At 37.4% G+C, this 57,261-nt stretch overlaps 2 protein-coding genes across 2 annotated transcripts; both read left to right on the forward strand.

Annotated features, from left to right (window-relative positions):
* Window positions 1-953: 953 nt before the first annotated feature.
* Window positions 954-31,554, forward strand: LOC143598077 (uncharacterized). The gene is made up of 56 exons (XM_077076393.1): window positions 954-1,011; window positions 1,096-1,213; window positions 3,810-3,911; window positions 4,058-4,255; window positions 4,691-4,848; window positions 4,999-5,157; window positions 5,534-5,626; window positions 5,773-6,124; window positions 7,640-7,753; window positions 8,059-8,154; window positions 8,234-8,301; window positions 9,295-9,418; window positions 9,484-9,693; window positions 9,778-10,002; window positions 10,093-10,202; window positions 10,368-10,464; window positions 10,544-10,642; window positions 10,731-10,871; window positions 10,983-11,051; window positions 11,550-11,936; window positions 12,011-12,295; window positions 12,378-12,509; window positions 12,592-12,705; window positions 12,921-13,105; window positions 18,256-18,361; window positions 18,438-18,581; window positions 19,026-19,301; window positions 19,385-20,038; window positions 20,399-20,614; window positions 21,389-21,492; window positions 21,588-21,883; window positions 21,973-22,057; window positions 22,182-22,871; window positions 22,960-23,278; window positions 23,397-23,555; window positions 23,644-23,807; window positions 23,899-24,079; window positions 24,176-24,445; window positions 24,534-24,734; window positions 24,898-24,952; window positions 25,219-25,349; window positions 25,451-25,939; window positions 26,007-26,777; window positions 26,878-26,954; window positions 27,248-27,671; window positions 27,748-27,834; window positions 27,961-28,116; window positions 28,223-28,407; window positions 28,504-29,034; window positions 29,102-29,279; window positions 29,384-29,526; window positions 29,608-29,734; window positions 29,812-30,549; window positions 30,629-30,916; window positions 30,995-31,162; window positions 31,239-31,554. The coding sequence occupies exons 3-55, from the start codon at window positions 3,834-3,836 to the stop codon at window positions 31,133-31,135; spliced, it is 11,880 nt and encodes a 3,959-aa protein (XP_076932508.1). The 5' UTR covers window positions 954-1,011; window positions 1,096-1,213; window positions 3,810-3,833; the 3' UTR covers window positions 31,136-31,162; window positions 31,239-31,554.
* Window positions 31,555-50,471: 18,917 nt separating this feature from the next.
* Window positions 50,472-51,103, forward strand: LOC143598075 (pectinesterase inhibitor-like). Its single transcript, XM_077076392.1, has one exon. The coding sequence runs from the start codon at window positions 50,495-50,497 to the stop codon at window positions 51,041-51,043; it is 549 nt and encodes a 182-aa protein (XP_076932507.1). The 5' UTR covers window positions 50,472-50,494; the 3' UTR covers window positions 51,044-51,103.
* Window positions 51,104-57,261: the final 6,158 nt, after the last annotated feature.

The raw sequence follows: 57,261 nt of genomic DNA on the forward strand, positions 1-57,261 counted from the left end.
GCCTTGTCCTGCAAGTGAACCAGTAGCATTGACTCTGCTTTTATGTAATTAGAGATGCAGAAATTTATCTATATATTTTATCATAGGATCAAAGAGCACACAAGGGAACATAGAATGGATACCTAACAGAACAAAAGCCTAATTTTTACTGATATGCCAGAAACGAAAGCCTAGTTTTACTGATTGCATATCATCAGTACAAGTTCTGATAAGTTTATCGGTTTCTATTGCTTCAACACAAAAACAGGTTCCTTGGAAAGGTCTTGGCAAAGAGCCTGTGATAGTTCTTATAGATCGTGTGTTCATTCTTGCTCATCCTGCTTCTGATGGAAGGTCTCTTACGGTAAGAAACATGTTTTCTATGCTTGCAATGTTAACTTTTTGAGTATTTATTTTTATATTTTGCAGCCTGAGGAGCGTGAAAAGATATTTGAAGCGAAACTTCAACAGATTGAGGTAGTATATTGCTTTTCTTTCTTGAGATTGCTTATGTCTATGTTGTCTCTAGCTTACTTCCGTGTGACTTAAGTTTGTATACTTATTTCTTGTGAACTCTGAGCACTTTCTAAAAGATTTTTTTGCTGAATGATTACTGTGTTGCAGGAAGCCGAGTCAGCAACTCTTGATGCTATATCAAAATCAAAGCTCGGAAACGTATGTGCATAAGTTTTATTCGTGACAGTGCATTATTAACTATATCTTGCAACAGCTAGCTTCTTTACATTAGTAGCTTGATAATTTCTTTCACAACCCTTCTCTTTCTTTACACACACACACATCTATCTTTCAAACTCTCCCTCTCTTTCTCTCTCTATATGTGAAGTACAAGAAATACCTTCACCGCACAGTAAATGCCGGCATTGCTTCTGTTGTTTCTTGAGGATGACATTTTTTGTTTTTTTTTCAGTCAGCTGTTGGAAATTCGTGGTTGGGTTCTTTGATTGGTACAATTATAGGAAATCTGAAGATCTCGATTGGAAATGTCCATATCAGATATGAGGATTCTATCAGGTTGGTGTACGTCCATATGTTGAATTTAATGAAACCTTTTTTGTCCCATGTTTGTTTTGATTAGAAAAAGATTTGGATGTTCAGCAATCCAGGACATCCTTTTGCTGTTGGTGTTACTCTGGCAAAGCTTGCTGCTTTTACAGTGGATGAGAAGGGGAATGAAACATTCGACACCAGTGGTGCTCTAGATAAATTGCGAAAGGTCAGTTTATCATTCTTTTAAGTGCTGTTTTCACTAGAACATAATCGTAACTTAGAGCTTGTTAGTTTTTTGGTCTGTTGGGTGTTTGCTAGCTCTGTTTATAGTCTCATCTAAACTCGAGTATATTGAAGTACTGTTTGGCCTTTGTGTCACTTTACCAGACACCATAAACTGATATCACATAACAGAAACTGATATCACAGATTAACACACACAAATTGGTCAAGTAAGGTCAGACCAGGAATTAACTAGAAGTCAACCAGAACTTCAAAACCAGAAGTGAAACCAGAATTTAATCAGAAATTAAAAAATAACAGACCAGAAAATTTGTAATTTAATTTAAATTAACGGACCAGAGAGCTGGAGTTTAACTGGAAATTAATGGACCAGAAAGTCTGGACTTGGCCAGAGAATCTGGATAAAGATCAAATGGTATGTACAAGGATCATTGTCAGAAAGAAAAAAAACATCTTAACAAACGGGAATTCAGATCCAGAAAGTCAGAACAAAAGTGAAATCAGACTTTTTTTTATAGAAGTCAACTCAGATGTTGACCAGCAACGAGGACCAGCAGTCGGACCATATGCGAACCAGCAACAGATTAGAACAGAATCAGAAATCTAGTATAGACTAACAGTGGATTAGGAATCTGATGTTCAGAGTAAAAAATCTGATGTACTTAGAAAATATTCTAGGTTTCAAAAATCTGATTATCGGAACACAAATCTAGCCAGAAATCTTATGCAGAACCGAAATGCTCAAAATCAAAATCAGAGTACACGGAAGTGATTGGAAGCACACTATGGCGACAAAGGAAGACAGATGGCGGCGCATTGCCGCGTTATTTCGGCACGTTTTTTGGGGTTACCAATTCGAGGGGCAGCGATGACGATGGTGGTGGAGGTGAGATGCAAAAGTGGCTCTAAAAAGATTTTCAAATTTGGTGTACACCAGGTGTTCTTGAACACATGATTGGGTACTCACAAGAACTCAGATTTGTGCTACAATAAAGACCAATATGAAACTGATTTTACCCAACAAATCTCATAACCAGAAACTGATTTCATAGATTAACGAGCATGAGAATACGAGACCAGTGGGGTGAAAGCCCCATTGGTCCGTTAAACGAAGGAGATATAAGAATACATTTTTCTCGTTAACTCATCTCTTTTCTCTTTACATGCACATATGTTATATATAGGGAAGGAAATGGATTAGACAAATGCAACTTGAAATACTGTCTGACAACTTGCTTTAAATCTTTGTCAGCCAACTTGTGGTGCCCGTATCTTATCTAATATTAATTTAGTATATCTTTTCTTAACACATCTCTTTGGAAAGTTTTTCTTATTAGTTTTAAATGACAGCCAAGTAGGTGATGTATAAGCATGACCTTGTTGAATTTTGGTTACTTTTCAATGAATAAATGGGTTTATATTTGCAGTATGAGCTTCAGACTTTGACTTTAGTGGTATTTATCTGATACGGTTGGTCAAATCAGTTATTAAAAGAGGGGATAGTGGGTTAATGAGTAGCTGAAATTTAGGACCGGTTATTACTCTATTAATAAAGGGTAGCTAAAGTTTAAGGCAGGTTATTATTCTACTAGTATCGCTTATTTATATCTTTTGTTATAGTGAGGAGGATGTCAATGTTTATTATTACTATCTAAATATTAGGTTTTCTTTAACCTTGTATCGGAGTCTTCCCATCTCGAATTGGGTAATCGGAGACCTCCCATATCGAATTGGGTTATTATGTTTTAGTAATTGAATCGTTTGTTTGAGTCTAGATTCTTGATTCTATCATTATCTTTTACCTGGACCAAATATATCATGTTGTAAGTTGGATATGCATTAGCATTAGTTTAAATCTTACATACGTCAATGTTTCAATTAAGTGAAAGTGAACTGGTAGTCAAAGTTACCAGCAGGAAAATGCATAAATAAAGTAACAAAGATAGTCTTCCTAACCGCGTAGGTATCCTCCACTATGGTACTGCTAGTTATAGCAATTTGACTCACCTTTCATTCCTATTGAACATGTGTATTAGCATTAGTTTAAATCTTACATACGTCAATGTTTCAATTAAGTGAAAGTGAACTGGTAGTCAAAGTTACCAGCAGGAAAATGCATAAATAAAGTAACAAAGATAGTCTTCCTAACCGCGTAGGTATCCTCCACTATGGTACTGCTAGTTATAGCAATTTGACTCACCTTTCATTCCTATTGAACATGTGTTTAGGGCTGTGATAAGAAAGCTAGAACTTAAGGAAATGCTTTATATTGCAGAGTGATTAGCAGATCTGCTTGGTACTGTGTATTTACATCTGATCACTGTTGGATATTTGCAATTCTGATGCTAGTGGCTTTAATGTTAATGACCATTATTGTGTTGTCGCTTTTCACACGTTTTCTTCCATGTAAGGGTAGAAATTTGCAGTTATTGACACATATATAGGAACCTAAAAGCAGTTCTTAACTCTGGATCTGTTTATGTCCTGGTCATGTTAGATTTTGCTTTTTAATGCAGAACTATAAATGCCAATCCTTTCCTGACATCTTAACTTTTGTTTTTTTTTTCTTTTTCCTGTAGTCATTGCATCTTGAAAGGCTGGCTATGTATCATGATTCCAACCGACCTCCTTGGAACATGGATAAAAAATGGGAAGATCTCAGTCCTAAGGATTGGGTTGAGGTATGGTCCTTAAACTTTGCCATCAGTGGGCTCCACACGTTTTAAGAAATATGATATAACTCTTTGTATGTTAGATGGTAGTAACGGAAGTACCTCTACCTTGGCATATGCTAGATTTCTAAAACTTTGTTTTTAACGAATGTTAGATATTTGAAGATGGAATAAATGAACCTGCCGAGGGTCATGGAATTTCTGAATGGGCTCGAGATCGCAATTATTTAGTTTCACCAATCAATGGTGTTCTTAAGTATCACCGTCTGGGGAAATCTGAGAGAACTGATCCAGAAATGCCTTTTGAGGCGGCCCATCTTACCCTTGGTGACGTTTCTTTGACACTAACAGAGGTAACAGTACTTGACTTTCTTATGGAGTTGTGCATGGTCTTTCTAGTTTTTTTGTCCTGAAAAACTCATTTTCTTACGTGTGTTTCCTATTAAATGAATCCTGTGAGTGCAATTTCTTTCTTGCTTTTGATTTTTTCTTTTCAAATTGCATTTGAAGAAGTGGGTCGTATATGTCATTTAGAACATGTAGGAGGCATTTCCACTAGCAGAACTTCCATTTGGCACTATTCTGCTTAACCAAAAAAAATCTATTGTCCGCATGATACATCATTGCCCATTGCTATAAATTGCTATCTAAAATTTTGGTTATGCAATCACTTCTTGCCATTAATTTCTATGAGGGCAACCCTCTTCGAATCATCTTTCTCCCTGGTTTTCTCCTCCATGTTTATCAGACAAAGTATTACGTGTGATCGAGTATAAAATGTTTTACAGGCTCAGTATTATGACTGGATTCGACTCCTTGAGGTCATATCAAGATACAAGTCTTATGTTGAGGTGTCACATTTGAGGCCTGTGGTGTCGGTTACTGAGAATCCAAAACTGTGGTGGAATTATGCTGTTCAAGCTCTATTGCAGCAGAAGAAAATGTGGTAACATATATGATTTGAAGATTGATAGATGATTTTGACCTTTAATTTTAGAAAAAAATGGTTTATATTATTCTAGCATTAAATGCTTGTTAAATGATCCGCTTGCTGTATGTTTGATGCTAATAGTGTGTTTATGCTTGTTAAATTCAGCTATAGGTTATCTTGGGCCCAAATTCAACGCTTCAGTCTTCTTCGTAGAAGATATATCCAGCTCTATGTTTGTTCACTGCAGGAGATGCCAGATTTCGATAATTCTGAAATTAGAAGTATTGAGAGAGATCTTGATCCAAAAGTAATTCTTCTATGGAGGTATGTCTCCTGGTTGCTATGCTGTCAATGGCTTTAGTATTGCGTTCCATGCCATCTCACACGGTTATTCCGTAAATATGTGTATATTTAATAGTTTGAAATTGTGTGATTAGTGAATGAAATGAACCAAACCTCTAGGAGTTTTTTTTATAGCTTTTTTGAAACATTATTCTTGAATATTAGTTATCCTTTTTAGATTGCATCAGTTAGCACCTTCTAGTCTAGTCTAGTCGCATGGAAACTTGTTATTACTTGTAACATGGTACGTGGTAGGACCTTGATTCAATCACATACACCCTTTTTCCTGGTCTTATGATTACTTGCACATGCTCTTTCTAATTGTGATCGTTTTGGATAATTTTTGTTTATCTTTCAGGTTCCTTGCACATGCAAAAGTTGAATCTGTAAAATCAAAGGAAAAAGCTGAGCAGAGGATGCTTAAACAGAATAGTTGGTTTTCATTTGGGTGGTGGGTTAATGTTTCTATGTCTGGAAGTGTCTTCTTCACTTCCCTCTTTTTTGTCATAATGTTTGCAGCTGTTTTTTTAATGATAATCTATAGTAGTACATTGTGAACTAGTTAGCAATGGTAACACACTCTTTCCTTGAATTCAGGCTTTCTGCTCCAACTGGTACCTTAGAGCAAGATGCTCCGGAGGGATCCCAAACTGTCGTGGACGGATTGAGTAAAGAAGAATGGCAGTCACTGAATAATCTGTTGAGTTTCCAGCAAGATGAGGACTTGACATCACAGTCTGGAAAAGACTTGCAAAATATGACACAGCGAATGGTGATTGTGTCCATTCGTCAAGCTGCTGCGAGGATTATTAATATAAACGGAACTGAAATTGGATGTGGTAGATTTGAACAACTTCAAGTCTCAGCAAAGTTTAAACATAAAGGCATTTATTGTGACGTGACATTGAAGTTCTATGGATTGTCTGCCCCTGAAGGTTCACTTTGTGAGGTTTGTTTTTGAATACCAACGTTTTCTTTAGCTCAATTCAATTTGGATTTTGTAGAGCATTTTTTGTTTCTTATTCGACAAAATTACAAATTTTGTTCTTTAAAATTAGTCAATTAATGGATCGGGTCCTTTGAAAAGTTTACTTTCACTCGCAGTGGCGCTGTCCTTTAAATGACAAAATGTCTTGCTTTTAGTCCTTTACACTAACGGCCATCCATTTTCTCAGTTAAGTTGAAACATGTCTAAGACATGTCAGGGTAAAATGGTAATTACATAATTAAAAACAACTATCAAATTATTGTTGGTCCATCCACAATTATCATCAGATTTTTCATCTACATCTCCACTAACAAGACCCTTCCACTTTTCAACCACCACACGACCACCACTTCAGCCACCATTGCCACCATTTGCAACCACCAAATCCGACGACAATATCCGGCACAACCATACTATTTGAGTCCGAGCCAGCCTTGAAATTTTTAAAAAGAAAGTTTGTTTAAAGCCAAAAAACGAGAAATCGTTTATGAAATAAACATATAGATGAAGAAAGGCTAAGAAATAAGCCCAAGCCCAAGCCCAAGCCCAAGCCCAAGCCCAAGCCCAAATAAATTTTAAACAAACAAACAAAAAACATTAAACCCAAAATCCAACCCTACCATCTGGCCGATGATTGAACACAAGTTTTCATTATGCGCTGGCTGCTGTGTGACTTACTGACTTGTGAGGTTCGGCATAAAAGTCAGAACTTGAGCTCAGGTGAATCGATGAAATCGTTTGGGTGTGAAATCGATTAATCGATTGATTGGGCACTGTCGCTGTCTGTTGAGGCCTGAGGTTAGGAATTATAGTTTGACCCGGCCTGACCCGGATTGCCGACCTAAAACTTAGAAGCACGAAAATATTTTTGGGTCTTGTGACTTTCGGCCCATACATACTAGATGCTCAAATTAAACCCGATTTTTGAGGCAGCATTGCTAGACCCTTGTAATCCACCTCTTGACATGTTCTCATTTTGACGGCAGTGTTCTTCCACCCCACTGATATGCCTCCGGCTACTGTTGCTCAGTGATATACTTTCCAAACTCCAACCTTTTTGAAACATTTTGTCATTTAAAGGACTAAAGGGGAGACATTTTGTCATTAAAAGGACGAGTGAAATCATACTTTTTAAAGGACCCGATCCATAAATTTGCTATGTTCAAAGGACAAAATTTGTCATCCTCTTCTTATTACTCTTTTGGGAAACTTTAGCTGTCACTCATTCTTTAGTGTATGTTTCTGGGTCAGCACGAAATTTCTAATCAACGAGAATTTCTTGACTAGTGTATGATTGCTGACTGTTTTCATACACCGACATCGCACTACTATAAATATTAAATTTAACTTTCCCCTCTTATCTTCATTTATGCAAATCATGTACTTTTTTTTATAAGTTTTCATGTGAGGATGAATGCATATGCATCATCTTTCTAATTCTTCTTTTTATTTTGTGAAATGATCTTCCATTTGCAGAGTGTCTCCAGTCAACAGAAGGCGAATGCATTGGGTGCTAGTTTCGTATATTCACCTGTTGGAGAGAATCTAGATTGGAGGCTTTCAGCAACAATATCTTCTTGCCATTTCACGGTGATTATTTTTTATTTAATTTTGTATATTAATATAATATAATTTGTATGTAGTAAACCGTAAAAGATAAAATTACCTTTGTCTGCAATCATATTGGTCTTTTCACTGGCTTTAAAACTTTTCTAGAAGACATAACTATCATATAATGATTTTTATTTCTTGAATCACGCGGGCCATATTTTAGCTTTATATTATTGTTGAACTTGCGCAATAAACATCACCGTCTTATAGTTAACTGGCACTAGATGTTTGATGCATGAAGTTGAGGGTTGCTAAAATTTTATATTATTGCAACTGATGTATAGGTCTTGATGGAAAGTTATAACCGCTTTCTGGAATTTCTTAAGAGGAGCAATTCTGTTAGCCCTACAGTTGCTTTTGAAACAGCAACTGCTTTGCAGGTACACTTAGGTGATCTCCAAAATCTATTAGCTATATCCTTGAGAAATTAAAGTCTTATAAGTTTTTAAACAATTACAGAATACAATAGAACAGGCGACTAGTCGAGCTTATGAGCAATTTCAAACAGTGTTGGAGGAACAAAGCAGGTTTGCACTTATTTCATTTGTACTTTTATGAGGATAAATTCTTCCCATCTTTGTTTATCTCACAGCATCATGTTATTAATCTGTCTCATTCAGTTACGATAAACTGATTTCAATGGGCTTATTTAATTTGTAAATGCACTACACACATAGTTTCTCTTGCTTGGTCGTAGTCGTTGCTCTAGTAGTTGACACCATCAGTGGCTCTGTTTTTCATGTGTTGTGTTTCTGCTTGGTCCTTCCATAGCATCACTTTTGGAAAGCAAACATCTTTTAGGCATTCTATCACTAAGAAACTCAAGGCATCATGTTTACAGATGATTGGATCAGTCCTCATTTGCAATTTTCTATGTTTAATTTGGACATACTTAATTGCTAAAGCCACTCTGCAATTCTAGTTATGATATCTAAACTTTTAGGCCACTGATGAAATGCATGGTCAAAGCCACTCTGCAATTCTAATATTTTAGCTAATTCTCATGTGAGATGAAGTATACTTGAGAACATGGAATGATATTCAAGCGAGTAACTAGCAAGTTCTTCATTTGTTAAATTTACCAAAATCAACTTTTAATAAATAACTAAGAAATGTATTAAGAAATACTCTTGCCTTTCAATAACAAATGTTTTCAGAAGTATTAGGCAGCAACGTAGACCATATTACAATGAGACAAGGATTACAAAGAAAATCAGTTTCCATAAATGGACTGGCCAAAGACCAATTGATATGGACTTATGTGGCTTGGATTGTATGTGGTTTTGAAACTCAAGTAGATGTAATTCTATAAAGTCAGTGCCTATGATGTTCCATACACCGTTTTTCTCCCTTTCATGAATGTCCTTTTCAGTAATGGCACTGCACAAGCTTTAAAGTAGCATGGTCCATGGCATCTTTTAAGACTTAAAATAACTGCTCCTTAGAATCTTCCGTGCTCTATCCATTTGTTATGTAAAATGGTAGTAGTTATTAATTGTATCATGCCCTCATTTTCGCAGATTTGCCCTTGATATTGATCTTGATGCTCCAAAAATTAGAATTCCTATAAGAACAAGTGTCTCATCAGAAGAATATGATAGTCATTTTCTTTTGGACTTTGGTAATTTTACATTGCGAACAGAGGTATGTTACTACATATATTGTATATTTTCAATGTCACTTGAAATAACATTTTTTTTGGGTTGCAGGAGGGCCATCATGATAATCAAGGACAAAATTTGTATTCTCGTTTTTGTATATCTGGAAGGGATATAGCTGCTTTCTTTACTGATGGTAGTTCTCACATTGGGACATGTGACCTGGAATCTCCAAGTCATAGTAGTCAGCTTTCAGCATATCCTGCGCGTCATACATATTCTCTTGTTGATAGGTGTGGGATTGTTGTTATAGTTAATCAGGTACAATTACCTCAATCTCATTGATTCTCAATTTTTACTAGTGAAATACCCCACTGTCTTATAAACTTCTTTTTCTAACTGAAGATTAAAGTACCTCATCCAAGCCATCCGTCAAGACGTGTCTCAGTCCAAGTTCCTACACTTGCTATTCACCTTTCACCGTCTAGAGTCAGCCGGATTATGGAACTCTTGGACATACTGTCTGGTACTATAGAAAGTGGCACAAAGCTTGTAGAAGATTATAAAGCTGAACATGCCCCATGGAGTTCCATTGATCTTGCAACTGAGGCTCAAATACTTGTTTGGAGGGTATGCCTTTTATTTTTCTTTCGGAAACTGATATATGTTTGTCAAGCTGATGCATACAAATATATATGTACTTACTACTGTTTGACTCAGGGGATTGGCTATTCAGTTGCTTCATGGCAGCCCTCGTATCTTATTTTGTCTGGGCTGTATCTTTATTTGTTGGAATCTTCTACATCCCAGAACTATCAGCGGTATATCAGGTGCACATGTTTTTCTTCTATCTTTTGAGTTTCGAGCATTGCTGCAGCCACCCCCCCCTTTTTTTCTTTTTAGCCAAATAAGGATATAACTTACATTTCATCATCTTTAATGTGTGTTTTCTTATAGAGTGTGGACTAATATTGTTTCTAAACTGCATGCTGCAGCATGGCTGGTAAGCAAGTATATGAAGTACCTTCAAACAATATTGGTGGTTCTTCTTCTTGTATTGCTGTGTGTATTAGAGGCATGGACATCCAGAAGGTAAATGACCTTTGTATACACAATAACTTTATGAGTGTGATGCTAATCTTATATTATGTCTGTGTGCCACCTTTTGAAGGCTTTAGAGTGTTCTAGTACGTTGGTTGTCAAGTTCCAGAATGAGAAGGAGAAGGCTAGTTGGATTAGAGGACTTGTACAAGCAACCTACCGAGCCTCTGTATGATACTGCATTCTTAGTATAGTTGATTAGTTTGTTAGCATCTGGTTTTGATAGAAGCTATGATTTTTTCATGCACATGATATAGGCTACTTCATCAGTTGATATACTTGGAATGGAAAGTGATGCTATTGCAGAACTAAATGAACCTCGCTCTACTAATACGAAGATAGCTGATATCATTGTCAATGGAACTTTGGTGGAAACGAAGTTACTAATATATGGGAAGGTTAGATGTTTTCATATTATACTAAATGCTCAATAGGTACTATGGCATTTTATTCCCGTTTTCTAATATAATCTTAAAATTGTTGTGTACAAATACTGGTCAATCTTGCAGGTGGGAACAGAGGTGCACGATGATACTGTGGAGGTTCAGATTATTGAGGTTATTGCTGTTGGAGGAAAGGTTCGTATGCCTCTCGTGTTATACAACAACCGTACCAGTAAATCCTGCAAATAGCAAAGCTACTGGTAGGGTCTGGGGAGGGTATGCTGTACCTAGTTTACAAACCACCAAACTTGCCTCTCGTGTTATGGACTTGAAATTATAAGTTGAAAGTGAAATATAGCAGTTGCAATATTCCTTTTCCCTTTCTTTAGTGTGATTTTGGCAAATAACTAGAAACTTAAAATTAGTTCAACCAGTCTGATGTGGGGGTTAGGCATGCATATAGAATTTGACCACCAGAACTCGGCCTAGGCGGCCGGCTGGGGAGTTGGGAGTACTTGGCTTTAGTCGTTGAGTACTCGGCCTTAGTTGGAGAGTACTCGGCGATGACTCACTGAGAACTCGGCCTAGGTGGGGATTACTTGGGGATTACTCGTTGAGTACTCGGCGCCTAGGCGCGATTTTACAACCATTTTTAGTGCATGTATGGTGATTTGTGGCTACTATATACTGCAGGTGTATGTTGCGTCTTATGAAGGGGATCTAACAGTGAGGACGAATTTGCACCTGTTGAAAATTAAAGATGAACTTCAGAATTCATCAACGGGCCCAAAGTATTTAGCTTGCTCTGTTGTGGAGAAGTACCAGTCTCTTGATCCTACAAGTATTGGAAATCCTCAGGTGGAAAGCATGACCGAGGAGGATGATACCTTCACTGATGCCTTGACAGATTTCACGCCATTGCCTGATGCTGCTGAAGCTTTGAATGATATTGGAAAAGCAAGAGGTAATTCTGGAGATATATTTTTTGAGGCAGAAGGCATTGATGACTCTGATTTCGTATCACTAACCTTTGTGAGACGGACTCCCCAGTCTCCTGATTATGATGGTATAGATACTCAGGTAAACGATCAAGGCACTTATTAATGAAAATAATGTAGAATTCTATCATCAATGAGTTTCTTTATTGCTTCCAGATGAGCATCCGCATGTCGAAGTTGGAATTTTTCTGCCACCGCCCCACTATTGTTGCTTTGATTAGTCTGGGAATTGATCTTGGCAATGCAAGCGGGGCATCAAATAATGAGGCGCAGAAAGACAAGGGTGAAGAAGCTGAAGTCAAAGGATTATTGGGACATGGGAAAGTTCGAGTTGTATTTTCCTTGAACATGAATGTTGACAGTGTCACTGTCTTTCTTAACAAAGAGGATGGCTCTCAGCTTGCAATGCTTGTGCAAGAAAGCTTTGTTTTGGATCTTAAGGTGAATTTCTGTTCATTAGGGGAGCATTTGCTCTTTCTGTAGAAAAAATAATCCATGGGTCAACTAATGCTTATTGTCTTAGGTTCACCCTGGTTCTATATCTGTTGAAGGTACACTAGGGAACTTTAGGTTCTGTGATCTTTCACTGGGTACAGATCATTGTTGGGGATGGTTTTGTGACATACGTGATCTGGGGGCCGATTCTCTCATTCAGGTATAGCCTTTTCTAGTTGATGTTATATATACTAAGTTTACTGATTTTTGTTAGTGTACCTTGATCTATCTATATATTTCAGTTTAAATTCAAGTCCTACAGTCCTGATGATGATGACTATGAAGGATATAATTATAGCTTGAGTGGCAAGCTTTCTGCTGTTCGTATTGTTTTTCTCAACAGGTTCATTCAAGAGGTTAGTTTGGACTTACTCTGTTCATCTCATTTAAATGACTAGGCTCTTTAGTCGCTATGCAGGATTTTTTTTGACATAGATCTTGATTTTCATGACATTGATGGTTGCTAGACCTCAGTGCCATTCGATATCCGTCATAGATGGCTTCTTTTTAGGCTTTGTAGTCAAGTACTATGTGTTCATATTGTATATCCATAACGAAATTCATGTTGCAGATCTCTGCATATTTTGTGGGCCTGGCAGCTCCCAATACAGAAGAAGCGATCAAGTTTGTGGACAAAGTTGGAGGTTTTGAATGGTTGATTCAGAAGTATGAGATGGATGGCTCTGCTGCACTGAAGTTGGACCTCTCTTTAGAGACCCCGATAATTGTAGTACCTCGTAATTCCTCCAGCAAAGAGTTAGTACTTTTTCAACTGTTGTTTGTTCATCCTCTCCCCTATTGATTTCAATATCTTAAACCTTTTTAAATCTAGTGGTGTCAAAGAACTATCTGTATTGTGTTTGGCGAACATTGTGATTCTGCCCTCTCTTTTTTCTTGCTTGTTTTCCCTACTAGCAAATACACTAGTTTACGAAAAGCTTTAATATGCTGTGTCATATTACATAATCTTCTTGTATCTCTTTTAAAAATGGAATCAGTAGTCAGTAATGTTAGTTGTATTTAGTTATAATTAGGGTTTTAGCCCATGTAGTTGGTTAAAGCCCATGGGCCTTTTATGGGTTGAAAGCTAGGGTTTGTTTGTGTATAAATAGATGTAGTTGTCATTGTATTATTTACACCTTCAAGTAATAAACATTACTTTCATTATAACCATCTTATTCTTTACATGGTATTAGAGCTACGGCTCTCGATCCAAACCCTAGCCGTCTGACCCGAACCTGAATCTGATCAACAGCCATCAGATCTGAAACGAGCTCCGGTCTCGTTGAACCTGCTGCCCTATCACGGAATCTTTTTTCCAGACACCCCTTACCATCACCGCCGCCACCATCGTAACCAGAAACCCCCGAAATATCATCTGTCAAAAATCCGTCGCCAGCCGCCGCCGCACGAGCCGCTGCGCGCCGCCCGATCACCGTCCTCACTGCCGCCCACGCGCCACCGCGTGACGGCGCGTGACCCTGTTTCCAGCCACCGTCCTTTTTTTCAGAATTATTATTTTTCTTGTCCGAAGCTCCCCGTGCTGTTAGTTTTTCGAACCGACGACTTTCTGTTTGCTGTTGTCTACCGTTGTCGGTCTGCCGCTGCCAAAATCTGTTTCCAGCCACTACCTGCACTCGTTTTCTGGTTAAACACATTCTTATCTCAGAATTACTGTTCACAATCAGAAGATTACCATTTTCAGTTCGGTGTATTACTATGGGCGACAATAAATACACGTATACATTTACCAAGGAGGAGCATGATCTTATTCAACGGTTTCTTGCCTCGCAACTGCCTCATCCTCAAACCAACTCGGCACATCCAGGTAAATCTTCTAGTCTTGACTCATCATGGGTGATTGATTCTGGAGCCACACATCACATGTCTGGTAATCGGGGTATTTTCTCTAGTCTTCAAAATGTTTCCCATGCACCAGTCTGTCTTGCCGATGGATCTTCATGTCCCGTTCTCGGCATAGGATCCATCAGTAACTCGGATGACCTAAAACTGTCTTCTATCCTATTTGTTCCTAAATTTCCTACCAGTCTTTGTTTAGTGAGTCAGATTACCAAACAAAACAACTGTTCTGTGACCTTTTACCCAACTCACTGCGTTTTTCATGAACTAGGAACAAACCGGGTAATTGGTACTGGTTTTGAATCAGGAGGTCTCTATCGTATATCCCCGTTTTCGCATCCTGTAGCAAACTTATGTGATTCCGCTATCAGGGAGGCTCACTGTCGATTAGGTCATCACTCTACAACGGTTCTGAGGCAAATGCGACCAGATTTACCACTTTCGTCTTTTAATTTTCATTGTGAGTCGTGTCAACTTGGTAAACATACCAGGCGTCCCTATCCCCCTAGGGTGCCCAATCGAGTCAGTTCTTGTTTTGAACTGTTGCATTCTGATGTATGGGGTCCTTGCCCTATCAAATCTACGTTGGGTTTTGAATATTTTATTACCTTTATTGATGACTATTCTCGCACTACTTGGGTTTATTTGTTGAAATCTCGTAGTGAGGTATTTTTCATATTTCGAGAATTTAATGCTTATGTTCAAAACCAATTTAACACCACCATTAAAACTTTACGATCTGATGATGCTAAAGAATATTTCTCCACCGACTTTTCTTCATACTTAAAAACCAACGGCATTATTCATGAATCATCGTGTGCTTATACATCTCAACAAAATGGTGTGTCCGAACGCAAAAATCGTCACATATTGGATGTTGCTCGCACAATCATGATCCAATCACGTGTTCCTCATCGTTTTTGGGGAGATGCCGTTCTCACTGCCACATATCTGATTAACCGCATGCCCTCAACCGTTCTTCATGGTAAAACACCGTTTTCTGTACTATTTCCCAACGATGATCCATTTCCTCTCGCACCTAAAGTATTTGGTTGTGTCGCCTATGTTCATGACCATCGTCCGAAAACCATCAAACTTGATCCCCGAGCCATTCGTTGTCTTTCTTGGTTACTCACGGGTTCAAAAAGGGTATCGATGCTATAGCCCATCACTTCACCGATACTTTACTAGTGCCGATGTCACTTTTCACGAGTCTCCTTACTTTCCCGAGTGTTCCACTCCTGTTTCTGACCCGTTTCCCGACCTCGATATACCCACATCTCCCTTCCTCCCCACCATTCCTGTGTCGATTCCCTCTACCGATCCAATCTCTGCTGATTCTGACCCACCGACAGAACCTCCGCCACTGCTTTTCACATATGCTAGGCGAGGTAAGGGTCAAATATCAGAGACACTTGATTCACATTCAGGCCACAACCCCGAAATACCCTCAGATCCTCCGTCTGCATCCGAACAATCTACACCTCTCACTGATACATCCTTACCCAATCCGACACCTTTACCAGAAGCTACCCCTGATACACCCGTTTATGATCCTCTTGGTGCACCACTACCCGATATACCTATTTCTTTTCGCAAAGAACCCCGGAAATGCACTCGTTACCCAATTCAGGACTATGTTGCCTACACCCACCTATCTCCTGAATCTCATGCGTACACCACTACTCTTGATTCCTACTTGATTCCCAAAAATGTGACGAGCGCTCTCGCTCACCCAGGATGGCGAAAGGCTATGGAAGACGAAATTGGGGCTCTAAAGTCCAATCATACATGGGATCTTGAAACACTTCCTAAACGGAAGCGTATTGTTGGTTGTCGCTGGGTGTTTACGGTTAAACTACACCCGGACGGCTCCTTACACCGCTTGAAGGCTCGGTTGGTCGCAAAAGGGTATTCTCAGGCATATGACATTGATTATGATGAAACCTTCTCGCCAGTTGCTAAAATGCCATCTGTCCGTATTTGTATTGCTCTTGCTGCCATTAATCATTGGCCGCTCCACCAGCTTGATGTCAAGAACGCCTTTCTTAATGGTGTTCTTGAGGAGGAGGTATATATGGAGCAGCCACCAGGGTTCGTTGTTGAGGAGGAGGCCTCGAAAGTTTGCAGACTACGTCGTTCTCTATATGGTCTTAAACAGTCTCCCAGGGCATGGTTTGGTCGATTCTCTAGTGTTATGGGACAGTTTGGGATGACTCGGAGTGCCTACGATCACTCTGTCTTCTTTAGACACCAGAAAGGAAAGAGGATTATCGTAGTTGTTTATGTGGATGACATTATAATCACAGGTGATGACGAGGTCGGGATCACTGAACTCAAGCAGTTTCTTCAGTCTCAGTTTCAGGTCAGCGACTTAGGTCGGTTGAGGTATTTCCTTGGCATAGAAGTTTCTCGCTCTCCACAAGGAATACTTCTCTCCCAACGAAAGTATGTCCTTGATATGTTGACTGAATGTGGCTTACTGGGTTGTAAACCTGTTGATACCCCAATGCTTCCTACAAAGAAACTCCTCCCAAAGGAAGGAGATCCAATGAAAGATCTTGAGCGATACAGACGGTTGGTTGGTAAACTTAATTATTTAACCGTCACACGACCGAATATCTCCTTTACTGTTAGTGTTCTGAGCCAATTTATGGCTGCGCCATACACCGGTCACTGGGATGCTGCCATTCGTGTCTTAATATATCTTAAGACCTCACCTGGTTTGGGTATATTATACTCTGATCAGGGTCATTGTCGTGTGGGTGCCTTCACGGAAGGAGATGGTCGGATATCAGGGTTCTCAGATGCAGATTGGGCAGATTGTCCGATTTCTCGACGATCTACCACCGGATATTGTGTGTTTGTTGGAGGAAATCTTGTATCATGGAAGAGTAAGAAGCAACACACGGTTTCCCGGTCGAGTGCCGAATCGGAGTATAGAGCCATGGCAGATGTAACATCAGAGATGACATGGGTACGTCGTCTTCTCATAGAACTCGGGGTTGTTTCTAATGACTTGATGCGGTTATACTGTGATAGTCAATCAGCCATTCACATAGCCAAGAATCAAGTATTTCATGAGAGGACAAAACATATTGAGGTCGACTGTCACCTTATCAGAGATCGAGTAGTAGGCACACAAACTGATCCTCCATCCATTCAACCAGTTCACGTGAAGACAAATTTTCAGCTAGCAGACATTCTAACTAAACCGCTCCGGAAAGCTCAGATAGATTTTATTTGTAACAAGTTGGGCATGATTAACATCCATGCTCCAACTTGAGGAGGAGTGTTAGTTGTATTTAGTTATAATTAGGGTTTTAGCCCATGTAGTTGGTTAAAGCCCATGGGCCTTTTATGGGTTGAAAGCTAGGGTTTGTTTGTGTATAAATAGATGTAGTTGTCATTGTATTATTTACACCTTCAAGTAATAAACATTACTTTCATTACAACCATCTTATTCTTTACAAGTAATTAAATAGTTGAGCTTTTGGTTTTATTAATTCCTTTAGTCAGAACTAGTAATTTGGTTTTTTTATTGGGCGTTTGGGACTTTTGTTTTTTTGTTCTATTGTTACTGTAGCTTTCCTTCGAGGTTTCAAGAGCTCACCATGGTTTTTGCATTCTCTTGTGCTACCATTTAAGCTAAGTCTTTAAAAGGTGTCAAAAGACTATAGTTGTCGTTGTCTTCTGCATTTTATTTTGTGGTTGATTTATATGACTTATGCACTTTCTCAGTTATACCTCTTTGGGCGTGTGGCATTACAAAGATATACAACTTTTACCATTTGTTTGTTGAGTTATTCTTCAAGTTAGATTCGAACGGTGTCCATCAATGATGCCTGTCTTTCTTTCTTAATATCATTTTTAGCAACTTTCTCTTTGTCTTAAAATTTTTCATGCACTTCTTCAGTTGCACACATTTATTAGCCATGTAACTTACTGTTCTTATCTGACATAGCAAAACATATTTGTGCTGCTGGATTGTTTTTGTACGTTTTTGTTTTCATGTGTTGTTGATAGTTGTTCTATCATGGATGCAGTTTCTTGCAACTTGATCTAGGCTGTTTGCGTGTGACAAATGAAGTTAGTTGGCATGGACCTGTAGATGATCCATCAGCTGTCCATCTTGACATTCTTCACGCACAGGTATTTTCTTGGATTTGTTTTCTTGTATGACCTAATGGAATATAACATGAAACTAAGGTATTGGGTACTGCTACAGATATTTAAAATCAATATGGCCGTTGGAGTGAATGGCGTTTTAGGGAAACCAATGATACGAGAAGGCCGTGAAATTCATATTTTTGTGAGGCGCAGTTTAAGAGATATTTTTCGCAAAGTTCCAAATTATGCTTTGGAAGTTAAGGTGTGGGCTTTGATATATTTTACAACTTTCTCTTACTGGTTTCACTTGCTTCTGTACTACGAAATGCTTAAGAAAAGCAATAATTTGACACATTGTTGGGGGTTGGCTTGTTCTCTGAATTAGCTATCATAGATATGCTTCTTGTTACTGCATACACATTAAAGTGAACTTCATCTTTATCCTCCAATTGTATTTAATTGGTAAAGGACATGTAGTATACATTTCACACAAGCATAATGATGTTACTGGATACCAGCATTACGAACCACCTTTTTTCAAGGGGTTGATCCTAAGAAGCTTGATAAAAGAGTAGCAACTTTTCTGGATTTTTTTAGTAAATAACTTGTCTTTCAGTAAAAATGAATTTACTGGCTCTATTTTCTGTTTTTATATCCTAATATGGTCAAACCCACAAACTTATTATTGATCTGTCTTTGAAAACAGATAGGGTCATTGCACGCTGTGGTGTCTGACAAAGAATATAGTGTAATTTCTAGCTGCGTGACCATGAACTTGAGTGAAGAAGCTAATCTCCCTCCTAATTTTCGTACTACCAACTCCGGTTCAACGGATACGATGCGGATGCTTGCTGATAAGGTTAACATGACTAGCCAAGTTTTCTTATCCCGTTCAGTTAACATTATGGCAGTTGAACTTGATTATGCGTTGCTAGAACTCTGCAATGGCATTCAGGAGGATTTACCTCTAGCAAATATTACAGTAAGTAAAGAGTAGAGATTAACAGATTTCCCTTTGCATATGTTTTTCGGTCTTTCTAAAGATGCTCATTCTTGTTGTCTCAGCTGGAGGGCATGTGGCTTTCATACCGAATGACTTCTTTTTCCGAAATGGATCTATATGTCACCATTCCTCGATTTTCTATTTTGGATGCACGTCCTGATACCAGACCTGAAATGCGACTAATGCTCGGGACAAGCACTGATGTGCTGAAACAAGATTCTTCCAGTAAAGGCGGAGGGGGGCTTTTAAGAGCTGTAACCATGTCCAATGTGAATACACCACACTCAACCATGCTATTGATGGATCTCAGATGGCGTTCATCATCCCAATTGTTTGTGGTTCGGATTCAGCTGCCTCGAGTTCTTGTTGTTCCAGATTTCCTTCTTGCAGTTGGTGAGTTTTTTGTGCCGTCTTTGGGCGCAATAACTGGCAAGGAAGAGGTGATGGATCCTGATAATGATCCAATCGGTAAAACCGACACTATAGTACTCTCTGATGCATTGTACAGACAGACTGAGGATGAGGTCCGCCTGTCACCAAATCGAAAGCTAGTTGTAGATGCAGCAGGAGTTGATGAATATACTTATGATGGCTGTGGGAAAACTATAATCTTGGATGAGGGTCTTGAGCAATCGCAATCTCAATCTTCGGAGTTTCGACCAATTATTGTTATTGGAAGGGGTAAAAGACTGCGGTTTGTAAATGTGAAGATTAAGGTAATGACATTACAGCCCTCCAATCTTATTATTCTCTAGCGGTACATGTGTTGAATGCTTATGCACTGTTGTGATGTTGAAAATAAGTAACCTAAGGGATTGTTAAATATATTGGATATCACACCTGTCCAACTTCATTTCAAATATGTCAAAAGTGGTTGCATAATCCACATTCTACTAGGAAATAGACCTATATATGTACCAAGTTTTGGGACACACTAGTACGCTACATTTTTCGTATTTGAAAACTAATTCTGAGTCCAACATATCTGTACTCGAAGTGCTAAATTAGAATATGATTCCCAACTTTACAAGAGTTAATGTTCAATGTTATCTGATAATAATTGTTTTTTTTGTCAGAATGCTTTCCTCTTGACGGATTACGCATACTTGAGTAATGATAGCAGTTTCTCAGTGTCAAATGAAGATGGTGTAGAAGTTGTGGCGCAGGACAACTTTTCTGCAATCAGTAAAGGAAAGAGTCTGGATAAAGCTGAAAAAGCGTTATATTCACCACCAACTTCTGGTATCGATCAAACTGATTCATCTAAACCAAGTCTAAGTTTTGAGGCCCAGGTAATGCTATCATAACGATTCCAGATGTGTTTGATAGTGTTTTGTTTTTTCATGCACGCATCGTATCTGTATATCCTATTTATGAATGCATACATCTATTCATTGGTGAATACACTATTTTTATCTATAATTCTCTATATGGGCCGAAGCTATCAATGATCTAAATTTCAGTAGTTGCCACTGCTGGGTGCTGCATTATTAAAACTTATATGCATTACACCATTTTGCTATATATACACTACTTTGCGGTGCTATCATGATTCTAGGAGTGTTTTGTATGTCAAGCTCATTGACTTCACTGGTTGAAAAAATCTCTCCTTTAGAGAAAGCAAATGGCAGTTCATAAAAAAATCCAGCGTTTCTATAGGAGCCACTATAGGTGGGTTTACAGTAAATACCTCAGTCAATCTCTTACCTGCACGGATCTAATTATAATTCTTACTGCCATTATTTGCAGTGGTAGAAAACCAAAGTAACGTTTTGGCATCAAAGTGCTCTAAATGATTTTATATCTTAGTTGGCCATATACTGGTTCACTGCTTCTATATGGTCCTGCCTGATGTATATAACAAACTCCTGTATTCTGATTAAAACAACAATTGCATTTGCTTAGGAAACTCAGTTCATAGCTATATAATGTACTTTCTTTATCAACTGTTTTAAAGTTGCATTTTGTATTCTTCTGTTTTGTTCCTGGATCCTGCCTAATGTAAAACCTTTATATTCCAAAGTCTCTCTCAATGCCTTACGTGGTTTCATGTACTGATGTGACAGGTGGTGTCTCCTGAGTTCACTTTTTATGATAGCAGCAGAACATCCATTGATGGTTCCTACCACTATGAAAAGCTTCTCCGTGCAAGAATGGATTTGAGCTTCATGTATGACTGCTTTTTATTGAACCGATACTTATTCTATGTATTTGTTCATATACATCTCTTGAGGTTTTCACTTATGAATTGTTCAATCTTAATAGGTTTGCGTCAAAAGAAAACGATACATGGGTTCGAGCTCTGCTCAAAGATCTAACTGTGGAGGCTGGTTCTGGTCTTAGAATTCTTGATCCAGTGGATATCTCTGCAGGATATACTTCTGTGAAGGATAAAACAAATATATCGTTAATGTCTTCTGATATATATGTTCATTTGTCTTTGAGTGCTATCTCCCTTATTCTTAATCTACATAGTCAGGCAGTTGCAGCATTACACTTTCAGAGTGCTGATCCCCTGTCTCCTTGTACCAACTACGATCAAATCTGGGTGTATCCAAAAGGTTTCCCTGCTTTTCATTTTACTGGCAACCCACCCGTTTCTTTATTTGCACTTATTTCAATATCTTAACAAGAACGGGTTCTTATGCAGCAAAGGGACATCATAATGCAATTACATTCTGGAGACCTCGAGCTCCCCAAAATTATGTCATATTGGGAGATTGTGTGACTTCCAGGTTTAACGTTTAATCCGATTTTTTTCAACTTGTTACTTTTATTTTCTAAGCAGATACATCTATTGTGAAAGGCTAAGGTTTATGATATTACAGTTCTTCCATCATATGAATGTTTTCAATATAGGTCCATTCCTCCTTCACAAGCTGTTATGGCGGTAAGTAATACATATGGACGTGTACGAAAGCCTCTTGGCTTCAAGCTTGTTGGCTTATTCTCCGACATCCAACAAACTGAAAGAGTGGGCTCTGATTGTTCTCTGTGGACACCTATTCCACCCCCAGGATACTTGGCGTTAGGGTGTGTTGTACATATTGGAAACCAACCTCCACCAAATCATACTGTCTACTGTATAAGAGCTGATCTGGCAACATCCACAGCATACTCGGCATGCATGTTCAACGCTTCCTCAAATAACGCATACCCATCAGGATTTAGCCTTTGGAGACTTGATAACCTGCTTGGATCATTCTATGCGCATCCTTCTGTTAGCTGTCCTCCGCAGGACATATGTTATGATCTCAATCATCTTCTTCTTTTGAACTCAAGCTGGCATCGCCTATCTGCAAGAGAATCCGGGTCTGTTGCAAGTGTTGACCGTGAGCATACTAGTCAACAAAGCAGTTACCAGGGTTCAAGTTCATCACCAGGGTCTGATGTTCCCAGATCAATTTCAAAACCTAGTTGTTACATGTCAACTCCAAGTTTTCAGAGGATCTGGTGGGACAAGGGTAATGATATCCGCAGACCAGTCTCTATATGGCGACCTATACCACGACCTGGTTTTAAGGTTATTGGTGACTGCATAACTGAAGGGTTAGATCTCTCTCTCTGAACTTGCCTCTGTTTGCTGACCATCTTAACATTTTTCTTAAATGTTAATCATCTTTAATCACCTTTGTAGTTTGGAGCCACCTGCCTTGGGAATTATTTTTAAGGCTGACAACCCTGACATCTCTGCAAATCCTGTTCAGTTCACTAAAGTTGCTAATATCATCATCAAAGGTGCAGACGACGCCTTCTTTTGGTACCCAATTGCACCCCCAGGTTATGCTTCTATGGGATGCATAGTTACTCGAGTAGACGAGATGCCAAATTTGAATTTGGTTTGCTGTCCGAGAATGGATCTTGTTAGCCAAGCCGATATTTCTGATATGCCAATATCAAAAAATTCAAGTTCGCAAGCATCTCAATGTTGGAGTATCTGGAAAGTGGATAATCAGGTCAGCATTTACGATTGCTCAGCTTGTGTCACATTCTTTTTAATATGATGGTATATTACAGAAAATAGAATCTATGATTACAAGGCTGTTCATGCATTTTTCTATGGCTACTTTTTAGGCTTGCACTTTTCTTGCCCGCTCTGATCTGAAGAAGCCTTCCAGCCGGCTGGCCTTCACTATTGGTGATTCTGTGGAACCAAAGACACGGGACAACATAATGGCAGAAGTAAAATTGAAATGCTTCTCCGTGACCATTTTAGACAGCCTGTGTGGAATGGTATCTATATACTTTTCTTGTTGACGATGACAAAATTATACAACTTAATTCGCTCACATTGCATATGCGTATCTCGGATTCATTTCAGATGACACCATTTTTTGATGTTACTGTCACAAACATCAAGCTTGCAACTCATGGTGGAATGGATTCTATGAATGCTGTGCTGATCTCTTCGATTGCTGCATCAACATTTAACTCATTGCTAGACTCCTGGGAACCATTGGTGGAGCCATTCGATGGAATATTCAAGTATTAACTTACCTACAACTGTTTATTTATTTTTATGCCTTTTTGGCAAAGTGTGCCTGCCTTTCATTTACTTCCATTTTTGCTTTTGAAGGTTTGAAACGTATGATACCAATGATCAATCTCCATCAAGACTTGGAAAAAGAGCACGGATTGCAGCTACGAGTATCCTTAACATAAATGTTAGTACTGCAAATATCGACACATTTGCGGAAGCCATCTCTTCTTGGAGAAGACTGAGAGAACTAGAGCAAAAGGCAATCAAATCAGATGAGGTCTAGTGGGATTGGATATGTTATCTTCACAATCTTTGTTGTTTCAGTTAAACATAAATTGATTTTTTTTGTCTTGTTTTCATCAATACTTGGCAGGAAGCTAGCAGCCACAACATTGGTGAAGATGGTTCAATATTTTCTGCATTGGATGTAGACGATTACCAGACTGTGACCGTAGAGAACAGGCTTGGATGTGATATATACGTGAAAAAGTTTGAACAAAGCTCTAGTATAGTTAACCTTCTTAAGAATGATGATAGTGCCTCTGTGTGGATTCCACCTTCAAGACACTCAGATCGATTAAACTCCGTTGATGATTCAAGGGTGGGGCGCTGTTATATTTCCGTGCAGATAGTTGAAGCCAAGGTTGTATATTTATTGACATAATGCATACATGACATGAGTTATGTGTTAACACTAAATGGTTGCTAATGGTTTCATCTGTTTTCTTAAGGATCTACCAATTGTTGATGATGGAAATAGTAATAGCTTCTTCTGTGCACTCCGGCTTGTTGTTGAGAGTCAGGAGGCAAGTCAACAGAGGCTGTTTCCTCAGAGTGCAAGGACCAGATGCGTGAAGCCCTTCATTTCTTTAAGTAATGATCTTGGCAGTGCCATATGGAATGAACTTTTCATTTTTGAGGTTCCTCGCAAGGTATGTCAAGGTCTAGATATCTAGCTAAACCTTTATTAGACATTGATGATCATCCTCTGTTTGCAGTTCCTTCTAACTGTGATACCTGCACTGTTGTTTGTGTGCTTTTACAGAACTCTTTAATGGTATGATCTTAGAAAATATGTATTATTTGGTGTTTCAGGGGTCGGCTAGGTTGGAGGTTGAGGTGACTAATCTTGCTGCAAAAGCAGGAAAAGGTAAACTAAAATTGATAAAACAAGTAGTCAAGCTACAATGAATATTGTTACTGTATAACATTAATGACCCAGTTGTTCGTTCCGTTATCTATCATTTTTCCATGAGGTACCTGTATGGTATACTTTTCGGTGCATATAAAATTTTATTATATCTATATGAAGTTATGAACGTCAAATAATGCCGCAGTGTGATACGTATTAAAAACTCAAGGCCTGTGAATTCTTCTGTATGTTTGAGCTGATCTTGGGTTTTGTGTTGAGATCAGGTGAAGTTGTGGGTGCTACGACTATTTCAGGTGGACATGGTACGACTCCCTTAAGAAAGGTGGCCTCAGCTAAAATGTTGCAACAAGCGTTTCATGGTCAGGAAAATGTTACACACCTTCTAATGAGGAGGGTTAGTAACTTTTTTCTTTTCATTATTATTCTTGTTCAATAAATGATTTTATAATATATATCTTCTATGTACGTGTTTTTAATTGTAAATCATGATGTTAGGGTCAACAAAAGGATGATGAGTTGCCCTTTCAAGGATGTCTTGTAGCTTCTACGTCCTATTATGAAATGAAAGCAGTTTCAAACCTCCAAAATACGTTGGAGCAGGATAAAGATGACGTGGGGTTTTCGGTGGGACTTGGCCCTGAAGGTGTATGGGAGGGTTTTAGGTCCTTTCTTCCACTCTCCGTCATCACAAAAAAGATGGATAAAGATTTCATCGCCATGGAAGTTGTCATGAAAGATGGAAAGAAGCATGCAATTCTGAGGGGTCTTGCAACCGTGGCAAACGAATTAGATGTTAAATTGGATATAAATATCTCTAGGAGTCACAAGCCTTCTCAGGCAGTTGGTAGTGTCAATATTGCTGTAGAAGAGATCTTTGAGAACCAAAGACATAGTTCCATCTTAGGTTGGGGCAATAAACGTTCTAATTTCCGTGGGAATGATCCAGGACGTTGGAGCAACCGAAGCTTTTCATATTCATCTAATGTAGGTGTTTCTTCAATCCATAAATCTTTTTTCTTATCAGTAGAGTTATTCATGTTTGGTGTAACAGGATTTCTATGAACCACCACTTCCACCGGGATGGGCATGGACGACGCCAGCTTGGATGATAGATAAATCTGGTCCTGTTGACGTGGATGGATGGGCATATGGGAGGGACTATCAAACTCTAAAATGGCCTCCAACTCCCCAAAGCTCTTCAAAATCGGCTCAACACAATGTACGCCGTAGACGTTGGATCCGTACAAGGCAAAAACTTACTGACCAACACACACCAAACACTGGCGCTTCTGAAATCCATGTGTTAGAACCTGGTTCTTCTTTTGTACTACCGTGGCGTTCCATGTCCAGGGATTCTGATAGTTGTTTACAGATTCGCCCTTCTGCTCATGACAGTTGGGGTTGTCCTGTTGGCTTAGCTTCCGCCTCCCTTGTTGGGACAAATGACCAGGGGAAAAAGATATCAACCTCTTTTTTCATGTTAAATGAGCTTGAAAAAAATGACACGCTTTGGTGTTGCCAAACAACTGACTCAACAAAGCAATTTTGGCTCAGTGTTGGTACAGACGCATCAGTTCTTCAGACAGAGCTGAATTCCCCTGTTTATGATTGGAAAATATCGGTCAATGCTCCTTTGAAGTTGGAAAATCGACTTCCTTGTCCAGCACGGTTTACAATATGGGAAAAGTTGAACAATGGAAGTACAGCTGAGAGGCAGCATGGCCTTATATCATCTCGTGGTGTTGTACCCATATATTTTGCTGATGTTCGTAGTCCTCTGTATCTTTCATTGTCTCTACAAGGTGGATGGATGTTGGAAAAGGTATGCCTGTAAATGTTATCATTTCAAGATTCTGTATACTTTCAATCAGAGAGATTTAAATATGTGACAGTTCTTCTCTTACTCTCTTCTTTAAAAGCAGGATCCTGTTCCTGTCTTGGATATTTCATCTAATAATCATGCTTCTTCATTTTGGATGATCCATCAGCATAAACGAAGGTTTGTACTACTTGTATATTCACTCTCTTCTTTTTTTCCCATAGTGTTAAGTGCCCAGTTTATATTGCCAAGGGGCAAGGTCATTGACATTCCCATTAACGTGTAGCACTTCTTCCAACCTTTTATTACATTTTTCTTCAAAAGCTAACAGGCTGTTATTTCTTGGGCTAATGAGTGTATTTACTGTGGCTCAACTCTAATAGCAACTTCTCCCCCTGAGGCTCATTGAGATTTTGGTCGTTCAACTTTTTAAAAAGGCAATTAACTGAGATATATTAATTTTGAATATGCAGAAGATTGCGTGTGAGCATTGAACGGGACATGGGAGCATCTGCAGCCTCCCCTAATACCATAAGATTTTTTGTCCCTTATTGGATTAGTAATGACTGCTCTGTACCACTTACGTATAGAGTGGTCGAAATTGAACCTTTAGATAATGAGGATGTGGCAGATTCTTCAAAAGCTGCAAAATCTGGAAAATCCTCAGGCTTTAAGAACCCTCCTGCAAGGAGGAATATCCAAGTTCTAGAAGTAATAGAGGACACTGGTCCTACTCCCAGCATATTTTCTCCACAGGATTATATTGGACAAGGGGGCACTAATCTTTTTTCAACACGAAATGATGCATGTCTTTCACCTCGTGTGGGTTTAGCTGTTGCGACTCAGCATTCTGAGAATTTTAGTGCTGGACTATCACTTCTTGACTTGGAAAAGAAGGTCAGAAGGAGACATTTTAACTCGATATACTATTACCTTGTTGCTAACAACTCACCTTCTATTCTCCCATATACAGCAAAGAGTGGATGTCAAAGTTTTTTGTTCAGATGGAACTTACTACAATCTTTCAGCTCTACTCCACATGACATCAGACAGGACAAAGGTAAAATTCAAGCCCTTGTAGATTAAATTTGTTAATATTTTTGGGCTAAATCTTATGTGTGTATCATTCTCTTCTTTATTCTTGTTCATACCTACATAGGTACTTAAGTCAAATAATTTCATGCAGGTTGTCCATTTTAAGCCACACACCTTGTTTTATAATAGGGCTGGCTTTAGTATATGTCTGCAGCAGTGTGATACCCGGTCACTAGTATGGATTCATCCTACCGATGCTCCCTACCATTTTAAATGGCAGACATCTGCCAAAGTGGAACTGCTAAAGGTCTGGCTAGGATAACCTTATTTCCGTTCTCTTTGTAAATACTACTGCTTAATAGGTCTTATTATACTTAACTTTTTTTCCTGGTTGAAATCTATCTATGCTGTAGTTAAAGATCAATGGATACCATTGGAGTACGCCATTTACCGTTGCAAATGAAGGTTGGATGCGTGTTATCTTGAGAAATGAAACTACTGGCCAACTGTTGTATATGAAGGTTGAAGTAAGGAGTGGAACAGAAAGCTCATGCTTTGACGTCATCTTTCGACCCAATTCATTTTCAAGCCAGTACAGGTTACCTTTTCCCACCTGTTCTTAAGATTTTAATTCCTGTTCAGTTTTCTTGCAAGTTTAAAAAAACAGAAAAAAAACTGAGTGATTGTCTTGCAGGATTGAAAATCATAGTATGTTTTTACCCTTTCGTTTTCGGCAAATGGGCGGTAGTGATGATTCATGGCGTTGTCTTCTTCCATGCTCAAGTGCTCCGTTTTCATGGGAAGACCTTGGTAGGCAAAGAATCCTGGAAATTCTGGTGGATGGTGCCGGCACTAAAGATTCAGCTAAGTACAATATCGATGAGATTCGGGATTATCAACCTGTTCATATGGATGGGGGACCTACAAAAGCAGTGCGTGTTACTATAGTGAAAGAAGAGAAGATGAATGTTGTTATGTTGAGGGACCTTATGCCAGAGGACCATGATACCACAACAAATGCGAAGAGAAATATATCAGCCTCATCTTCTTCACAAAGGAATGATTCCCAACCATCAGTTTCATCGGATTGTGAACTTCATGTTACGCTTGAGCTCACTGAGCTTGGATTGTCCATTATTGATCATACACCTGAAGAGATACTTTACTTGTCAGTGCAGAACCTTCTTTTGTCACATTCAACTGGATTGGGATCTGGAATTAGTAGGTATGTCTTCTGGACACTTCAAACTCCACTTTTGCTAATATTATTCTGATTTATGTGTGTTTCATAGGACCAAATTAAGAATGAGGGGGATTCAAGTCGACAATCAGCTGCCTTTGACAACAATTCCTGTTCTCTTTAGGCCACAAAGAATTGGACTAGAAGCAGATTACATATTGAAATTTTCTATGACCAAGCAATCTGATGGATCACTAGATTTTTGTGTTTATCCTTATATTGGTTTGCAGGTGAGTAACGAGTATATATTTTTTTAACCAGTAAAAGCTTTTTAATCATGCTTCTTTAATAAAATATTCTTTTTTTTTCTTTTTCCTTTAATTTTATTTGACAGGGACCTGAAAACTCTGCCTTCTTGATAAGTATTCATGAACCAGTTATTTGGCGACTTCATGGTATGATTCAGCAGATTGATTTTAGTCGATTCAGTGATGCCCAAACAACCGCTGTTTCGGTGGACCCTATCATTGAAATTGGGTATGTTGGACCCACCCTTATTTCGGGACTCTTGAACTTGTGCCTAGCAACAATTTTATTTTACCTTTTTGGTGATTGCAGTGTTCTTAACATCTCTGAGTTCCGATTCAAGTTATCCATGGCCATGTCACCAACTCAGCGCCCTGTGGGTGTACTTGGTTTTTGGTCATCCTTGATGACAGCTCTAGGGAACACGGAAAATATGCCTGTAAGTATCAAACTCAGTAAGTGATTTATTCGGCTACAGTGAAGTCTGAATTTACATGATGTATGTTGTCATGACAGGTGCGGGTAAATCAGAAATTCCTTGAAAACTTGTCTATGCGACAAAGCGTTCTTATGACAAGTGCCATCTCAAATATAACAAAGGATGTTCTAAGTCAGCCTCTTCAGCTGCTTTCTGGCGTGGATATACTGGGAAATGCAAGCAGTGCGTTTGGGCATATGAGCAAAGGTGTTGCTGCCTTATCAATGGACAAGAAGTTTATTCAGAGTCGACAGCGACAAGAAAATAAAGGCGTTGAAGATTTTGGAGATGTGATAAGAGAGGGTGGAGGAGCACTGGCCAAGGGTCTAATTAGAGGAGTGATGGGCATAGTAACAAAGCCATTGGAAGGCGCAAAGGCATCCAGTGTAGAGGGTTTTGTGTCAGGTGTTGGTAAAGGGATAATAGGTGCAGCTGCGCAACCAGTGAGCGGTGTTCTTGATTTGTTATCAAAGACAACCGAAGGTGCAAATGCAATGAGGATGAAGATTGCTGCTGCTATCACTTCTGAAGACCTCCTTCTGCGCAGAAGACTCCCCAGAGTTATCAGTGGTGATAATTTACTCAGACCGTATGATGACTACAGGGCACAGGGACAGGTCATACTTCAGCTTGCGGAATCAGGCTCCTTCTTTCTACAGGTGGATCTATTTAAAGTCCGTGGAAAGTTTGCATTATCTGATGCTTACGAAGACCACTTCTCGCTACGTAAAGACAAGATCCTTGTTGTCACACATCGAAGAGTTATACTCTTACAGGTACGTCTTCCATTTTTATTTTTATTGAAAAAAGAAGAGAGGTATATGTATTAATGTGAATTTGTATGCGGTGCTGCAGACGTCCAACATTATGACACAGAAGAAGTTCAATCCAGCTAGAGATCCGTGCATGGTGCTGTGGGATGTTCTGTGGGAGGACCTCGCTACCATGGAACTAACTACCGGGAAGAAAGATCACCCGAATGCACCTCCATCCAAACTTATTCTATACTTGAAGTCTAAATCATCATCCGAGAACAATGATCACACCCGCGTTATCAAATGTCACCGTGATACCAAACAGGCTATCCAGGTTTACACTTCCATTGTGCAAGCAATGACTAGATATGCTCCAAAAGACTTGAAGGTAGGTATTACTCACTCACCTAACAATGCCTGCAAAATTTGCATTTATCGTTGACTTTGGCTGGTTGGTTTCATTCAGGAAATGCATAAAAGTAAAGTGAAAAGGCCATATTCGGCGACTGCTGAAGCAGGTTTTTTAAAGGAAAGTCAATGGACTTCACAGCAGATACAGGCGCTACTTCCTCCAGATTCGGTTTTTGGGAGCAGCAGTGATCAATAATATAATAGACAATGTTCAATGTGAAGGGTATATGAACATAATGTTTGATTTGCTTGTACGTAACGTTTGTAAAAAAACACTAACAAAGCTTATCCATCTACAGGATTTCCGTCCTAGATCTCGAGCTAATGTGAAATGAGAAGAGCGCGGGCGTATGTAGAGGGCACACGGCTAGTTAAGAGGAAAACGTTTGTGTTTAAATTTTCTATAGGTGGAAGGAGAGCGAGCATAGAGTTGATTTGCATATAATAGAATAGATGCAAATATAGGATATAATGTAGATTTATAAACTCCGTTCGGTTAAATACATGTATGTATTATGGTTACATGCCACCTTTACAAAATATTTTCCTTTTTCTTATGTGAGTTATTTATATATTTATTTCATTCCTTAGGAGATGTATGTTCATTTAGAGAATAACATAAACCCATGATTTTTCTTCGGTTTGGTTTTGGGTAAACGCAAAAGTAAACTAACGCCTTCGGAAGGTGTTCGTAGTTAAAAGACAATAGGCCATTACGGCTATCACCATCATTTTAACATGGCTACCAATGATTCTTCATTTTATGGGTCTTTTGGGTTCTGGTTCCATAGGTGCTGTAACATACAACTCTTCTTTGGTATCCTAACATGGCTATCAAAGAACAAGGACATTATCTAAGCGATTTTTTTTCACGTGCCATCATTAACTTTTTTGTTGGATTTTTTTTACCACCTGTGTATTACACGACGTGCTATCCTAGTTATTATATATTAACTTTTTTGTTTTCTTTTTATTGATAAAGCGTGTACTTGTTATTTTATATCATAGCTATTAACTAATTTGAACTGTTATATATTTTATGTATTTTTTAATGTTTTCATAAAGTTAAAAAGTATTACAAGCTATTAAAGTTTCATTATATATTTTTATCCGCATTCTTTTTCTCAAAATCATTTGTACAGATTTATGTAGATATCATATTTGGATCTACCAATCCAAAATTATGTGCTGATTTTACAAAACTCGTGAAATCTGAATTTGAAATTAGTAATATGGGTAAGTTGCAATATTTTTTAGGCTTGCAACTCTTAACAAACTAAAACACGAATTTTTCTACATCAATCAAAGTATGTTAAGAATCTTCTTGAAAAGTTTAAATCGACTTACAGCAGAGCAAGCTCAATACCCATGAGCAAAATTGATCCATTAAAACATGATGAAACAGGTAAATATATTGATCAGACATTGTACAGATGCATGATTGGATCACTGATGTATTTAACTGCATCTAGGCCTGATTTCATGTGTGCAACTTGTGTGTGTGCATAATCAAAAATCTGCATAATTGTTGAATCTCAGCTTGTTGGTTTCGGAAGAAACCCAACAATTGTTGAATCTCAATGTGTCTGGTCTTTGAATATCATCGAAAATAAAGTTCAACAATCAAAGACCAAACACATTAAGATCATACATCACTTCATCACAGACTACTAAGAAATAGGTTAAATTTCAATTGAATATGTCTCATTTGAAAATCAGTTGGCTGATGTGTTTACAAAAGCACTTGACTCAACATCGTTTCAAAAACTATTTCCAGACTCGGAATGTTAAACTTTGAATAATCATTTTTACAAAATCAAAACATTTGTTTTTCAACTGATTTTTTATAAGAAAAATATTTTCAAAAGACTGTTTGTATTTCAATTGATGTATAGGCAATGCAAAACAAAAGAAAAACTGTTGTTTTTCAAAACTACTCTTTTTCTAAACTATTGTTATGAAAAACAATGAAACAAACTGTTTAAAACAATTGTTTTAATTTCTTTTGTTTTGTAGCTTAAATTGATTGTTAGATCAATGTTCATTTACTCAGCGGCGTATCCACCATGCATGTTCTTATCATCTTTATATTTGTATTGTTATCCCAACTACTTTCGTAACTATATTATGACACACAATTGTTCGTATCATGCGAGGACTTGGGTAATTACGTGCCGATCCGTAATTACTTAGATCGTCGGATGGTCCACATAACCCGTCCCATCGCGTGGGTTACAAAACATTTGAAAGACATGATTTTGAGAAAACAAATGTTTTAAGAAGTTTTAATTATAAACTAATAAAATAACCAATGTATAAAACATTTCCAAAACTTGTAGTAGACTTAGATGCAACCATGAAATTTCTAAAACATCTTTTAATGTAAAAGTATAAGTCTTGAAAATCTAAAGGGATAACTCCCTAAAAGTTCAGATTATAAAACGGGTTTGTGATGAATGAGGATAATATAAAAGAATCTTTATTCATGAGATAAGATATGCAAAGGATAAATAATTCAAACTGAAATAATTAAATGTCATAAAGAGTCGTTACAATCCATAATTGGGAAAAGACAAATGAATTAAGATAGAATGTGGAAATTAGCAAAAGTCTTCAGAGTCCTTGAGTATCTTATTTGGTGTGACTCGAAGCACCTTTATGAGTCGAAATCATAACAGTCGAGGTAGATTGGCTCGGAATATCTTGAAGCGATTGAGCTTGAATAGCAGGGGCTTGAGTAGAGTATGATTGGTAAACTTGAGCTCGCGGGTATGGAATTTGATAAGTTTGGGTTAAGTAAGGATGATCTTGATTGACGAGAGGAGCTTTAAGGATGTGGGATTGATAGCTTTGAACTTGGTGAGCATGCGTAGTGTAATAGGGTGCAGTCATAGCTTGAGCTTGGTGAGCATGGATAAGTTGAGGGCACATATTATGGAGATGACGGCTTGTGCATTAGGCGGGGTACGAAACGTGTTAGCACAGTGGCCATAACGATTGCATTGGGTGCACAATCGGCAAGGGGATTGAGTCGGGTGATGACGATTATATATAGCACATAGAGAATGAGGTCCGACGTAGTCTCTTTTATTTGGGGGCATTTTGGTTAGGTGGAGGTTGGTCATTGGGTTGGTTAACGACATAGTTTTGGAGATTGTCCTTACGCTTGTTGTTGTGGTTGCTGTTGTGGTGATTGTTGTTGTTGTACGCAGGTTTGGGTTCGGCTTTAGCATCAGTGGATGAGTCAGTTTCGGTCTTCTCGAGATTAGGCTTGGAATCCTTTCGAGACAAGGTTCCATCCCTGACATGATCGTCGGTGAAGGAAGCAGCTAGATCCATAGCCTCACCGATGGTTAATGGGTCATGACTTGCCACAACATCACGGAAAACAGTTGGTAAACCGCGAATGTATTTCCGAATGCCACGGTTTTCGGGGGTTACAAGGTGGGGTATGATGCGACTAAGCTCACGAAAGCGGTTGGAATATGTAGATTTATCCACGCCAATTTGCTTGAGCTCCCAAAATTCGGTTTCAAGCCTTTGCAGTTCATGTTCGGGGCAAAAATCTTTCTTCAAGGCCTCCTTGAGATCGTCCCAAGGCATGCCACGGCCAACTCAGTTCCTTGGTTGGCTTTGAAAGCATTTCACCAAGTGATAGCTCGATCATCGAAAATGCTCGAGGTGAACTTAGTCTGTTTGGCGTCCCGACATTCACAATGGACAAAAACGTTCTTCATCTTCTCAAACCATTGAAGAAGTTTGGTGGCATTTTCTTCACCACGAAATAGGTAGGTTTGGTACTCAAGAAGTTCCTAAATTCGAAGTTGTTCGGAGTAGCAGATGTAGCAGAAGCATTCGAGTTGAGGCTTTGGATTTGGGTTATGATAGCGGGCATAGCAGCAACAAACTCTTTGTTGATCCTAGCAGCCAGACGCCAGGTCATGAGAACCATATGAGCGTTGATGATGACGATGGTTTCTTAGTGAAGACATTCAATGAGGAATTAAGGTAAAAGATTGTAAGATAAGGGGTAAATTGTGTAAATATTTATGAGATGATGTAATCAATGCGATCAATGTGTGATAACTAGATGAGAGATGAGGTCAGTTTAAAAGTTAAAATTTATTTGGTTAAGTTAACTTAACAAACACTAACGAAACATAATTTGTGTGTTGGCCTCCCCAGAGCTTTCCATGGCAGTTGGATGGCTCAACTAACTAACGAATAAATAACTGAGTTAGACGGCCCACAAGCTTTCCATGGCATTTTAACTGTACCAATTAATTAACGATTTATCAATGCAAGAGAGTTGGACGCCCATGAGCGTTCCATGACATTTTAACTGTACCAACTAATTAATGAATTATCAATGCAAGAGAGTTGGACGGCCCATGAGCGTTACATGACATTTTAACTGTACCAACTAAATAACGAACTAATGAGGTTAAAATGTGAGTAGTTGGAGTATCTTGTGAATCCCACGTATGATTAACTCCAACAAAAACATAATGTTTAAAATAAGTTGAGAAATGGGAAGTAGGAGTGCCCATGGGTTCCATGTATTTTTCACCCAACTAAACACTTAAAATAACATAACACAATAATCGGAAAATTGCTTAATTTAGCCACGAATCACCGTGAATTCAGTTTAAAAACATATTGTGACCGCTAATGCGATTACGGTTGACAGCCTAGGGTGTCGGTCATATGACAGTCGTATCCCGCTTTGGCCTATAAGATCGAGTACTGTGGTCAGGTTATCCTCCAGGTAAGGAATAACGTCTTACTTTGGGTTCTCAAAATTAGTTTGCCAAGGCCCGACTCACAGTTCTCTCCCCTTTCAGTTACTACAGGACTTGTCACACAACCTAGCCCTAAGCTGAAAGAGTAAAAACCACACTAGGGAATTCTTAAGGAATTTCCCAAAAATAAAGGCAACCTATTTGATTTAAATTCATTAGGAAAAATATTTTGAGGTTGAGGCATATCCTCGGAGTTGTGTGTGTATGTGCATGACAATATAATAATAAACAATAATTAAATAATTAACTAGGAAAGCTGTACACAAATAATTTGAACACATAAGGAAAGCAGATAAGCACGTATGGGGCTCCTAAGCATGCTACTAAGGCACCACTAACGACCTATCTTAAACTTTCGGCCCTGATACTAATCTGTCACACCCCAACCTAAGACGGAAATATCGGGGAGCGAACAGATTGTTCACAACTCTCAAGTTACTATCATGCAATATTTAAAAGTGACAATATATATTAAATTTAATTAAATAATTCAAATAATTCAAATACAAAATCTTGAAATAAAACAACAATAAGAATACAAATTTAAAATTAAGATAAGTCTTGATTAATTCTTCTAGCATAAGTCATCCCTAAGTTCTTCACAAATCTTGCAATCAATTCAATCTAAAACTTGCATATGCGTATAAAATAGATATATTTTGTCAACACTAGGTTGAGTGAGTAAAACACCAGTTAATTCAGTATGATATAAAATGAGGAAAATAAGCAAACTGTCCTTATGAGATATACAATCAAGACAATGAGCATATATAAGAGTGCCAGTAATATCATCGCCATGCGAAGTGGCCTTTGGTTACTATGACGATCGTATGATCATATTAATATGTGAATATGATGGACCTCTCCAAATGCGTTCAAATAAACAAATTAACAAGTAGCAAGTTAGGCACATAATTGATAGCACACAAGATTAACATTTGCTAATGTGAATACTAATAGTATGTAAATACTGTAGGTACGCACATGTCCCCAAAAGTTTGAAAAACAAGTAAAAGGAGGAGAGTGATTACTCACCTTATCAAAAGTTTGGGTCACGGGTTTAGTTTTGGATAGGGTATACGGGTATGGGTAGATGGGTTAACGGGTTAAATGGATTATAATAATCAGAGTTTGCTGTTTGGTCCTTCAAGTTTAGATATGGATACATGAATGGGTTAAAGTATAGTTTGGGGTTAAAAATGCACATAAATTAAAGTTATTTACATATATTAAATAAATATAATAAACAAATAATAATAACTCGATAGACGTGATATTTTATTGACAAAATAACCCGAACATCGAAATGGGTCGGGTAACATTTACAAAGTACTAAATGAGAAACCCGAATTGTTACAATACATTCCCCATAATAACGTGTTTTGGACGCTTAATGACAGTGGATGAGAGGAAAATTACACAGTTAAGTGTGCTCAGGCGGAAACAGTATCAGGATAGGTGACCACCTGTGAAGTCTCCACCCGGGCAACCAAAAGCAAATCCGTGAGGCGATGGTGGTACGTCTCGGCCAAAGTGGACAATATTATGATGCGGCGTAAGCTGGGCTGTTACAGATGGTATCAAAGTCAGGTCGGACCGGTAGTGCATGTTGGACCCCTTAAGGGGGTGAATTGTGATATCCCACATTGGTTGGGGAGGAGAACTAAGCCTTCTTTATAAGGAAGTGGATACCTTCCCCGTCATAAACGCGTTTTGAGTGCTTAATGGTAGTGGATTAGAAGAGAATTCCACAGGTAAGTGTGCTCAAGTGGAAGCAGTATTAGGTTGGGTGACCTCCTGGTAAATCTCCACTTGGGCAACCAAAAGCAAATCCGTTATGCGATGGTGGTACGTCCCGGCTAAAGCGGACAAGATTATGATGCGGCGGTAGCTGGGCTTTTACACTCGACACATTGGATACGGCAGAAGGATGTGATTATTTGAGTATATCATGGCTCTAGTTCCTGATTTGATTGATTTAAATTTGTGTGTGATTTATGGGTGAAAAGTGATGACAATGTGAGCTGATGTGTCGATAAGTTTTGGCCAAATTGATTAGCCATGTGACTGATGTGGAAATAACCCATGAAAAAGTGTGCTTTGTTGTGAACTCTTATTTTACTCGTTTACTTTACTTACATGTAGACTGACTTTAGTACTAGATGAGACAAATACATATCGTATTCTAGATCAATTTTGTATGAACACTTAAAGAAAATTTACATATTTGGATGTATTCATTCAATAAAGTTTATCATGTTGAACTTTCTAAGCATCTGAACATATAGTGAATAACCGACCCGTTTTGTGGTTTAATGTGCATCTCGTCTCAGCGCAGGTGTAAGCATATAAGAATGTTAAATGATGAAATTGGAAAGAACCAAAAGATAACGCATGGTTTAATGACCTTTTTGTTAGTTCTTGCTACAACAGACTAAACAATCAAGTATTAGGGCATACGTTAATATTTTAGTGTGCACCCCTGCACAAAAAACAGCATCAAACAAACCATATACACAAGTGGCAGTGCACTTGCACTGATAACCCATTACACACCACACCAAACACTACAAACCAATAAAGGTGGATAATTAATTTGCGAGAACCCACAGCACCCGCGGCACTGCACTTGCTTTTATGCTAGTATTTTATAAAGCCCATAATTTTCTCAATACTCCATTATTCTAAATAATACTTATTATTAATCAAACTGTATGTAATCCTTTGTGAATTAATCTAAATACATCACAAAACTCTTTTATTTAATCAAAAGTTTTATATAACCCTATGTGAAGTCAAAAGACTTTGCATAACCTCTTTGTGAAATCAAAATATTTCATACACTCCTTTATAGAATCAAGAGATTTCATACTCTCCTTTGTGAAGTCAAAAGACTTCACATGACTCCTTTATGAGAACGATCTCATACAAAAACTTGATGTGCTAAATCTAGTTAAATAATTATTAACTAAATTATGCTAAACTAGACACTAAGTAATACTCTAGACTATTTAAAACTCGACTAAACTAATGACCGATAAGTGAACCGATTGACTCTAGTAAAGCTAAGTAAGTCTGGATATCGAATACACGAGACTCTTTAAATTACGTAAATTAACTAATTAGACTCAACTGACTAACCGACATGACTATTTATTTTTATAATTATTATAGGGGGTTTTAAATTACTAAATACTAAATAATAAAATAACTAATTTAGAAAAGACAAGTAACGAAAAATAAGACAATTTAGTTTGACTGATCAGATGATGATGAAAAACCACCTAGGCTTGAATCCCCTAAGTTGTAGTTATCAATTAATTCGAAAATACTTGTTATTGAACTGGGATCATAAAATAGACACTTAAAAGAAAACTCGAATAGGACCCCTAATCCTTCTCAAGAAGAAACCTATGGATTTCTAATAAGTTTTAAGACACACCAATTTTATATATTAAACTCTCTTATGACCATTTAAATAATTATGAACGAGTAGCTTTATAGTGAAATCCTACCTTACAACGCGGAAATCAAACGTAATTTAATAAACTCAATTGACTCGATAGAAAATGTTAACCAATCAAACCTAGACGGACTCCTTACGAAGAACTAAATCTAGTAATTTTAATCAACAAATATCTAACAAATAACCTATCACCTTACAACTTTTTAGGTTAGTAGCATACTTTTATTCGTTTGACTAATATTATTATTCCTATGATCTTATTGCAAATCAATCATAAACTAGTCAAGAACACATAATAAATGACATAACATAATCCTATTATATGACAGACAATCACTAAGGAAACTGTGGAATAATAAAACTCATCAATCAAAACAAGCACACATATGCATCAATTAAATAAAACCAAACAGTTTACTGATTCATAAAACCATAACGAAAATCATAATCCAAATAAAATCTAACATTAACGAAGATTCATCGATAGCCTAGTCAGTCTATAATGTTTAACCAAACAAAATAATAATAATAATAATAATAATAAAGGAAAAATGATGAACAATAACAATTTCGAAAGATTAAAGGAGATAAAACTCGTAGTCTTCAATCTCGATCGAATAGCACTTCACCGGATGATTCTTTGCCTTCAAAACCGCCAAATAATGCAATCATAAACTCCAAGAAACTCCAAATTCGGCTCTGGTTCGTAGGGTATTTTTATAGGTTAAGGTTAAGAGTGCTTATATACTGAAACTATGCCTTAAACCTGACAACAACATAATATTCTGAAATCTTAACCTCTAGGCGTGGCACTGCCATGTAAGGGAAGCTGGGCGTATGGCGTGGCGTGGCGTGGCGTGGCTTACTCGAAAGGGGCCGGTCTGACTAGCTAGTTCTTCTGGGCCAATCCTGATTTGTCCCGGTTCCTTGTTTTAGCTCATTTTAACTCTTTTTTCGCCCTTTTCAACAACGTTCAACTCCCGGAACCTACAAAACACAAATATGTTAGTAGTATACAAATGTTAACTAAAAACAAACAAAACACTAATAAATTATTATATAAAATATTAAATGAAAATATATATAAATATCAGTATATCACTTTTTTCTGTATTCAAAATATTTCATACATTCCTTATGAAGTCAAAAGACTTCACATAACTCCTTTATGAGATCAAAAGATCTCATACACTCCTTTATGAAATCAAAAGATTTCATGTACTCCTTTGTGAAGTCAAAAGACTTCATATAATCCTCATTTATGAAGTCATAAGACTTCGTATATTTCTCCATTATGAAGTAGTGGACTTCATATATTCCTCCTTTATGAAGTCGTGAACTTCATAAATTAACTCTCCCCTCACTTGCTATTTTTAATATTATATAGCCGATCATAGGAATACGTTAGTGTACTTCATAGGAATACATAGGAATAATGACTAGCCTTAGTAACAAGCACCATAGAGCATTCCCAATGGGTTCTCCATACCCATATTCACTTCTAAAATTTAAAAAATAATAATCTAAATAACCACTCCAACTCATTGCCTATCTCCGAACTTCATTTTTAAATTTTAGTAAAATGGTATAGGAAGCCTCCAAATTTAGAGCATTACCACAACACTCCAATTCCTACTACCTTTCTATATAAATATATATGAAATCAATTTATATTTAAACTGATAATAAGACAAAATAGTAAGTAGTTAAAATTATAAATGGAAGAAATAGAAAAAATAAAAATAAAAAGAATATAAAGAGGAATGAAGAATGGTTTGGAGGAGGTTTTAGAAAATGATGTATAAATTAAAAAAATCATGTTTTTTAGTTAAATTTAAAAGATAGAGATGAAGAGGTTGCACGTCCGCACACCTCCTTCCTACCATCATTATCTCATGCCCTTAATCAAACGACTACCACCAACCTATCATATATTGTGTCTAGTCTAACCTGAATCATGTGGCTTTTGTTTCGTCGGAAAACATTGAGCCTGGCGGCAGAATCCTATGCGTCGTCGTCGTCATTTCTAAGTCTTGTCATCCTGCCATCGTCACCATGCCACCATCATTGGAAATCACATAATGCCATCCATGTTTATCCGACGTTGCTGCCGGAGACTTGGCATCAGCCGGCCGTTTATCTGCCTTTGTCTTGCATCGTCGGGAACGAGGGTCAAACTAAGTTTCCTTTAGAATTGAACATTGGAACATCGGAAAACCACTGCTAGCAATATGAAAACCCAGATACTAACTAACAAAATTCATTGTTATAATCAATTGAATGGCTGATAGAAAAACAAATCAATTTAGGCTTAGGCTTGGTGAGTATTTTTAAAATTTAAAAGGGAATTTTGTTCATAATGTGAAATTTTATACAAGAAGGGGATATATGTAATTTCAGTTTAGGGGTTGGGTATATATGTAATATATGAAGTTAAGAAGGAGATATGTGTAAATATCTCTTATAATTATACTAAAAAACACTACATTTCTCTAGTCTGCTCAATTAAATAATACTTTTTTATACATTTATCATTACAGTTTTCCCTCTCCTTCACTCACAACAAATTCAACAAATATTAAAAAATAAATATGGGGCCAATTTTGTTTCCCCAAATTTACAAAAAAAATCACTAATTTTTCTCACTTCACCTTATAATTTACACTCACAACCATTCAAAACCTCACCCTATAATTTGCAAACTTCTCTCACATACTTTTAGGGATAGAATGAGAATGCTCTTATCCCCGATACATAACATTGCAAATAAACAAGGTTTATATGATTAACATATTCCGTATTACTTCAATTCATTTTCTTGGCCAGGCAATATGATCAATGTCGGCTTACTAAAACATATCATATCAGTATGATGTTAATAATTAAAATGTTCACATACCTTGCAACCTTGATCCAGTCTTGTACAAAACACACATCTAATATCAAGAGCACAAGGTTTAAGTTCAAGCATTTATTCTCTGGTCATTTTTCCTACAAAATTTAGTTTAAAATATGATTATTTATAACATAATTAAATTAACAAAATTTAGGGTGTTACATAACCAGAGTCTCCTTAAGATACAGAGTGGTGTCTTTACCCATGAGATTGATGGTACGAGTCTCATCATAGACAACATATGTGTGTGTTGTTCTAAGAAAAAGTAAATCGTTGGCCCAGATGACGTTTAGGTGCATTCACAGTTCTCTAGAAAGTGTAACACCTCATTGTGACAATGTAAAACTCAGTTTCTAACATATTACTAAACCAATTAAATTACTATTAACGATTCTTAGACTACCCATAATAAGACGTTAAACAACATGGTTTAGACTAAATCACGCCACATAATCATTACATACAGGTGTTGAATAAAAGTTAACAGAATTTTACTAAAATGTTTCATTGTTGGAGAAAGATTCTAAATATGTCCATACAATGTTCAAATTCTCTCTTTATCCTCTTACTAACACTTCGTCGTCGCTACGTTAGGAGTTTGAGACAACATGTTTCTAAACTTGTCGTCTTCCCACTATGTTAGTTTAAAACTCGTTGCCTCCTTACCATGTTAGTTCAAAACTCGTCGCTTCCCCCCCTCATGTTAGCTGAAAATCCGTCGCCTCACCGCTATGTTAGCTTAAAATTTAAATATAATAAATCTTGTTATTAAAAAAAATACTAGAATTTATGCCCGTGCTTCGCAACGGGACTGTTAAACCGAACAATAAAAAATATGTAAAACGTTAAACCACAAACACGTTGCGGGTCGACGTGAATTCAATATGTATTGGCTTACTGAATCAAAACAAAATCCTTCAATGATTAAATACAACAAATTATCATTTGTATCATTTGTAGAACAAAAAAAAAAGATGGTACGTTACAACTACGAATCAATGCGAATTCGGTTCGCAGTGGCGGTACCAACACCAATTTGTAAACTTAAATTAGTAAGCAAAAAAACATAATTTAAATGTGTATCAAACATCAAAACGCAAATAAAAACACATGTGATGACGGGATATTTTAAATCATGAAAAATTGTCAGTCACTAAGAAATACCAAAGCAAACATTAAAAAAATTTGTTTAACCGATAAATTAAACATGTAATACCGACACTCGCCCAAATTAAAGGTTCAGAAATATAGTTTTTAAATATTATAATAAACGAAAAGTAAAATAAATGAAATAATAAGCATTTTATAGTATGGAAAAAAAATATATGAATAACACTTAATAAAAATAAAGCTTAAGTAATAAAACAATAGAAGGTATTAGTCTTTGATTTATTTGATGTAGCCTTGTACAATAAAATATAATAAAACACATGCACTAATATGCTACAACAAATTGAATAGTTACTTTGTGAGGAGAAGTAAGTATCCTATGTAATATATATAATAATATCTAAACACGTTACACATAAAATGATTTTGATGGTACGCATGATTTTTCGTAATCAAAATATTATCCAAAATCTTATATACCAGAATTTAAAAACCAATAAAATTAAAAATATTCAAATATTTTTTAGATTTGTTTAGGATCCCTATTTTTGGTAAAGACAAGTATTAAGCTAAAATAACAGAGAGACGATGGGTTTATAAATATGTTGTCTCGAACTCTTAACATAACGGCGAAGACTAATTAGTAAGGGGATAATGAGGGGATTTGAATTTTGAGGAGACATATTTTGAATCTCTCTCTCAAATGGGAAATTTCATGAATTTTCCAGAGTATTAACTATCGTGTGGCGTTTTTTTATCTAACGTCAGCCATGCCTCCATATTAGGGATGAGCGTTTTCGGTACTGGTATCGAATTATCGAATTCGATACCGATTTGGTACTGTTGGTACCAAATTTTGAGTTTTCGGTATCGCTACAGTACCGGTATTGTTCGGTTCGGTATCGGTATTTCCCGAATTTTGCACGAAATACCGGTACCAAACCATACATTTCAGTACCGGTACCGGTACCAAATATTTCCAAATTTCAGAATCGGGATTTTCGAGATTGATACCGATACTATCCCGAGCTCATCCCTACTTATAAGGCCCCGGTCCCGATGCCCTACCTTAGCGTTGGATTTACTCATAAACACAGTTTTAAATATCAGAGTTAATTAAAACTTTCGCTGAATAAATAAAACTTCAAACATTCATTACAAAACATTTATAACTTGTCTTTAAAACATAACTTAAAATAAGTCTTTCAGTTAAAACATTATTAACTAAGTTTTTAGATGTCAGCTTCTTTATTCATCTGCCATGTGTCCCCCCTTCAAGCCAGTTGTCTCATCCTACTCACCTGCGTGCATACTAAAAGTCAGCTACGCTGAGTGAGTTCTAATTAATCAGGCAACATACAATACATTCACATATTTATATATACGTATCCGTAGATACATATTACATACTTAGCATGTTATCTTTCTTTCATTCGTACATATATACTTTCTTGTTGTCTTTCATACTTACATACATTCATAATACATACATAACTATCTTTACCATCTCAGATATTTTTAGGGTCTGATCTCTTCCTTCTCTATCTCAGATATTGTTAGGGTCTGGTCCCTTCCTTCTCTATCTCAAATATTATTAGGGTCTGGTTCATTCTTTCTCTATCTAATCAACCATTCCTACGCTTCTTCATATATACATTCTATTATACACGTTCATTTATATTATTACTCATTCATACATCATTCATGCATCTTATATAAGACACACCTTTCCTGGCGATACGTGCAATATCCGAAGATCGTTCACGTAACGACATGCATACATTCATACATACTATCACATCAATCATCATAGCATACACTTACCATTTAATGTAAGTGTATTAACATTCACATTGAGTATGCACACAGCCCCGAAAACATAACAAGAAAATGGGGCTAAAAACTCACTTGCGTTCTGTTACGTTCTCCGTTAATGGTTTCTTCCTTTCTTTTAGCTGTGCGCGACTAAATGTATAACAATTACACGTATCAATTAACTATAACTACCCATATCGCGTTTCTAGTCTAATTATAACCTTCAACGAACGGTGGTCTGGGGGTAACGCCCCTAGCAGCGGCGTTCTAGGGGCGCCAACCCCTAGTGGGGTCCAAGGGGCAGAGCCTCTGGCTGGGTTCAAGCTGACAGGTCAGCTTGGAAAAAATTTATTTTCATTAACTGTCACACAATTTCTATTAGAATTCTAATTTATTATTTTATTTGCTAATTCATAAAGTTTGAGGGTTTCTTTGTAATTAAATCATTTTATTCTAAGTCTAGGGACCTTTCTGTCATTCTTTCAAAATCTAATTCGTTATCCCCTTAACGAATGAGGTTCATTCGTTACTTCTTAACTTGCAACGAATTGACTCTCATAACGATTTGGTCTTTATAACGAACTGGCCTTTATAAGGAATTGGCCTTTATAACGAACTGGCCTTAACGAATGATCATAACGAACTGCTGCTAATTCGTTATTTCTCTTTAACGAATGGGCATAACGAATTACTGATAATTCGTTATTTCTCCTTAACGAATGGGCATAACGAATTACTGTTAATTCGTTATTCTTCCGTTAACGAATTAGGGTTAGGTCAGAGAATGTTAGAGACGCCCTTAAATGCTCGCGCCGCCGGACCAGAAAACCGGGCGGTGGCCGGATAAACGTATTTTCACACCGTTTTCACCGTTTTTCGTCCCGTTTGATCCAGATCCGAGCTAGGGTGACCCCTAAGCTCGTCTTTAGATCGGTTTATACCGATTCCATTCGGATCTCGTGACTTTGAAGGGTTGAGGGTGTCGGTTCATCTTTTTGCGACTAGATCTAGCGGTTTGGATCCATATAATATCATAACGTTATTACCTCGGGTCGATACTTGGTTTCCCTCTTGGTTTCGGTTCGAGAAAGAGAAATATGAGAGAGAGCTTAAGTGTTTGTTTTTTATGGTGTATGGAATGAGTGGAAATGAATAGATTATGGGTTAATTAAGGTTTATATACTATGGGTCATGGGCTTAAGCCCATGGTCTTTCTCCCTTCCCTATAGGGTCGTCCAAACCGCTAGTTGCTCGAACTCGCTCGCCGCTCGCTTGATAATTGCTCGCTCGTTTTTTCGCTCGATTGTAAACGAGCCGCTCTGCTCGGTTCGGTTTGCAAACGAGCCAAGCAACGAGTAAAGGCCCGCTCGGTTTGGTTCGGCTCGAATATTTTTAATTTATTTTATATATAATTATATATGTATAAATATATAATTAATTATATAGTTATCTTGTATTTAAAATTCAAATGAATTATATGCACCATACATATTACATTTTTAGTCCTTTGTTTTTTAAAAAGTTTTCTTTTGATCTCTTAATGTGTGCCATCTTATATAAGTTTTCCCATCCACTCATCCACCTACCGTCACTTACACTCCCACTCCCCAAAAACCTTAGAAATTCTTCCACCCAATTAAAGATCGACTATTTCAATCCAACGTTGAACAAGTACAAGAATGAGCAAGATATGACACTTATGAGTTATGAATGCTTATTGGCTACTGGAACTTTGGTTCCACATATCCCTCAAGTTGAAGCAACGACGGCGCGATTCTGGTCAGGCCACGTCTTCGAACAGGGTATGGAATCGGTGGAAGACGGAAGTCACCATTTTTTTGAAATAGTGAATGAGCAAAAGCGAGCCGAACCGAGCCGCTCGCTTGTAAACCAAGCGAGTTCGAGCAAGAATTTTCTGCTCGTTTCCCTAAATTCGAACCGAACCGAGCCGCTCGGTTTCAATACGAGTCGAGTTCGAGCATACGCTCGCTCGGTTCGTGAACAGCCCAACTTCCCTACTAACCCAAGTTCATTACCCATATTACTTAACCCAACACAAGCCCATCTCATAACATCTAATATTATTATTTTATTAACCGAACGGGAAACGGGATGTTACACTACTCCATATTTTCTGGAAACTACAAACTAACCTTGTAATATCAATTACTACACCAATATTTTCTAGAAGATAGCGTCCACTTATAGCCGTTTGAGAGAGAGAGAGAGATAATTTTTTTAACGGCTAACGGATTATTTAAATGAGCTACATAGTAAGTTCATAACATTAGATACACTCGCCTTTCGAACGGGTGAAAACTCTCACCTAGAGTCAACGCCTGTGAACACTCGCCCAAATGCACTAGTCCAACTAAGGAATTAACTAGTAAATGACACCTACTCACCTAGTCTCTCTTCATCATCTCATTGTCCCCGTAGTTTAGGATCCCTATTTTAAGTAAAGATAAGGAATAATATTTTGTAGCTAACCTGTCACGAAGGCTACGGGTTTTGAGCTAAAATGGTGGGGAGGTGACGCGTTTTAAGCTAAAATAGTGGGGATGCAATGAGTTTTAAGCTAACATAGCGGGAATGCGATGTGTTTGAAACATGTCGTTTCGAACTCCTGACATAGAAGCGATGACGAGTTAGTAAGGGGACAATGAGGGATTTAAATTTTGGGGAAGACATAAATTGAATCTCTCTCTAAAATGAAACATTTCATGAATTTTTCATAGTATTAATTATCGTGTGGCGTTTTGTATTTATCGCCATCCATTCCTCCATATCAGGGATGAGCGTTTTCCGTACCGCTACCAGTATTGAATTTGATACCAATTTGGTATCGTCGGTACCAAATCAGTACCAAATTTTGAGTTTTCGGTATCGGTACAGTATTAGTATGGTACCAGGATTTCCCGAATTTTGCATGAAATACTGGTACCAAACCGAATATTTCGGTACCAGTACCAAATATTTTCAAATTTTAGGATCGAGATTTTCAGGAATGAGATTTTAGGGATCGATACCGGTACCATCCCGAACCCATTCCTACTCCATATTTTTTTTTGGAAACTACAAACTAACCTTGCAATATTAAATACTACACCAATATTTTCTAAGAGGGAGTGAAGGAAGTGAATATTAATGACACCCACATATATCCATTTCATAACAAGATATAATGTTTAAAGGTTAACGAACTCTTTAAATGAGCAACTGGGTAAATTAATTACATCAAGATACACTCGTTTTTTGAATCAGAGAAAACTCTCATTTAGGACCGACACTCGTGAACACTCGCTCAAAGGAATGACAGTGTGATGAGATAAAAGTCGTTCAGTTCAAGGAATCAACTAGTAAAAGTGACCTATTCAACTAGTCTTTCTTTATCACCCTGGTGCCACTGAAACTAAGTGTTGGGGGACAAGAATCGAACCTTGATCACATGAAACACCAAGATTTTTCCTTATCGCACCTCCACAAGCTCATTGGTAACCGATTGAGACATTGAATATATATATATATATATATTTATATAGACGGTTTTTATTATTTCTTATAAACTACACCCAAACTCAATCTACACTTCTAAAAATTACAACAATTCATCCTAAAAGTTTCTCTTAAGGTTAAAAAATGGAGTACTATTCATCATTATCAACCAGTGAGGAGGATAGTACGTCCTCTGGCGAGAATGAAATAAATGTTGCAGTTAGAAGTGCAGTTCAACTTGCGGTCCAATTTATGGAACATTTTACTCATCCTCCACGTCGGATCATGAAAAGAACGAGTATCGAACGGGACCGTGAAGCTGCCAACGAGCATTAAACGTCATTGGTCAAAAACGTTTACAGCTAAAGCAAAACCAAGAAGCAAAAATGAAAGAACGCCTTGAAGTAGAAAAAAAAAACAAGAAGCAAAAAAGAAAGAACGCCTTGAAGTAGAAAAAGATTGACAAACGGCTACCGATCTTGAAATATTATCGAAACTCATCCCCAACGTTCTAGAACCAAAACATGACATCACTTTGAAATTGCATGAACGAATCAAAAATAAATATGGCCTCGATGATGACAAATGAAAATTTTTAATTTTTTAATTATGTGCTTTAAAAAAAACTTTGATGAAATGCTCTATTAAGTCTGTTGTTTCTTTTTAAATTTTTAATGATGTATTTTGGTGTCTTATTTAATTTAGAAAATAATTGAATAAAAAAATTGTAAAATTATCTAATTATTTAATATGATTGAAGGGACATGAAAGAGTCTTGAACCACTACATCTTTTTTTTCCCTAAAATTCTTTTGCTGACATGATATCCCATGCCAAAAAAATACCTCTTTGAGGCTTGAACCACTCGACATGGTCTACGACAAAAGTCGTTAAGAGTTAATTAGAGGGGAAGGGATACTCATGTGTATTACCCATGTATTGGTCAATCATGTATTGTCACCTCATTTTTATCCTTAATTACACACAACCCACAAACTTACGGGCAACACATACCTACAAATACTCTAAAACTTTATTAATACATTTTAATTATTCAATAGTCAATAATGAATCAATGTTGCGTGGCAAAACTTTACCATGAAATGAAGTCATGCACCTTACTCACATGGGATATGATGGTGTTGCCATGTGGTTTAGAAGTCATACATCTTATTCATTTGAGTGCCCCGTGCTCTCTTAGGGGTGAAGTTACATGTTGAAACCAGCATTAAAGTTTCTTTAATTTATTAATATTTTTGCTTTTGAATTTTACACTTTGAAAACTACTTGTCCATAATAAAGTATAATTTTATAAAACAAAAGATTTTTCACCAAATATAGGTTATGTTATCTTGTAGTCAAAGTGAATAATTGGTAATATGTTCAACAAAAATTAAATTTAGTCAATGCATTCATAATGAAAGAATATTGTTTTGTGATCAATTGTACTATCTTTGACCTTTTAACTTAAAGTTTTTTCCTTAAAAGTTAAAAGTATCAATTTATTTAATATTTGTATGTTGATTTCCTAGCTTAAAAGTTAAAAGTATCAATATAATATTTATAAGTTGATGAGAAAAATATATACCCGTTTTGATATTTTGAAATAAATTCCACATTTTAATTATTACATCAGTTGGTGTGACCCCCGTCACATGATTCGAGTCTTATAAAAGTGAATATGTACGTCTTAGTCAAATTATCAAAGTATGTTAACTAACTTTAACACTAAAAAGCAAAACATTATTCACCATTGTTCCAGGTGAACTTATTAAAGCTTAATTATTATGTATTTGCCCATTTGTATTGTATAGCAATCATTAAAGCTTAATGAACTGTTCTAAGTGAAGTTTGTGGATTTTCAAAGCAATTAATATACAATTAATATAATTTAATTTTAATTATATTAATTAATGCTAAAATAAATAAATATTAATTATGGGAAAAATATTATATAAATCGTAGTGTTGGGATGTCTTTACATTCAAAGATGAGATTTTCATTCCATAATTCGTTTTTAGCATTAGCTTATGTTTTTGTCTTCATACTTGTTTCTTCACCCACTTTCACAATCGGTGATTTAATTAACGAGGTGTGTCAACAAACCCTTGATCCTTCTTTATGCTCCAACTCCCTTAGATCCGATCCCCGGTCAACACATGGAAGCCTCTTCGTCCTAGGACGCATTTCCATCAAGAATGCCAAAAAAAGTGCTAAAGCTGCTAGAAAGGTGATTCAAAAAGCCACAAATTCCAGCAACTACACACAATGTAAAGCACTCTATGAGGATGCCATTTCCAACATAAAGAAATGCAAGAAAGCGTTGAAGTCACATGATTATGGACAACTAAACACGTTTATATCAGGTGCCATGACGGATGCAAGTTTGTGTGATGGTAGCGTCGGTAGGGGCGTCCAAGGACCACCCCAACTTAACTTTTATAGCATAAAATTGCAAGGGTTATGCAATGTTATTTTAGTCATCTCAAATGGTTTATCAGGATTAATTAAACTTGTGTGATTTGTATAAACTTTCATAAGTTTAGATCGCAATGGAAACATAGTCTATGGAGTTTGATTGCTAACTTATCTATAAAACATTTAGACATCTGAAGAAAAATATATCTTTGATTATTATTGAAATCAAAAGCTGAACTTTTTAATGAAATGTTCTATTATTATTGTGATGTGGCAAATAGTGAAATAAATAACCAAAATAAAAGCACTCATGCTAATATATTAACGGTTGTTGTCACCATTTTGGTGAGACGGTAAGGAGTTTTAGGGTGTGGTGCCTATAAAATAGGGTTAGGTTCCGCTTGCCCTAGTGGAATCACCGACCCATGAAACTTGATCCTGAGAAAATGAAATCCTATTAGGGGTGTATCTGCAGCTCAGCCGCGGCTCCCGACCTCCTCAACGATTATATGACCATTACAAACGGTCATTTAAAATAATAATAATAATAATACCAATATATTTTATTAAATGTTTCTTTTAAATTTTAAATTATACGTTTATAATTAATTGAATGCCTTTTAATTTTATCTAATTTTATTTTAATTTAAAACTACTTTAATTAATATAGTTAAATTAAAATAAATAAAATAGTTGAAAGATAAATTGAGATGAAAGATGGACATTTTCAAGAATGAAAGATGATTAGAGTTGGGTGTTTGAGATTTCTAATTTTAACTCTTTATAGCTTATACTCTTAACTTATAAAGTTGTTTGGGAAAGTTTAGTTTTGTGAGTGTATAAGTCATAAGTTATAACTTTATAACTTATAACTTATAACTTATGACTTATATAATTCATAAGAAGGTAAAATAAGGACTCCCAAACACCCCCTCAGAATGACGTGACACTAACGTAGAGGAGAGATAAAATGAAAGATGGTTATGGGTGGGAGGGGGCGAGGGGTACTCCCACACCTAGAGCCAACCCAAAGGGAAGACTAGAACGACAACCAACCCAGGCTCAGTCTCTCGAAAGGCATATAATTATTTAAATAATTATATATAATTTTGTTTTAGAACAAAATCCTATAAAAGGATTTTTCGTAAGGGGCATACTTAGTTTAGAACCAAGGGTAGCCTCTGCTACCCCTCAACTTTAGTCGGTAGTGCAAATTTTTATATGTTATGGTCGGTTTTCGTATTTCGCTAAACATGAAAAGGATATAACGTTACCCTTGTTTGTTTAAAGCCCAACCAAATTAAAAGCAAAACCAATTAAAGACCAACCAAATTTAAGACAAAACCAAATAAGGCCACTGCTTGTTTCCTGATGCTTAGACACTTGGTTTAGGTCGGACATCAACATTCAACAAAACAAAGTTTCATTCAACCGCTACTTCCACCCCCACGTTACCCGACCCCCTGCTGCCCTCCTTCGGTCACTGGACCTCTACACTTCAGCCTAGTAGCCGACGTATGGTTGATACTCCTTCAATCCTTTTTCCACGGTTTGAATCTAATTTGTTCAATTAAGTTATTTTTCTACTTCTATATAAAACAGTGAAATTTTTTTTTAATTTTGTTGTCTATGAGACTTGAACCTAAAACCTCCCCATCCAAACCTCATTGGTAACAATTGAATGGCTCGCATTTGTCATTGGACCACCACCCCATTGGTAGGAATTGAGTGATTGATTTTGGTTTGTTGGATAATTGGATTTATGTGTAAACTGAAATTGGTTATGGATTTATGATTTAAATTGTGTCCATTTTAAAACTAGGAAACTTAGAAGATGAAATGGTTGTCTTATTAGCAATCTTTTTAAATGAAAATTTCAAGAAAATGACGATATCAATGCAACACAAAGTTCATAACAAAAACTATTGTATGAAAATGCGGTAAAAAAAATTCGGATATTGTATAAATACGGTACGAAAAATTTCATTTACATTTTATGAAATACGATAAAAAAATATTTTGAATGCTAACTTTGAGATTTTGGTCTAGATCCGTCACTGTTTTTGATGCAATAGAAAGAGTGCTAAACCATAGAACTAAAGTTTATTAGGTTCATTTCCCATTAGTGGAGCTCTGTTTTAGAGTCCGTGTTTGTGTTAGCAATTTTAGTAACCTGTTTATTGTTATTATTTTTTGATTTGGTCCGTATGGGCTTTGAAAATGCAACCCAATTGATAAATTGCCAAATTATTTATCAAATAACTAAAAAAGTGTGATTTTAGGGAGCTTTGTTTTACTTGTCTTGAGCCCTGAAATTTTAAGTGATTCTTGGAGACGGCTCTGCCACCACCCTTACCCAAGGTTTACCAAAGGGTTTCTTTTGTTTGACGTTGCAGGTTCGAATCTCACTCATGTTTCATATTCATGAGTTTAAATCTGGGTGAAGCACCATTTGTGGATTCGGCTTCACGACATCAAACCCCTGAAAAGCTCTTATAGGTTTTAGCCGGTACTCGTTGTTAAAAAAATATATTGCTGGTTATTATTGATAAGATGCAATAGCATAGTCATAAAAATCAGTAATAGTTAGTTGTGAATATATAGTTGTTTTATATTTTCATTTTATTTTCTATTGGAATTAGGGTTGGCATATCGTGTATATATGTACACGACATAAAAACTTATCGTGTACATATTTCCCCAACAAGAACACGAACATGTTAATACAAGGTATACACGATAAGTGCTGGTTTAAACACATGTTTAGCATCTTGTTTAGTGAGACAGAAGTCATCGTCGGTTCCGCTGCAACTGGAGATGTGACGGCAGTGGAGAGGGAGACGGGGAGATGTGACGGCAGTGGCCGGAGAATCGAAGGCGTGGCCTTGGAGAGGGAGATATGGCGAGGAAAACTGGAGAATCGAAGGTCGGAGGGAGACCACCGGGGATCTAGATGTGCGCCGCTATTGTTTGTGATGCCTTCTGAGTCTGGATGTGTCGTATTATGGGTGTAAAACATTAGGGTTAAGCATATAGATATGTAACATATTATATTCTTATACTTTTAGTTATAAAAAAACCTACTTAGGTATTAACGAGTACTTAACAGGTAAACGAGTATTTTACCTGTTTAGACAGGAAAATTAACAAGTCGATTCGTGTCTACCTGTTTAGTATACAAAACATGTTAAGGCTATACCCAAAACTTGTTAATGTCGTGTAAGTTCGTGTTATGTATTCGTGTACGTCTCAAAATTGCCAGCTCTAATTGAATATATTCATGGCTTTAGGAATTAATTTTAAAATGGCACCTTAACAAATCTAGAGCATGTCTTGGGTTAAGCATAAACGAAGTCTCTTAATTAAACAAATATCATGGATTTGACTCCTAAAATAGTACTCCCTTCGTCTAATTAAAAATGTCATTGTTTGAAAAAGATAAAGTTTAGATTGAATGATTACTTTGTTTGCTTACCAAATGTAATAATGCCCTTAAAAATTTGGTCCATCAGTATTGTTTATTAATGTTAGTTTTGTGTGTTTAAGGGTAAACTTGAAAATTGGCTAATAACCTTTGAAAGAGGACATTTGAAAGAGATAAATAAAAAAGGAAATATGAACATTTTTAATGGAACGGAGGGTGAGAGTTTAACAAATTTGCCATTAGAAGTAGGAGTGTGCACAGTTCGGTTATTAGCATTAACCCAACCGAACCAATCGGTTATCGGTTCGGTTCGGTTCGGTTAATTTTAGTTAATAACTTATATCAAACTTTGGCTAAAATTTTGCTTAAAAATACATGAAATAAATGCTTAAATACATTAAATGAATGTATAACTATATAAAATGAAGGTATAAATTTATGAAATTGAGATATTAGTAAATGAAATAGAAATATAAATACATAAAAATGATAGTATAAACAATTAATACATATAATACATGAAATAGAGGGAAAAAAAGCTTGAAAATATGAATAAAATAAAGAGTTTGGTACAGTTCGGTTAATTTCGGTTCGATTTTGTCGATTTTTGGTTCGGCTTCGGTTAACGATTCGGTTATTGCCCACCCGTAATTAGAAGAAACAAATGTAGCACACATGCATTCTAAAGGAAAATTCATTTTAAAGAACTATTATTATGTTCCAAGTTTTAAAACTAAGTCTGTTTGTGTGGTAACGTAACTCATATATAGCGTCCTAAAATAGTACCCTCAATTTGTGTTCATCTTATCTGAATCTTGAACAACAATGGTGTCTGAAGAGGTAGGTCCCAGCAGAGCTCAGTTGGACCCGCAAGACTCACCTTAAACAGGAACGTCTGCGCAGAAACCAACTGGATCCGCAGGACCAACCATGCTCAGAGACGTGACGTCCTTACGCGCAGTACGCAAGCTGGTCCCGCAGGAAATGCCTCCCAATGGTGAAGGACTCCGCCTGTCCCCGCAGCCTCGGATACAAGCCATTAGGGAAGGCCACCCGCGCAGCAAGGCTACACGCACAAGGCACTTAGCTCTCAACCATTCAGTGTCACCTGAAGGAATGAGCGAAGCCGGGAACAATCCCGCACAAGGGCGGGAGGGGGAATACTCCCGCCCAAATAAGCCAGTCCGTACGATACGGGAAGATCTTCTGTACTGTACCTGACGAGGTATGGGAAAAAGATCTGACTAAAGAGACGACAGCTTATGGACAACAGTATGGCGAACAGCATGCTCCTACACTGTATGTCACTATTAGCCGCTGCCTACTCACCAACTCCTGTCATACCACGTGCGTAGCCGGCAGTTGGTGGAAAAGGAATAGTATACAGCAGGCCTGGTCGCTATCAGCCGCTACCTACCCACCAACTACCAGCAGGGCACGTGCGTAGGCTACTGTTGGTGGAACAGGAACACTGTTGCAGCCGGCCATACCTCCTTGGAAACCTACCTTCGGCTATAAATACCACAAATGGTATGACCATCTCATCTTATCATATCTTATCACATTATCATAACATCTTATCATATATCATCATATTATACCTGATATCTGCTCTAGCAATCTCTTAATATACTTTTATATTTAAAGAGCAATCTAGTCTGATTCTCACGCCGGAGGGTGGTCACAAGGAGGAACCCCCCCCCCCTTCTCAGTGACGAGCTCACGGTGTCTGTTTTGCAGGTTATCAGAAGAACCATCTTCCAAGGGTCTAACCCCTCGTGGGAAACATCTATCTAACCCCCAGGTTACCAGTAATCTGCCCGGGGTCCGGTTAGTGTTTCTTCATTGGCTCCATCCGTGCATAAAGCTAGAACTACATTTTTCTCCAGTTTTTTCAAACTTCTACAAAGATGGTTAGAGAAATTCCGGTAACCACAACCCCAGCTACTGGGGGTAATACCGGTGACACAGTCTTTACAAACACTACCCCGGTTACCCAAGCCGGGGCAAGTGAAGTAAATTTTACGAACACTACCCCAGTTACCCAAGCTGGGGCAAGTGCAGTAAATAATCGCTCACTGGGATTCACCGATACCCAGTTTGAGAAACGAAGATTCCCCCGCCAAACTCTCGATGAAGTTAAGGCATGGGCGGAGGCACGACAAAAGGAATTCCAGGCTGAGTTGGACGAACGCTTGCGTTCCGTACAACAGGCCGACGAATTCGAATACTGGGAGGATGAATCGGAGGAATCCGACTCCGACGCGAACCCTCGCCATAGGGCAAAAGGGAAGCGTAAGGAAACGGAATCCCAACCGAAAAGGCATTTTGGACAAGCCTTCAAACCAAAAAGCACAGGTGGAAGTCCACGAGACTTCTCCAAAACGTTCAGACCAAACATTGCAAATGCGGGAACGTCCAAATTTGCAAGGGACATTGCGGAAGCAATCGCCCCAAAGAGCGCCAAACAAATGCCTAACATAGGCACATATGACGGTATATCTGATCCAGACGATCATTTGAACAGGTTCATAGCGGGGGCAACCGTCAGCAATTGGACGGAACCCACGTGGTGTTACATGTTCCAAATGACGCTTGTTGGAGCTGCTAGAGCTTGGTTTGATCGTCTACCGGTCAACCACATCTACGACTGGGCAGACTTCCAGCAGAAGTTTAGCCAACACTTCAGCCAGCAACGGAAGTATACCGAGGAGCAATGGACAATCCTCAAATGCATACGAGAAGAAGATGAATCTCTGCCAAACTTCATCACTCGCTTCAACTCAAAGAAGCTAAGTTTGGGCAATATCAGCGAAGATCTTGTTCGCAGCGGCCTTCATCCAGGGCGCGCATGACCCAGAGCTCATCCGCACCCTAACGGGTAAAGATGGCATGCC

Source organism: Bidens hawaiensis, unplaced genomic scaffold (genome assembly GCF_021521415.1).
Source record: "Bidens hawaiensis isolate Kalapana, Puna unplaced genomic scaffold, B.hawaiensis_p1.1 tig00049616_1, whole genome shotgun sequence".
NCBI lineage: Eukaryota > Viridiplantae > Streptophyta > Magnoliopsida > Asterales > Asteraceae > Bidens > Bidens hawaiensis.

What these genes read in the sequence shown, in the direction of transcription:
- LOC143598077 (XM_077076393.1), top strand. Translation starts at nt 3,834, where the DNA reads ATGTATCATGATTCCAACCGACCTCCTTGGAACATGGATAAAAAATGG. An exon ending in TTGCAGCAGAAGAAAATGTG is followed by an intron (nt 4,849 to 4,998) that starts GTAACATATATG and finishes TGTTAAATTCAG; the next exon opens with CTATAGGTTATCTTGGGCCC. An exon ending in AAGCAACCTACCGAGCCTCT is followed by an intron (nt 10,643 to 10,730) that starts GTATGATACTGC and finishes CACATGATATAG; the next exon opens with GCTACTTCATCAGTTGATAT.
- LOC143598075 (XM_077076392.1), top strand. Translation starts at nt 50,495, where the DNA reads ATGTCTTTACATTCAAAGATGAGATTTTCATTCCATAATTCGTTTTTA.